The sequence below is a fragment of the Rhinolophus ferrumequinum genome, chromosome 24, assembly GCF_004115265.2.
Source record: "Rhinolophus ferrumequinum isolate MPI-CBG mRhiFer1 chromosome 24, mRhiFer1_v1.p, whole genome shotgun sequence".
NCBI lineage: Eukaryota > Metazoa > Chordata > Mammalia > Chiroptera > Rhinolophidae > Rhinolophus > Rhinolophus ferrumequinum.
This window is the reverse complement of record NC_046307.1, coordinates 23033314-23093040: the sequence shown is the minus strand read 5'-3', so window position 1 is coordinate 23093040 and position 59727 is coordinate 23033314. Positions and strand designations below refer to the sequence as shown.

General features: G+C 49.5%; 1 protein-coding gene across 4 annotated transcripts; it reads left to right on the top strand.

Annotated features, from left to right (window-relative positions):
* The first annotated feature begins 6177 nt into the window (after nt 1-6177).
* Nucleotides 6178-52775, top strand: ANXA6 (annexin A6). Of its 4 annotated transcripts, XM_033096168.1 has the most exons (27): nt 6195-6327; nt 12478-12564; nt 15944-15984; nt 21160-21250; nt 21943-22037; nt 22582-22695; nt 24022-24112; nt 25021-25100; nt 26856-26912; nt 27735-27828; nt 28258-28353; nt 29522-29580; nt 30603-30725; nt 32071-32129; nt 33497-33575; nt 35820-35901; nt 37081-37175; nt 37831-37944; nt 39609-39699; nt 40504-40583; nt 41820-41873; nt 47030-47047; nt 47833-47926; nt 49106-49201; nt 49728-49786; nt 51132-51254; nt 52381-52775. In XM_033096168.1, the coding sequence occupies exons 3-27, from the start codon at nt 15967-15969 to the stop codon at nt 52438-52440; spliced, it is 2022 nt and encodes a 673-aa protein (XP_032952059.1). In that variant the 5' UTR covers nt 6195-6327; nt 12478-12564; nt 15944-15966; the 3' UTR covers nt 52441-52775. The 4 variants fall into 4 exon arrangements, with proteins under 4 accessions (XP_032952058.1, XP_032952061.1, XP_032952059.1 ...); XM_033096167.1 differs by lacking the exon at nt 12478-12564 and having other exon boundaries at nt 6178-6327; XM_033096170.1 differs by lacking the exons at nt 12478-12564; nt 47030-47047 and having other exon boundaries at nt 6178-6327.
* The last annotated feature ends 6952 nt before the right edge of the window (nt 52776-59727 follow it).

The following is a 59727-nucleotide window of genomic DNA, read 5'->3' as shown; positions in this document are numbered from 1 at the left end:
TTAAATTTTTTAAATCTTTTATTATCTACAATGCATACCTATTACTTTACACTAATGAGACAAACAAAAATCATGAGAAAACTCATTTTGTGAGTTTTAAGCCTGTCTTCCATTTGTACGCTGCTTCTCCTTCTCCCCACCTTCTTAGTGATCTGCCTTCCCGGAAGTCAGTGACCTCACATCGCAGAAAATAATCTGCTTCATGCCACGTGGTTAGAAACTCCTCATATTCTCTCCCATAGAGAGAAGCAATCCTCAAGTCTTATGGGTGAAAGCCAGACACTGAGACAGGCCTTAAGGGGAGTTTTTGTGGAGGAAGTGGGTCTTCCTGGTGGTCATGTGAACGTACCACCTTGGGCTCCTTCCTCTAGTGAACTTAAAATAAGACCCATGTCTGGAATGCCCCACACGGGGCACCCTCTCCTCCAGATGGAGGCCGGCAGAACTGGGACCTGCCAGCAGGTGGCAGTATCTGACCATTCCCAGCTTCCCCAGAGGGCAGTCCCGAGATCTTGACTTCTCTTAAACCAGAGAAACTAAAACCCAGAGAAGGGAAGTGAGAAAGTCTGGAATTCCAGTACATTGTTCTGGCCCACAGCACCGCATTACATTGTCTCTCTTACAAACACTTTCGGAAGGGCCCCTCCATGGAGGAAGGGTCTTGGGACAGCACCAAAAACATGAAGTCATTTTAGTGTGTTTCCATCCCTCGTTTGCTTCCTTCCAGGCTTTGTTTCCACCAGCCTGTGAGTCCATGTGACATATGCTTACTTGCTATTGCATAGGCCTCTGGATGTTTAGGTTGCTTCCTTTTTGTGGTTAAAAATAGTGTTGGCCCTCAAAGATTTCTCTGTATTTCAAATGGGTTTCCTAGGACTGGTTCCCAAAAATGAGATGATCGACTCAAAGAGAATGAGCAGTATATGAATCTTTTTCTGCAGCTCAGGGAATAAGGCCCTGGGCTCAGCCGTCAAGGGGACCCGTCTTTCAATCCTGCCTCAGTCACATGGGCTGCTTATTTCTCTGAACAGCAGTTCACTTCCCTGCAAAGAAAGCTATTACAAGCCCCTACCCTTACACACTAGATCCCATTTTCTCTCCAGAGGCCGCTCCCCACTCTTCATCATCAATGTTTCACTCCTCATCTGACCATTCTCATCGGCACACAGCTGTGCTGTGATGGCCCCAATCTTAAAAAGCCAAATCATCCAAAACCTTGCTCCTGACCCCTATCTTCTTGCCAGACACTGCAGCAAAACTCCTGGAAGACGTAGTTACTTGCAACTTGTTATCGTAAACCCACTCCTATCGGGCCCTTACCCCCAACGCTCCACCAAGTGTGCTCTTCAGAGCATGAGAAACACTGACCTTTAGGTTGCTTAAATCCATGACGATTCTTGGGTCCCGTGTTACTGGACCTCAGAGCAGCATGTGGCACAACTCCCTTCTCCTTGAAGCACTTTTCTCACCTGCACCTGGTTTCCAAGACGCCACACTCTCCTGGGTTTCCTTCCACCTCACAGCAAGCTCTTCCCCAGTCACCTTTGCGGGATCTTTCCCTTCTCCTCGACTCATGTAGGAGTGTCCCTTGGTTCTCTTCTCCTTTGATAATCTCATCTCTTTCTTGGACCTTGAGTGGTATTTATATGCCTATGACTTCCAAATTCATATCTCTAGCCCTGATCTCTTTCTCGAACTCCAGATTTGTCTGTCCAACTTCCTCTCTGACATCGCCTCTTGGATGTCTCCTAGAAATATTAAACAAACTGGTCAAAAACCAAACTCTGATCTTTTACCTACTTCCACCCCTAAAATTGCTCCTCCTGCAATTTTGCTCATCTCAGTTCATGGTCGTAGCTCCATCCTTGAATTCATGGTTGACTCCTTTCTTTTTTTCTCACCTCATAATCAATCCTTCAGGAAATCATGTTAACTCTACCTTCACCTGTACCCAAGCTGTAACCACTTCTCGCCATCTCCATTTCTACCACCCTGGCTGAGCCAGCAGCATCTGTTGCCCAGATTACCGCAAAAGCCTCCTAACAGGCCTGCTTCTACTCCTGTGCCCCAGCAGTACTCAGCATTCTCAGCACAGAGGGCTGAGTGACCCTGTAAGAAATATGTCACCTTCAGAATATATAAAGAACTCTTAGAACTCAACAGCAAAATGACTTGATGGCCACAAAAAAACAATTTTAAAATGGGCAAAAGACATGAATAGACATTTCTTCGAAGAAGATGTAAGAATGGTCAAAACAAGCCCATGAAAAGATGTTCAACATCCTTAGTCATTGGAGAAATGCAAATCGAAATCACAATGACATACCATGTCACACCAACTAGGATGGCAACAAAAACAGAAAATAAGTTTTGGCAAGGATGTGGAGCACCCTTGTACATTGCTGGTGGGAATACAAAATGGTGCAGCTGGAGGTGGGTCCTAGATAGGTGGACATTGAGCTCACTCCCTCCCAAGAACACATCGAATGTCCGCCTGTATTTAGAGCAATTCCTTCTGAGAGACAACTGAGGGCCAATCGAACAGCTTCTGTACAGCAAACAAAATAGTTAGGCCACATGTAGAAGGTTGGGGAACCATGAGAGCTCTTTGGGAGCTGAGGGAATTCTCCAGGACTAGAGGAACTGAAAAAAAATTAATAAATTTTAAAAAATGAGGGAAAAATGGTGCAGCTGTTGTGGAAAACAGTCCAACAGCTCCTCAAAAAGTGAAATATAGAATTAGCATATGAACTACCAATTCCACTCATCAGTAAATACACAAAAGAACTGAAAAATGAGGACTCGAACAAATATTTGTACACATGTTTATAGCAGCACTGTCCACAGTGGCCGAAAAGAAGAAACAACCCAAATGTCCATCAGCTGAAGAACGGATAAGGAAAATGTGGTCCATCCATACAATGGCATATTATTCAGCCATGAAAGGAATGAAGTACTGACACGTGCTACAACATGGATAAACTTGAAAAATGTTATTGTGATGGTTAATTTTATGTGTCAACTTGACTTGGCAAAGGGATGCTCAGAGAGCTAGTAAAACATTACTTCTGGGTGTCTCTGTGAGGGTTAGCATTTCATTAGCTAAGAGATTAGCATTTGATTCAGCAAACTCAGTAAAGACACCTGCCCTCATCACCTAATTCACTGAGGGCCCAAATGAAGCAAAAGGAGAAGGAAGGGCAAATTCTTTCTCTTTCTCTTCTTGAACTGGGACATCTACCTTTTCCTGCACTTTCGACCTTGACCTCGGAGCTCCAGGTTCTCAGGCCTCAAACTCTGGGACTTACATCCCCCTCCCAACCACCCCCACATACTCCTTGTTCTCCAGCCTTCAGACTTGGACTGAATTACACCACAGGCTTTCCTGATTGTCCAGCTTGCAGACAGCAGATTGTAGGACTTCTCAGCCTCCATAACTGCGTGAACCAATTCTTATAACAAATCTCCTTTTATATATATCTGTTTCTATATGTCCTATTGGTTCTGTCTTTCTGGGGAACCCTGACTGATATAATATGCTAAATGAGCAAAGCCAGACACAAAAGACCATATATCCTATGATTCCTTTTATATGATATATTCAGAATAGGTGAATCCATAGAGGCCAGACGCAGACTGGTGGTTGCCCGGGGCTGAGGGGGAAGGAAGAATGGAAAGTGACTTCTTAGTGGGTACGGGATTTTCTTTTAGGGTGATTAAAATATTTTGTGGGCCGGTCTGGTGGCTCAGGCAGTTGGAGCTCCGTGTTCCTAACTCCGAAGGCTGCCGGTCCGATTCTCACATGGGCCAGTGGGCTCTCAACCACAAGGTTGCCGGTTCAATTCCCGCAAGGGATAGTGGGCTGCGCCCCCTGCAACTAAGACTGAAAGGACAACAACTTGAAGCTGAACAGCACCCTCCACAACTAAGACTGAAGGGACAACAACCTGACTTGGAAAAAAGTCCTGGAAGTACACACTGTTCCCCAATAAAGTCCTGTTCCCCTTCCCCAATGAAATCTTTAAAAATCTATACGTATTTTGGAACTAGAGAGAGGTGGTGGTTGCACAACAATATAAATGTACTAAATGCCTCTGAATTGTTCACTGTACGATTTTATGTTATGTGAATTTTACCCCAAAAAAGGAGACAAAAAATGTCATGTCCCTCCTCTGTTCAACACTGCAGCAGCTCCCCAAATACCTCAGAGTAAGAGACAAAGTCTTACCCAGGCCACTAGCCCCCACCCCGACCCCCATGATTTGGTCCCTCCTTATCTCTGCGCCCCTGTTACTTACTCTCCCCCTTACTCACTCCCCCCAGCCACAGCCTCCTCGCTGTCCCTCGAACATTCCAGACCTGCTCCTGCTCCGGAGTATTTCTTCCAGCTGTTTCCTCTTCCTGGAAAGTTCTTCCCATAAATAAATCCGTGTTCAGCGTTCTTCCTTTCTCACCTCCACATCTTTTTTCTAATCTCACCTTCTCATCGAAACCTCTGCAAAACACCCTAAATAACATTGCAACTTCCCTGTCAATCCTGGGCTTTCCATCTGCTTTTACTTCTTTTTCTTCACAACAGTTGTCACCTACTAACACGTTGTCGTGTTTCCTTATTGCCTTTCTGTCTCCCCTCTGCTGGAATGCAGACTCCACAAGGGCAGAGATCTTCACGTTGTTTGCAGATAAAGCTCCTTAAAGCAGTGCCTGGCACATAGTAGGTGCTGAATACGTATTTATTAATGAATTGTGAGGATTAAATGTGACACTGCTAGTAAAGTGCTTACAACGGTGCCTGGCACATAGAACATGCTTGATAAACAGCAGCTATTATTACGATGCCTGAGGAGAGCCCAGCTCCATCACCACGGGGGCCAGCCCTTCCTCGTCTATCTCAGGAGGTTTTCCTTCCACTGACAGCAGATCGCATCTTAAGGTAATTATTTTAATTTCTTCTTAGTCTCTTACTAGATTCTAGTCATCTTTCTGGTCACAACTTAACATCTCTCTCATTCAGAAGCCTGGGTTAGGCTAGGTCCACCTGCTGTGGGTCATGACAGCACTTTACAGTTCCCAAATTACACCTGGCTGAACTTTAGTGTAACAATGACCTAACTAACCATCTGTCATCCATGAGAGCGGAAGTTCCACGAGGGCAGGTCAGGGTCCCTCTTCCCATTTGCTCACTTCAGTCTCCCAGTTCAGTGCCTAGCATGCAACAAGTGCTCAATAAATGTTTGTTGGGAAATGAAGAGATGAAAGGACATACTTTCCAACCAGGTCTCCTCGTAGGAGGCTTAAAGGAGGCTTCAGTGACAGACTGACGACAACGCTTGCAAAAAGCTTTGGTTATCCTTATATGTCAGATGAGCAAATTGATAATCAGAGCAGTTCAGTGTCTTGCCCAGGGAGACTCAGCAGCTGAGTGACAGCCCAGGGTTGCCATCTTTCCATCTTTTTACCAGAGCAGAATTTCTAAGGGGGCAGTGGATAGGAGGTACTACTGACTTTCGTTGCAACATTGCCTCCTCCAGGAAGTCTTTATAAACCCCCTGGGGGACCATCACTCTCAGTTTCCTCTGGATTCACAACGTTTATCTTTTTTAAAAAATAATCTATTGTTTTCCCCACAGCCCTGGATTATAACTGCTGGTTTCTTTGTCTCCCTTTCCTCTGGACTATGCACTTGCCAGAGCCAAGCATGAATAAGCGCTTCTCTGGAGTCACCTGGCTCAGGTTCCCATCCCTACTCCACAATTTACTAGTTCCATGACGTTGCCCAAAGAACGGGACTTCTTTGGGCTCTTCTCTCCCAGAAAGTGGATAAGTCATATTACGGACGTAATGAGCTATTAAAGAATGGAATCTGATCAGGGGGATACAGTGCTTGGGGCTCAATTTTGTCCAGCCTCAATATTCTGTTTCCCAAGAAAGCTTTGGCAAGTATTAGGACTTTGGGGAAAAGTTTGCAGAACTAGGAGTCCGGAGCCCTGACTCCTAGCCCTGAATGGCTGCGTAATCTTGGCCAAATCCACCTCCCCTCTCTGTCTCAAGTCCCATGTCTGAGCTCGAACAGAGGTTCTCCTGGAATGGTGACATTCTAAGATTCAAGGAGCAAAGGAACTGCGGGGGGGGGGGGTTGGAGGTGGGATGAGCCCGATTGGCCCCTGCGCGCCACGTGTCCCGCCCGAGAGCCGACCGCTGTCTTCCCCGCCCGCCCCTGCGCTGCGGCTGCTCCTGCTCCGCTAACCTGCTTGCACCCAGCGAGCTCCCTGTCCGCCCGTCTCTCTGCCCATCCGCCGGTCCGCGACAGGAGGCCTCCGCTGCGCGGTGAGTGGTTTGAGGCGGCAAAGGGGATCGATCCAGGGGACCCCCATGCGGGGGGCTGCATCGCGGCGATCAATAAATGCCCAGTCATCGCCGTCCCAAGCCTCCCACCGGGATCCGGGGAGGGTGTGCCCTAGGAGCGGGAGGGTCCCAGGGAGCTGGATCCCAAGGGCACGGTCACCGGAGTGGATCTCGAACGAGGTGTGTCTGCGGGAGCGCAGTGGAGCAAATCTAGGGCCGCAGGCGGAGAGCGGAGGCGGACAGCCCTGGCTGGGGGAGGGGAGGAGAGGGAAGGCGAGGAGGAGGAAGGGGAGGGGAGAGAAAGGGAGGGCCCGCTCTGCAAAGGGTGTGGTCCTGGGGCTGGGGGCACCTGGGCTGAGGCCGCGGGGCCTGCTGGCCCTGCTTTGGGGGGGACAGGGGGTCTGGAGAGACCTTGAAGACCCGGGGTTGGGGGCAGCTGGACCAGGATCTAAGGACCCGACCCGTAGGGAAGGGTGTGGCTGAGGCTGAAGATCGTGGACATGAAGAGTCAGACTCTCCGGCCGCTTCTGAAATGGCTGGAGTGTGGTATTGGAGGGAGACTGTCTACGTGCGGACCGGTTGTGCTCGCCTCAGGGCTTTATAAACCCTGCTTGCCTAGAAAGGAGACTCCCAGCGGGCTCTGGGCCTTGTGGTGGGGCAAAGGCCCCACCCTTCTTTCTGCTCTCCCTAAGCCCAGTTTAGGCCTTTCCAACGCTTGAGAGCCTCAGATAACTCCCCGAGCGCCAGGACCGGAGTGAAATTCCTTGACTCCAAATCCCAGCTCCACCGTGAATTTGCAGAGTGACCTTGAATTAGTAGCTTTCCCTCTCAGCCTCAGTTTCCTTCTCCAAGTCCAGAGTGGATACACCCAGCCCCTCTCAGGAAACAGTGTCTGTGAAAATTGATTTATTTGTCAGCTGCAAGGAATAATTACAGGTTTCGGAAGTCTTGAGTCTGGGCTTGTGAAGCCTGGCCCACCGTGGTAGGCCCTGCAAGGGAAAGGGGCAGGGGTCCTTTGTGAGGACCAATCCAGCCTTTGCTTCCTCCCTCTCCCTTCTTTTCTCTAAACCCTGGTGGGTCTTCCCTGACTATTCCAAATTTGGACATATGGCTCCCGGTTTGTGAAAGGACTCTGGTTTCCCCCAGTCCGCCCTTTCCCTCGCTCCCTTTCCATCTCCTGCCCAAAGCATACCTTAAATTGCTGGCCACACTGACCCAGGTGACATATCTTGACCTCTGTAGTCATTCCCTTTCGAGGTGAATGAACTGCCCAGCTTCAGCTCCCACGGACCCTGCCCTTCTAGCCATCAGGCCCTGTGCCAGGCAGAGGGCACTGGCCTGGGGGTTAGTGAAAAGCTGGGTTACAGTTCCAGGTGCTGCGGGTCCTTGGGCAAGCCCCTTCCCTCTCTGGGCCTTAGTTACCCATCTGTAGCAAAGTCTGCTGAATTGACTGCCACTTCCAGGGCTGGTATTCTAGGCTTGAACTGTTCTAAGATTTAGGATTCTGAGTGTTGGGTGGGGCTGGGGAGGGAGTCTGTGGCCTCCATCCCCCCTCTGCAGCTGTGACAGTCACTCACCCATCTTCCTTTGCCTTCCACTCCTTGTTCCCAAGGCGGGCTGCTGGGATACAGAAAATATTTGCGGTTTCTGGGTAAGGGCCACAGCTGTTGCTGGGGCAGAATGTGTTTGCAAGTGTGCAGAGGGAGGGGGCTGACCCTGGGAAGTCAGGGATCTGGCCTCTTGGGGCTGATTCCTGGGATGGGGTGTAGGGGCTCTGCAGGGATGGGGAGCTGCCAGTGTCTGGAACGTCTGCACTGCAGCACCCAGAGGCAGCCCTGGGCTACCAGCCTCAGCCCCAGCCCTGCCACCAACCAGCTGGGTGCCCTGGGCACATGTGTTATCTCCTGGGCCTTGGTTCCTTCCTCTCTAGAAGGATAGGAGATGTACCCAGGGCACGTAGCTGGTAAAATGGGTTAGGGCTGCATGGCTCTTCTTGTTGTAGCATTCTAGGATTTTCTGGGGAGGCTCAGGGGTGTCACCAGTGTCACCCCACCCAGCCTCACCAAGATACCTTCTGGGTGGGAACAGGATGTGGTTGGTCTTGACCTTGATTTCTGAGTATGTATGTCTCCTCCTCCCCACCCCAATAGAGGAGAGGAAGTCTGTGTGTATGGTGGGGGTGCCTTTATGCTTAGAAACTTCGCAGCTTGGAATCAGTCACACTCCCTGTCCTTTCTTCCTGGGATTGAGAAGCCCCCACAGAGACTGGCTAAGAAGGAATGACTGTCCTTGGGTTCTTTGAGCCTCAGATCCCCCACCTATAAAGTGAGGATGAGTTTGATATCCACCCTTGTGAGATTATGAAATGGCAGATGTGAAAGTGCCTTGTAAACTGCAGAGTGCGGTGCACAGAGAAGCAAGTGCTACTGTTGTAATCTCAGAAAGCTGCGGTACTTGAGAAGGCAGGTGACCTGAGCCTCAGGTTCCTCATCTGTAAAATGGGTGTCCTGATACTCCTTAAATAATAATAAAATAGCAACCTCTATTATTTATTGAACGCTTCCAATTTACCAGGCCCTGGCTGAACCCGTTTTGCAGATGTGGAAACTTAGCCTTTGAAAGTTTAGGGAAGAAGTAATACACAATGTGTCCTGTGTGCCAGGGCTCTTCTAAGCAGTAGCCGTGTCAATTCTTTTCATCCTCACCACAAACCCTCTGCGATAGGCACTATTTTTAACCCCCTTTTACCTGTGTGTGTAAGGACTTGCCCAGGGCCTCACAGCTCCTACAGAGTGCATCAGGCTTCAGTCACAGGCCATCAGGCTCCAGCCTCTGTGCTGAGCCTCGACACTTGGCTGCTTTTTACGAAAGTGACCTGAGCTGGGATTCAAACCCCAGGCAGTCCAATTCCAAGCCCCAGGCAGCTCGATGATCTCCTGGGGCCTTGTCCAGCCCTGGGATCAGTGGTTCTGGGTCAGGAGAGGGAAAGACACTGCTCTCTAAGAAAACCAAGTGCATGAGCTGGGGGCTGTGCCCAGGCACATGGCCAGCAGTGGCGTTTACCCGGGAGGCTCCTGGAGGGCCCTGGAGCTGGGTCCTGGGTATCTTCCTGCAGGCTGGGGGATGAGCCACCAGGAAAAGGGAAAGAGAAGGATCTAGATTTTATAGGCCAGGGGCCTCTGAAGTGGGGTAGACATACCCTGGCAGGCGCCAAAGATGACTTTCTGGGGTACTGGCAGAAACTATTAGACCTTATTTTATGTGCATTTAATCTCATGCTGAAAAGTACATTTTTGTTTATCGTGATGAATGCACAATTTCTTTTGTTACTGGTGGTATATAGGATCTAAAAAATTGCAGATTAGTGCACTAGATTGCCAGCTTCATGGGGGTAGGAGACTCATCTGTCTCATTTAAAAAATTTTATCCCCAACTCCTACCCATAGGCATACAGGAAGTGCTCAATAAATATTTTTTGCAAAATGAACCCCTGTTTAATGACTAATTTTCTTTATGAGTTGGGCAAGTTACTTAACCTTTCAAGTTATTTCCTCTCCTGGCTATATAATGAGGAGTAAAGCACAGTGTGAAAACCACTAAGTGGGATGGTTCCTTTTATTCTGTAGAGGGGGGAGCAGAGTTTTGCCACCCCACCATATGCATTTTGGGGAGATATTGGTTATTTTAAGCTGTTTTAATTTTTTTTTTTTTCCAGAAACGAAAGACTCAAGAAGAGCCTTTTACCTCCCCCTTACCTGCCTAAAAGAATTCAGATAGAAATACCTGCTTCAGGAAGGGAGATCACCTTAGCATATTCACCGTAGCATAATATGAGCTAAGTGTGGCAGGCAGAGAGGGACATAGACTGTAGCTGTTAGACTCCCCTCTGGGTTAGACTCCCATGGTTTCTGGGTGGCGCCATGTTTGCTCCTTCTCATCTACCTGTAAATTGCCTACCTTCTCTTTGAAGTCCAAACCACTGCCTCCCTTTTTCCTTAGCTCAAGGTGGTATATAAACATCAACTACTGATTTGTTCTTGGTTCCCGTATTCTTATGGAACTCCCATATGTACATACATGATAAATTTGGATGTCTTTTCTTGTTCAACTGTTTCATGTCAATTTGATTATTAGACCAGTCAGAGAACTTAGATGGTGTAATAAAAGGAGAACTATTTTTCCTTCCCTGCACTGATTTTTTTCAAGGGGGTCATGAAAGAAAGCATGAAAGCTGCTCAGTGCATTTCATCCAACTCTCCTTGTGAGTCACACCCTTTGGTAGGGGGTGCAGCAAAGAAGAATATGCAGTAATTCTCAAGAAAGAATAAAATGATGACTCACACAGATATAAAAATGATCATGTGCTAAAGATTTTATTCTACTCATTAATCAATGACTGGACCAGGCAGATGTTACAACCAGCTCCAAGGAGAATCAGTAGACACCTTTATATTGAAAGGAAGGTACAAATGGAGGCAAACTGGTTTTTCCACCAGAGGGGGAGAAAAAACAATTGGACCTTCAACCAGATAGGATAGAATGAGCATGTCTTTTAGAATTATTTTGCATTACCATCACTTATCTACAAATTGCTGACCTGTAAATAGCTCACAGACTGAAATCAGATAACCTGGAGAGTGTGAAGTACAGATTTCCCTCCACAGTACCTTGGAGACAAACAGCTTCCATCTAGTAGGGGAATGATAAATCCACAGTGGTTGACCCAAACCAGCCAGCGTAGGTGGTTTCCGAATGCTGTGAGGGTTTAAAGGCCAGAGAAAATCCCCCCTGGCTTTCTAGAAGAGTTGGCAGTATCACCTAGAAAAGTTTTTAAAAATTACCAAAGCCCAGGCCTCACCCCAAAACAAATGAATCAGACTCTCTGGGTGTTGACCTCATGCTTTGGTGGTTTGAAAAACTCCTCCGCACTTATTAATGAAACCAGAATTGAAAAGCACTGGTGTAGATGCTAGAAAGCTGGATAGGAAATGCTAGTGGATGAGATTCCTGGTTTAGGGAGAGGCTATGGTAGTAGGTGACAAAGAGGGAGGGGAGGGCAGATAAATCAGGAAAGATGTCAAGGGCTTTGAATGCTGAGATAGGGGGGCCTGCATCGAAGGGACCCTTGGAAACAAGTGGGCAAAGCAGTGACACGGCTCAAGTTAGGGTTCCTGGGGTATAGGAGTCTGGGTGATTTTTTACATGACCTTCCAGGTTCTTTCTTGCTTTTTTTCAAATTGCCTTTCCCAGACACACCTGGTTTCACCCCCTTACACTCAATGTCTCTTCCCTCCCTAAAAGTGTGCTCTGTTCCTCTAAAGCCCATGAGCTACCTTTTGAGGACAGAAATGCTTTTTCTTATGCTACTATTTCTGTTCTGCCTGCCATCCCCTCTCTCTCTTCCTTCCTCTGCTTCGTTCCATTGAGTCCAAACTCTTGATTGTGTATTTCTATCAGCCTGAACCCCTAGTATGTATCTTTAACTTTATATATGTATAGCAAACATCAAAAATGGAACATAAAAGGACAAGATAAAAAAATTCGGAAACTTGTAATATTCTCATCCTGCACCCCAATGGCCTCTCATGTCCAGTACCCCACTTTGGCAACCACTGCTCTAATAATGATGGCTGTGGTAATAGAAGCCATCACTTATTAAACATTTAATCTGTACCTGACCATGCTAAATATTTTACCTGCCTTACTTCATTGATTTTCACAAAAACTTAATTAGATTGTCATTTCGAAGGTGAAGAAACCAAGTCAGAGAGAAATGACATAACTTACCCAGGGTCGTGAACTAGGAATTTGCAGTGTCAGAATTTGAACTCAGGCCGTGACTATAAACCCTGCATTCTTTCTTACGATGCCACCCTGCCTTTCTTGTAAATGTTTGGGTTTATCACATAAAAGCAGTCATTTATTGCATTCTTGCTGTGTGCCCAGCACTGTGCTAAGGACTCTTCATCCATTGTTTTGTTTCTCAATATGTAGAGGTAATTTTTGATATGCATTTTGCAGAGGTGGAAATGGAGATTCAGTTTAGGTAATGTATTTAAATCACAAGTTGATTGGGGGGGCAGAGCCGTGACTCACCTTCGGATCTGACCTCAAAGCCCATGCCTTTTGCAGGACTTGGGACAAAACCTTCTCCTGTAGCTCTTGGTTTCCTCAATTCTGCAGTTGGGCAGCAGCCAGCCACAGGTCCTGCCATCTCTGGTATGTTCTCTACCCCAAAACGTTCCTCCTAGAGTCAGTCCTGATCTACCAAAGGGAAAGGAAGGAAATATGATTGCTTGTAGGCTACAGGACTAAGGCAGGGGGTAGCCACAGCAGCACAAAGCCCCCAGACGATTCTCCCCTTGAATGGATTTCTGGAATCATCAGCTCCAATGAGCCCTCATGGATAACCAGGTCAGAATAGATTCAGGGAACCCTGCATGGCCACTCAGGTCTAGAGTGACCATACTTGCCAGTCTTGAGAAGCTGTTTCAACAAAGATGATAAACCTTGCATCCTGGGGCTGGGGTGGGGTGCTAGAGAGGGATCCTGTGGCCTGGGGGAGAACCCTCCTAGGACTGATATTCTGAGGTTTTTCTGTGAAAATCCCTGGTTGAAATCTATAAAAGCCTTTCACGAGACCCACTCTGGATTTTTTTCAGAGAGTGATAATATCCCTATTTTACATATGAAGAAACTGAGGTCCAGAGAGAGAACCTGGCTTGTCTGAGGTTACAGGCAGATTGGTTAACCGGAACCTGGGACTTATCCTGTGGCCTCTTCCTAACGTCCCATTGCAGCCAGGGCCCATGGTTCTGTGGGGCCTTATGATGACCTGGCAGTGGGAGGCAGAGATATTGGCCATTGTCTGGGTCTTGGCATGTCCTTTAATCGTCCCTGAGGTACCTTTACCCTGTCTAGAAAATGAGGGGCTTGGACTAGTGGCTCCTTAAGGGTCCTCTGGGTCTGAAACATTGAATTTAAAAACATTTATTCAGCCAATTTGGGAGGTATGATCTGGGTTGTTCTGAGAAGAATCAGAGCCTCTTATAAAGCCAGGGGAGACGGCGCCTCTGTGATTAGCTCCAGAGTGTCCCTGGGTCCTCAGGGGAGGAGCTCCTGGAGATTGGGCCCCCTGAACTGCAGTCTGAACATCTGGTTCTAGAAGAAGCTTGCTTTCCACGCACACACAAGACGTGCACGCTCGCATGAGTCACACATAAATGACTCTCAGAGCCGAGTGTCTTTTCCCAAAGACTTAGAGGCCTCTCCTGTGAGCTGGCTCTCCTTGGAAAGGGGCTCTTGTCCAGATGGGCCTGGGCTGCAGCCAGCAACTGAAGTTTCCATTAACAGGGCCAAAGGAAAATGCTTCGAGGCTGGAGGTGCAAGCGACAGGCCTCGGCCCTACCTCCCTGTCTCAGCCGACTTCCTGGACCTCGTTATTCCCTCTGCTGGGCTAGTTTCTCTGCTGGCCTCGGGGCTCCCTCATCCTCTGCCCACACCATCCCCCAGGTCTGGGGAAACCCAGAGCTGGCTCCTGGCCAGACTCTGGGGTAGCTGTGGGCCCCATCTCTGGAGAACGAGCGGGGTGTTGGGTTCCATTTCCTGGTGAGAGCTGCACATTTGCACATTTGTACCAAGAGGCCCCTGGTTGTCAGGGAAACAGCAGAGCAATTGCAAGATCTCTGCCCTCTGCTCTTTACTCTCAACCCCGTTTCATGTCTGTCTGATGACTGTAGGTTGGGGGACTTGTAATCAGGCAGTGGGGACCCATGGGCAAACACGACAAAGCCTGTCCTCAGAACTTCCCACTGGTACAGTGAACGCCACCATGTACTGAGAACAGAGATCTCTGCCTAGTCTCGTGCGCTCTGCCCTTCACCAAAGGTTTGTCTCATCTTCCCACAACCTTACGAGGCAGGAAAGGGAAAGCCCCAGTTTTGTATTTGGGATGACCTTGAACTCAAAGATGAGCAATATGCCCAAGGTCACATAGCTAATAAGTGACAAAAATGGACTTGAATCCAGGTATGTCAGTCTGACTCCAAAACCTGTGCTCCCCCTCTGGTTTCCAGTGACCCCATAGTGAGCACAGGGTTAGGGACCGAGATCAGGGATCAGGGGCTGCTTTCCTTCCCCTAAAAGTTTTTTTTTTTTTTTTTTCCGGTGGGATTGATGTGGAAAACTGGAAAGCACTGAGCTGAAATGTCTCTTTGGTGTCTACCCTCTCTTCTAGTTCAGCACCTCGTATGTCTTACTAAATATTAGTCTAATAGAGTTGGGGTTTTGTACTTTTAAAAAGTAACATAGACAGGGTTAAAAAAAAAAGTACCAATTTCATAGAATGGAAAGCACTGGTCCTCGTTTCTCCATCTGTCATCCTGAGAAGATTGCTTCACTTGCATCTTTGCCTTCCGGCAGAGGGTGCTCATGACCCCAGCCGCCTCCCCCTTCTCTTCCCTTTTCCAAACCAGTTACATCCCTTCTTTCATTGCTTTTTAGGTCAGATATCTTGGTTTCTTCCTCCTCCTTCATTGTCGACCCTGTCCCCTGCCATCCCCTTCAGTGAGATCGTGTGTCCTGTTTGTTCAATCACCACCTCCCTGTGACTTTCTGTCCCGTTAAAGAAAATTCCAAAACCTTCCCAGGGACCTCAGGTACTGGTTCCCAGTGTCCCTGCCCCCATTGCCTGTTGCCACGTCAGCCACACTGAGCCCCTTGACCGCACTGCCCCAGGTAGCCACGTGGTCCATGAGACCCTCCGACCCCTCGCTCTGCCTGGGACTGCACCCCTTGTCACTCCTTCCTAACCAAGCTTCATCTTTTCTCCCTAGTTTTTATCATAGACTTTTGTTATTCTTCTCCGTTACAGAGTAAGCTCCAGAAAAGCAGGGTTTTATGTACTCTTTTATCTACTGCTGTATCCTCAGTACCTAGCGCAGTGCCTTATCGGAGCAGAGGCTGAAGACGTGTTTATTGACGTGTACAGGAACCATAACCCTTCAGATATTTGCAACAGGGGACGAGGAACCCCTTGAGTTTTCTCATCTGCAGGGCGCTAAGCCCTGGGTTCTAGAACTGTTCTCGGTGACTTGGAAAGAGCACGCGTGGTGCAGATCGCATGGACCCTGGAATTGGGACTTCGCTGAATTCAGTTTTAAGTTGTGTGACTTTGGGCAGATTATTTAACCTCCCTAACCCCTGCCCCCCCCCTTCAGTTTTCTCCTCTGTCAAACAGGGGGATTTGATGCAGGGAAGGATTGCTGTGAGCGTTAAGTGAGACTGTATCTGAGAAAGTGCCCTCCACAGCCTGGGGGAATCGTGCGGTCACTGGTTGTGACCCTTCTCCCTCTGGGTTCCGAGTCCCTTTCCCATGCTGGTGTGAGTGTCTGGACACTGGCTAGTCTGTCCATTGTGCTCTGAAGAATGCATTTGGCCCTGACTCAGGTCTTTGGGTATCATTCAACCTGAAGGGCTGGGGGCAGCTGGGAAAGAACAGGGGGAACATACTCTCCCTTGGGAGGAAGGGAGGGTGAGGAAATTTGGAGGAAAGAATGGAGGAGAGGGGAGTCTCATGGGGTCTCTTTCTTCTCCGTAGTGTTTTCTGCACAACCTGAGACCATGGCCAAACCAGCACAGGTAAGGAGTCTCTCCCCTCCCAAAGGCTGTACTCTGCCTTCTCTGGGCCTGGGCTCGTCCTAGGCCTGCTGCACTGAGCCCTGGAACCTTCTTGAGAGGAACAGGGGAGATTTTCAGGCTTTGCGTGCTCCTCTTACAAGTCCCAGGTCTTTCAGATGTGAGTAACCCATGGCAACACACAACATCCAGAGCAGAAAGGATGGGTATTGGCTCACATGACTGAGAAGCTCAGAGCTTCAGGTCTGGCTGGATCCAGGGGCTCAAATGATAGGGTCTGGCTTCTGCCTCTGAACTGGGCTTCCTCTGAGTGGCTTTGTTCTTGGGCAGGCTCTTCCCTGATTTGGCGCACTGGTCACCAGCAGCTCCAGGCTTCTCTTCCGCTTCCTGGGGAGCCTGTAGGAAACAACAAAGTTTATTTCCCATGATTCCAGGGAAAGTCAGGTTTGGTTCTCATTAGCTGGGCCTGGGTAACTTGGATCCAGGTGGCGGAGTTGGTCCCATCTGAACTGTATGGCCCAAGAGTGGTTTCTCCAGGAAGGGAGACAGATACTGCAGAGGCAAAAGCATTAGCAGGTCCTCTCTGCTCTGGAGATGGAAATGTTCCCTGTCACATGCATTTGGGATTACGTTTCCCTGGATTGGGAGACCCCAGTCTTTGATGCTGTGTGACCACTTTACTGGGCAGTAGAATTGGACGTATATCAGAGCGTTTATTCCTGTGTGTGGCCAAGATTGGGTTCTGTCCTTGGTCAGAGCTAGGTGTCATTCTGTGCCAGCGTTTGCCTGAGAGTGATTGATCTGTCGGTTGGCCTTAGAGAAAGAGATGTGGTCACGGCAACGATGGGAGCAAATAGGGAGAATAAAACTAAGGGACACCTGCCTTGGCCCCTTTCACCCCCCACTTCAGTCACAGAGCTACTGGCCACAGATATAATGCAGGAGCTGTGTGATCTTGAGTAAGTTCTTTACCCCCTTGGGCCTCAGTTTCTATTATGAAGTGGTTGAGCTCAGTGAAAACTAAACTTGGTCCCTGTCTTCATGACCTGCCACCCAGTGAAGCGCGCCTTAAGGATACCTATTGACAGGTTTTTTATGTTTTGTTTTGTTTTAGATTTTTATTGGGGAAGGGGAACAGGACTTTATTGGGGAACAGTGTGTACTTCCAGGACTTTTTTCCAAGTCAATTGTTGTCCTTTCAATCTTAGTTGTGGAGGGCACAGCTCAGCTCCAGGTCCAGTTGCCGTTGCTAGTTGCAGGGGGCGCAGCCCACCATCCCTTGCAGGAGTCGAACCGGCAACCTTGTGGTTGAGAGGATGTGCTCCAACCAACTGAGCCATCCGGGAGCTCAGCGGCAGCTCTGCTCAAGGTGCCGTGTTCAATCTTAGTTTCAGGGGGCGGAGCCCACTGGCCCATGTGGGAATCAAACCAGCAGCCTTCGGAGTTAGGAGCATGGAGCTCCAACTGCCTGAGTCACCGGGCTGGCCCCCTATTGACAGTTTTTGAAGAGCACAGCGTGATACAGGAGGAGTGCACTCAAGTGTCTTAGCCATGGCCTCCCTCTCAGGCTCTGAGAAGCATACTTTGCACAAGTGGCCTCTGACCAGGACGAGAGAGTGTTGGTGGTTATGGGCAAAGAGCCAAGGCAGACTTTTGCTGTTCCCCATTTCCCATGTGTTGTCACCCCCGAGCTACTTCCTGAGCGGCATTCAAACTGCAGGGTTCTAGGTGCCTGAAGTGGACAGATCAGGCCCTGGGAGGTCAGAGGGGCCAGAACCCAGGGCACAGTTCTTTGGACTCCTGATGCAGTTCTCCCACACCACGCTGTCTGCCTGGCTCACCCGTGGTTTCTTGTTGCCATGGGCCAGGGGCCGGTGCACATCCTGCAAGCAGAAGTCCCAGGGTGGCAGTGCCTTAGGGGTCCTGGGTTCCATGGGGTGAGTTGGAATCCCCCATGCACGCTGCTGATGCTCTGGTGGGGGCAGAAAAGGAGCTCTGGGAGCACGCAGGTGGAGGGAACAGGAAAGCTGCCTGGAGGAGCTGCTCGGAAAGAGCAAGAGGCTGAGATGGTTTAGGTAGAGGCGATGCTGGAACAAAAGGCCAGCGCGGAGGGGTGCAGTGTGTTCAGGCCGTACCAGCACCTTGGCATGCTTGCAGTGCAAGGGCTTGTTGAGGGGAGTAGTGGCAGAAGACAATACTAGAGAAGTGTGAGAGGATTTCCTTCCACTGAGCTGAAATATGTGTCCACTATTTCCAATTATTAGCACCCCGGTTCCCTTCTCAACACACACCACACATGTACAGAATGAGCCACTCACCCTCTTCTCTCGTCCGGATCACCCCCAATTACTTCTACTGTGATAATTAATTGTGTTATTCTCCCTTTCCTTCCTTTCAGAAGAAAGGAACTTGAAGCCCAAATATGTGAAGAAATACTGTAGTGTCATAGAAAGGTCCTGGCAGCATGGCTCTATGGCCTCGGTGTCTCAGGGATGTCTGGGTTTGACTGAACATGGAGATGGGCATACGGACACTTTGAGGACAGAGCAAGAGGGGCAGGTGCCGGTGTTTGGGGCTCCAGGAGCTGCAGAGATGAGGCTGGCGTCAGGTATGCTGAAGGCAGCTCTCAGGTGGAGGAGCTCTGTCTGGCCAGCAGCCTTCTCTCTGAGTGATGTCGCTTCTGCTCGCGAGAGGCCTCGGGACTCCTACTCGAGCAGCAGCCTGGATGGGGCCCAAGACCACAGAGCCCCAGGGTCTAGGCTGCTCACCAGCTGGCATCGGGACCTGTTGAATATTTCAAGGTGGAAAGTCCCTTTGCCTCTGCTCTCTCCTCCCCTCGGTCATGGCTACCTGAAGCCCGGAACCTGTCTGCTAGAGGAGGAGACATAGGGACAGCTAGCTGCAATGGTGGCACTTGGCGATGCAGAATTCACCAAGTTGGTGTGAGAAGGACTGATGGTGGGACACCTGGGCCTGGGATTTGAAGGATTGTCTATGTGTGTCTAACATGTGACCAGTGCTAAGTCCCTGTGTCTTCCTCTTCTGGTGGCTGTGATCCTGAAGAGTCCTAGGTTAACTAGTCTGGCAGGCAGCCCCCCTAGAAGGTTTTATTGTTCCTGTGCAAAGACCCACGTGGGAGACCGGCCCTGCTGCTCTCTAAGATTATCAGCCTGTGTCTAAGGGAAAGTTCTGATCAAGCCGTGTGTCGGTCATTAGACCTCCCTTCCCCCAGGATGGCATTGCCTCATCTTTCAACCGCAGTCCCTTCCCCAAACACGTAGTGTGTGAGGAGGGAGCAGGGTGACAATGGAGGAACAGCAACAGAGAGGCTCGTCAGCTCGCTGTCACTGCTGAGATCTTTGCCCTTCAGCCTGGGGACACACTTCCACCTTCTCTTCTCCTCATTCCCTCCTGGCAATTTACACTCCCATGATCTTGGCAACTTTGGGCGTCTGCACTGAGTGCTGAAGTATCTGGGCTCGTGTCTGTGAATGTGGTTTGCTTGCTCCGCTCCAGGCCTGTGCCATGCTGTTTCCTCTGCGTGGAGCCCTTTGCCTCTCCCCTGCTCCCTCCCCCAGCCGTTACTCATCCTTTACGAGGAAACGTTCAACCTGCTCAGAATATATTCAGTCGTCATCCATTCTCGCACCCATTCATCTAGGAAACACACCTTTACTGAGTGCCTAGTTGTGCCAAGGCCTGTGCTAGGTGCTAGGAATATATCTATGAGCCGGACAGACACTCTTAAAGCTTTCTGGAGGGAGTATCTCTTTTCTGGTCCAGGAATTTGGTGTCTTTCCTTCTCTGCCCAGGGCTGTGATCGGGTTACGAGGAATTGACCAGTGGCGGGAAGGGGACCGTGTCCCTTTCTGGTCACCCGCCCCGTCAGAACTTAAAATAGCAACCCTGCGCCCACGCCTGCATACCTCTGCGGAGCCAGCAACTGCAGACATAAACCAAAGAGCATCCAAACGCCTGGCCAGGTCCCGCAGTGAAGGCACTGGAAGACGTAGGAGGTGGTGGGAGGCTCATTTTGGCCTATCCACTTCTGCCTGCTGTAAGGCACGTTTATGTGGGCCATCCCCACCCCTTCCACGAAGCCTTGCCTGGTTGCCTCCCCCAGCTGGACTCAGCCTCCTCTGTTTCCCCACATTACTTTGCCTCTGTCTTAGGGTATTTACTACAAGCTTAATGCTAATATGTATGCTTGTCTCTCTCCTCCACTGAGTCAGAAGGTCATGAAAGACATGGTCAGGGCTTCTTTCTCTCTGAATCTTTAGCCCAAAGCATCGGGCCTGGCACCGGCTGAGTGCCCTGTTGCCGAGCCTTGCGCTCAGAGCCCGGAGCCCTGGCATGCTCAGTTCCCCCAGCCCACGCTGCCCTCCTGGCCCATGCTTCCCGGGGCCGGGTAGCTGACCCACGTCTGACTTCTCTGTGAACCAGCCCATTGTGCATTCAGGTTCAATGTCTAAGATCCTTTGGCTCTGCCTTTCCACCCCATTCACCTCGAGGATCCAGCCAGCTTACCTTCAGATGCCAGTTCATGGCTCAGTTTACTGGGCCCAGAGGGGCGACGCTTTGCCTTGGCGTTGATTCTGAGTGTGGCTGTGGGCTCCCCGGGTTGAGACCCCACTGTAAGAAGCTGGCAGCTTCAGGGTTTCTGGAGAGCAGAAGCAAACAGGCCAGAGATCTGGATTCCAGTGACTCCAGCAAGAAGCTTCCCTTTTCTGGGCTTGGCCCCTTTGTTTCTGTGATAGAGATCATCTGAAGTGCTTCCCCAAGTTGCTAAAATCATCACAATGGAGGTGGAAGGGCTTTGTAAACCGGAAAGTGCCATACAAATATGAGGGGCTCTTGTTACTGTTATAGGGCTCATTTCCAGCCTCTGCAGTCAGCCGGGCTTTTTATCTCTGGGTCTTGGGACAGTGCAGGGCCGAGGGCTTTGCTGAGCCACCCTCCTGTGGGGCAGTGGCACCCTCCTTGGGTCAGGTTGTGGAAGAAGGTACCAGGAGAGTCACCCTTCTCCTTGCCTAGGCTTTCTGTGGTCAGTGCCCAATTTTAGGGGAGGGGGGCTAAGCCTGGACTCTGTCTGTGGCTAGGGCTGGGAGTGTGGCCTGCGGGTGGGGCTAGGAGCCCCGTTCAGGGCCAAGGTCTACAGCTCACCTTTTCTCTCCACAGGGTGCCAAGTACCGCGGTTCCATTCGTGACTTCCCAGACTTCGATCCCAACCAGGATGCTGAGGCTCTGTACACCGCCATGAAGGGCTTCGGTGGGTGCCAGCCACTGGGAGTGGGGCTGAAGGAAAAGGAGCAGGATTCACTGGGGCTTGGGGGTGTCCCCATATGTAGGGGGTAGGGATGAGATTCGCTTACTCATTCTTTGGTCTCCTTTTTAAAATTATATTTCACAATTGTATAATGAAATATTCCAGACCAACAAAAAAGGTTTAAAGAATAATAGAAGCTTCACCCACAGGCGTGCGACCCCACTTGAGAAATGGCACTTGCTTTCTTATATAGTTGGAACCTCCTTAGCAGGTCTTCCTGGTGATAATACCAACCCTGCCTTTTTTCACGGGGGTAACCGTTACCCTGAATTTGGTGCTCGTTATTCTCTTCCATTTTCCTTGTTGAAAGAACCCAGTCCTGGGTGTTAGGACACCTGGGTTTTTCTAAGCCAGGCTCCTTGTGAGACCTTGAGTGAGTCCTTGCCCTCCTCTGGGCCTCCGTTTCCTTGTTTGTGTGATGAGCTGAGTGACAGGCCCTCTGTGCTCAGATACTGTGGGTGCTGTCGTCCTTTTCAGTGGGGGCTTAACAGATCCTCATAGATGCTTGTCCCGCCTGTCCCCCATACCACTGCCTCAGGGGCAGAAGGCTGATGCCGAGGACTGCAGGGAGCAGCCCTGGTGGGCTTCCTGGAGGCAGGCTGGCATAGGATGACGGGTACCCTCCCCTCTTCTAGGCAGTGACAAGGAGGCCATACTGGAGCTGATCACTTCCCGGAGCAACAGGCAGAGGCAGGAGATCTGCCAGAGCTATAAGTCCCTCTATGGCAAGGTAACCATGGCAACCAAAGGGGGGGCGGTGAGGGGTCAGGAATGATTTCGTTCACCTGTGTGTTCATTCAGGGTCTTTCCTGGGTATTTTACTCCAGGTCAGCCTCGGTGCTGGCACTTCTGCCCTCCTTTTCTCTTCAGTCAGGGACCATTCAGCCACAAATGCCTAGAACCCTTGCTGTGGTCTGGGTGTGAGGGCTGTGCCGGTGAATAAGACCTGTGAGGTGTCAACCCTGTGGACTCACAGGTAGTGGGAGAGACACAAGTAAACAAGTAAACAGCCGTGGGGAAGAGGCAGGGTGCCGCGGACTTGAACCCTGCACCACCCTTTGCCAGCTCTGTGACTTTGGTCAAGTTACCCGATGTCTCAGCCTGTGTCTTAGGGCTGATGACAGCGCATCCCTCCAAGAGTGACGATTAAATGAGCTTACTTAGCCCAGTGCCCGTACAGAGTGTAATGCTCATTCCATGTAATTCTTATCATTATAACTGCTCTTCCCTTCTTCTCCTCCTCCTCCTTCTCTTCCCCCACCCCCATCCCGCAGGACCTCATTGCTGACTTGAAGTATGAGCTGACAGGGAAGTTTGAACGACTGATTGTGGGTCTGATGAGGCCACTTGCCTACTGTGATGCCAAAGAAATCAAAGACGCCATCTCGGTAAGAAGCGTGGGTCTGTCTATGTGTGTGTTGGGGGTGGTGGTGTGATTAAGGGAAAGATTCTGGCCTCTGCAGCGAGTATTCAGTGAGCCCTGCACCCACCCAAGGATGTAACCTGCTTTCGAGAGGCACACCCTGTCTGCCTAGACCCTATCCCAGAGGGGCACCACAGTCTCCTGTGGTGGGACAGACGTCGGTGGGACAGACGTCAGTGTGAGGCAGACCCTGTGAAAGGGAGCCTTGGCCCAGAGCCCCACACCAGTATCTAACTGTCCTGAGGAAGCAGGATACAGGGACGTGGGGACAAATGGTGTTCAACACCCAAAGGCCAAGGGCATAATAAAGGAGGTTGGGAGGCAGGCCCTGGGCCTAGGGTGGCATAGAACATGAGAGGGCCAAGTTGGGCCCAAAAGCCTGGAGAGGATTTGGTTGATCAGAACGGGAAGGTCATTCCAGGCTAGAGAAAAAATGGCCAGAGAGCTTGGGGAGGTTCGTTAGGATGTGAGGAGCAGCTCAGTTGGTGGAGATAGAAGGTCACTCCCTAGGAAGCAGAGAGAGATCAAGAACCCAAAAGTGTATCCAGGACTTTACAGTTTACAATGTGCTGTGATCTTTGCCTCAGGTGAGCTATTGAACATGAATTCATTTCATAAACTGATAAACTTAGCCATGTGAGAGATTATTACCCTTTCAATCTCCCTGTGAATTTGGCAAAGCAAGTAGTAGCCTCTCCATTTTACAGATGAGAAAACTGAGGCCCAGAAAGATAGTTTCTTAATAAGATGTCACAAAGCAAGCTGCAGGCAGAGGTGGGACTAGAACCCATGTCTTTTGATTTTCAGACAAGCAGCTCCCAGTCAGTGCCTACAAACTGTAGGAGTACCTAAATGCTGGGGTTTTATAGCCCTGGCCACTCCACAATCCTAACCCGTGACTGATGGCCTCCCATCCTGGCCTTTTTTTTTTTTTTTTAAAGATTTTATTGGGAAAGAGGAACAGGACTTTTTTATTGGGGAACAGTGTGTACTTCCAGGTCTTTTTTCCAAGTCAAGTTGTTGTCCTTTCATTCTTAGTTGTGGAGGGTGCTGTTCAGCTTCAAGTTGTTGTCCTTTCAGTCTTAGTTGTGGAGGGCACAGCTCAGCTGTAGGTCCAGTTGCCGTTGCTAGTTGCAGAGGCGCAGCCCACCATCCCTTGTGGGAATTGAACCGGCAACCTTGTGGTTGAGAGGACGCGCTCCAACCAATTGAGCCATCCGGGAGCTCAGCGGCAGTTCAGCTCAAGGTGCCATCCTGGCCTTTGACTCATGTGTCCGTTCTCTTCTCCCAGGGCATTGGCACCGATGAGAAGTGCCTCATTGAGATCTTGGCTTCCCGGACCAATGAGCAGATGCACCAGCTGGTAGCAGCATACAAAGATGGTGAGATAAGCAGGAGGGGCCATTCAGGATTTCAGATTGGAAATGAGGGTGATTGCAAGGGTGGAGATCCTAAGATCGGATTCAGCCACCTTTCCTCCTTCCCACTGATCTGTCCATCCAATAAGTACCTGCTCTGTGCTGGGCAGTGTGCTAGGTTCTCAGGATTGGCAAAACCCGTGTAAACCCTGCCTCAGAGCTTATAGACTAATGAGATAAGGGGGGTATAGACCATAAACAGGTAAACACGATGATGACATGTGGTTGTGTTATAAAGGAAACAAACAAGATAAAAAGAATCGTACTTTAGCAGGGGAGGGCCTGCTTCAGACAGGGGGTCAAGAAAAGCCTGTTTGGGGAGGAAATGAGAAGGAGCCATTTGTGTAAAGAGTGGGGAGAAGATCCCGGCAGGCCGAGGGAATGGCAAGTCCAAAGGGCCTGGGGCAGAAATGAGCCTGGGAGCCAGTGTGAGGCAGGGGTGGTGGAGGGCAGGGCAGGAACACACAGGGCCTTGTAGGCCAAGACAAAGGGGTGAGGCTTTATTTATTCTAAGTCCAATGGGAAGCAGGGGAGCCCATGATCAGATATGGGATTTAAGGTGATCACCCTTGTTGTTTTGGATTGGAGGAGTGAGAGCAGAAGCAGAGGGAATAGTCAGAAGGCTGTAGCCACTGCCCAGAGTAGGATGGCACCGGTGAGAATAGAGAGAAGTAGACAGATTCCATCACATCGTGTCATGGGTCAGTATAAATAACTGAAAATACGCCCTGGGGGTCGCCATGGCCATCATGGAGAGCTGGGTTTGGGGATTTGTAATCAGTATCTGATCATTTGGGGGCGGCAGGGACCTTTAGCCTGGATCTCTGGGGTCTCCTGAGGATGGGACTAGAGCTTGTGTTCCTTCCCTGCAGCCTATGAGCGAGACCTGGAGGCTGACATCATTGGCGACACCTCTGGCCACTTCCAGAAGATGCTGGTGGTCCTGCTCCAGGTTGGTCTACCCCGGGGCCCTCCCCTGAGCTCCCTAGCGGAGTGCAGGCAGACAGCTGTGGGCACCTCCCTGTACCCCGAGGCAGGGTGGCCTGTGAGGGACTCCTTGGAGTCTCCTTGAGTATAAAATTCTCCTCCTCCACTGTGGCCAACCCCTTTCCCTCTGTCCATTTTATCCTTGATCTTGAGATGGTTTCTGTCTGGTTCCCCTGGGTGTAGAGCTTGATTGTCCAGGGGTCTGTTTTGTTCGCCCTGGTTTGCACAGGCAGGTGACTTACATTTCCATGTGCGCACACCCTTCTGTCTTGGGGCCAGGAATATCCTTTCCTGTGACCTCCTTCCTCTGTCCTCTCGGGGCCTCCCTCCTTCCATTGCTTCTTCAGCCACTTCAGCACATACCTGAGGCCATCAGCAGGCGCTGTCTTCACTGCATCCCTCACAGTCCAACCCCCCCACCAAGGAACACGTATAAAAGAAACTGTGACGAGGCTGCAGCCTGCTGTCCCCAGCTGAATTCAACCTGCCAAGTTGGCATTTTTTCCTTTGTTTTCCCACACAGTGTGCTTAAACACGCACAGACACAACCACTTTGAGTTAGTTGCTAACAATTACACATAGGGAGATTTTGCTCAAAAACCCAGATTCATGGATTCTTTCGAATAATTGAAAGTTCTGGCCATATCAGGCCTGCATTTTGCAGGACTGCAAGGGGGCTGGAAAGCAGGTCTAACCTGCTATTTCACCTGTACCGGTCTGGCCTCACAGGCATTGAGATGTCGCAAGCCCAGCTCCAAGGACCAAACCTTGAGGAAGCTTTCTATGTAAATCAAGCCACCTGTTTGTTTCTTTCACTTCCTCCCCAACTTCACCCACATTTTACACCAGTTTTCTTCCTCCCATTACTATAACAATCCACGTCCTATATTAAGCAGCTGGGGAATTATCAGAAACATCCAGTGTTGGAAAGTGTGACCTTTGCCCCCATTTTCAAAGGGCATGTTCTGAAAAGAGAGTTCCAGCCTGTGTCTTAGCCAAAGATGTTGCCTCCTCACCCTTTGACACCAAGTGGGCAATGACGTGGCACGGTTTGTAAGCCTGCTAGCTCTGTCTTCTTAAGCTCAGTCCCAAAGAGAACCAGGGGGGTTAAGATCCTGAAATGCACAATCCAGGGGAAGAGGAAATAAGCACAGGTTTGACCTCTGCCCACATAATCAAGCAGCCTAGTAGGGCTGTCCCCTGCCCGCTGTGAGTGTCCTCCTCTGTCAGATGGGGCAGGCGGTCTGGGGGGAGGCAACAAAGTCCAATGGCATTTGGTGCCTTCTAGCCTGTGAGCTCAGATCTGAGTGCCCCCGTCTCAAATCCTCATTGGTGAATTCTTTGGGTTAAGGTCTGGGAAGCGCTACTAGGACGCACATTGTGCAGACTTTTGACCCCTATAATATTGTTGGGGCACATTGTGACAGGGGCCCTGTCCTCAGAGATGTTCTTGGTACAAAACTCTGCTTCCTCTGGGAAGGACCTTGATTATTCTCAGGACTCCCCTGTGTGGTCCCAGCTCCAAGGATGAAGGGAAAAGCCAATGGGAGGGACTATGATTCTGCACAAAATAGATGCTGCCATCTTGATCCAGTGGCAGCTGCTCCTGGACATTTCTGGGCCACCATGGTTTTCCCGGCCTCCTGTCGCCACCACTGGCATGTGGGCTTTCCCCCTGGCTCTGATATTTGAACTACATGTGCCTTGTCTCTCTGCCCAGGGAACCAGGGAGGAGGACGATGTCGTGAGCGAGGATTTGGTGCAACAGGATGTCCAGGTAAACAAGCACGTATGATAGAGGCCCCCTAGGCACAGAGGCGAGAGGTTGGGGATCTGGGGAAGGCTGGAGGCAAAGTAATTTGCATGAAATACCAGAAATAACTGACTCAGCCATCATTTATATAGCGCTCTGTTTATATTATCTTTCAAAGGTACACAGGATATTTAAAGTTGATGAGATGTATTTTGGAGCTTTTATCATTTGTTCATTTATTCATTCAGTTAATTAATATTTATTGAACACCTACTATGTGCTAGGCACTCTGCCACACATCGGAGAACTGTCTCAACAAAATCAGACAGTACTGGGAGAGACAGACATATGTTAATCACACAAACACCTTCTCCCTGGATATACTGTATATTCCAGGTGTTTTGAGCCCCACTACGTGCCAGTAACATTGCAGGGGCGGATATAGAGAACGTTAAGATATAGTCCCTGTCCTGAAGGAGCCCATGCCATAGTGGAGAGATAGGCATATAAAGAAATCATTTTAATACACAGTGAATCAAAGCTATAAAGAAACAGAAAGCTATAGGAGCCTAGAAGAGAGAGGAAGGGAGGGAAACAGAACTCTGCCTGGGGCCATCATGAAATGCTTTGAGAACAAATGGGGCACCGACTCTGGCACTTGAGGGTTGAGTAGAACTGAGTTTCCCCAGAAAGAAAGGGTGAAAGGTATACAGTATAGGAAAAGGTCCTGAGGCTACCAATTACTGGTAGGCTCAGGGATCCAACATCCATTCTGACTGGCTTGGCCAGTGGATCCTGTCTCTGGAGGTTTCCTCTTTCAGTTACATCCAACTGCTTCCCCTTCAGGAGCTGTACGAGGCAGGGGAACTGAAATGGGGAACAGATGAAGCCCAGTTCATTTACATTTTGGGAAATCGCAGCAAGCAGCATCTTCGATTGGGTAAGCAAGCGCCAGAGCGGCCTCACAGCTGCCCCTGCGGGGTTGTGCCAAGGATTCCATTCTCTTTTCCTTTCCTACTAAATAGAGCATGATAGCTGCTTCATCTGCAACCCAAACCCTTGGTTTCATTAGACAGTGGTTTGGATGGTCTCTCACCAGAGTCATTAACAGGATGCTTAGCCCTTCCATCCAAGTACCAGTCCTGTCTTCATGTTGGAGTAGGAGGTACACACAGACCCTCACAGCATACGCAGCGTGACTGCATGGTGGCGGGTGATATGCAGGACCTCCCTGCCACCTCCCAACAGACTAGCCCTGCCTTCATGTTGGCGCTTGGTCCTGGCCACTGCTCCCTCCCCTTCGCGAGTCCCTGCTGTTCTCAGTGCCCTGGGGGCACTCTTGACGACCCTGTCTCTCTGTCCGACTCAGTGTTTGATGAGTATCTGAAGACCACGGGGAAGCCCATCGAAGCCAGTATCCGAGGGGAGTTGTCCGGGGACTTTGAGAAGCTGATGCTGGCTGTGGGTATGTTCTGATGTTGCATTTCCAGGGCCTCTGAGGGAGTCTGGGATTCTGGCCCAGGAACAAGGCCGAGAATGGAAAAGGGCAATTCTGTCGGCTGGAGATGGGCAGGCGAGAACCAGATGGACAGTGAATTCTAAAGGTTTAGCCAGGGCAGCATGGCCGAGGCCGGGGAGGCAGGGAGTTGAGCCTCGGGCGCTGACTTCCTCCTGCTCAGTCCTCTAGTGTGTGTGGTAGGACAAGAAAGAGCAGTGGGCTGGGGGCCGGGGGTCAGAGATCGGGCAATACTGATCAGGAGAGTGGATTTTGTGGAGCCAATACTGTGTGCCAGGCACTGTGCTAAGTGTTTCATTTTTATAAAGGACCCGGATATGGGCACTGTCATTGTCTCTATTTCACAGAGAAGGAAACCACGTCTCACTGAGGCTGCATCACTTGCCAAGGGGTCATTTTGTAATAAACTGGGAGGTACTATGCATACATGGGATGCTAGCAGTTGATTAGTCAATGGTGAAGTCAAGATTCAAACCTAGGTCTTCTCCCAAGTCTGCTGTTGACTTGGAGCAAGTCACTTATCCTGCTGGGCCTTAATTTCCTCATCCGACAAATGCGGGCAGAGGGGATAGACTGCTTGACCCAGAAGCCCTTGCAAGCCAGCCATTCCAAGAGTCAGCCCGTCGGAGCCTGGGATAGATTGTGTGTGCATATTTCCTGGGGGAGGGCTTACAGTCCAGACCTCATCTTCCCACCCAGAGCTGTCCCCCACCAACCCTATTTCCAGTTGTCAGGTTCTGGCCCACTGTGGCAGCAGGACCCAGTGGTTCAGCCGCCAATACCAGTATTTTTCTAGTGTAGCAGAGTCTAAAGAACACCTTTCCCAGCTCCCCTCAGATGCTGCCGTCCACCGGGCCCAGTTCCCTGTGAAACCCCAAAGGACTAGAAAGATGAAGTGGGTCTTTGTAACACACTACTCACATTACAACAGGCCCATTTCCTGATTTCTTTATCCCCTGGGTTTGTGACAAAAGTGGGCTGCGGGTTATCAGGAGCCAGAATTCTTCCTGGGTTTGAGCTTGGAGGCCACCGAGGAATGGAAACAAAGGAGGGGTCGGGCCACAGTATGCCCCTTCCGAAGCAGCCAGAATAACTGTCTCTTCCTCCCTCTTCTCAGTGAAGTGTATCCGGAGCACCTCAGAGTATTTCGCTGAAAGGCTCTTCAAAGCCATGAAGGTAATGGCTGGGGTTGATGGGGAAGGGGACCTCTGCCCGCCCCCACAAGACTGTTGGGGCTCTTACATAAGTCCTTGGCATTCACTGGCCAATGAGAGCCTTCAAGGGATTGGGCACAAGACAGAGTGATGGCTCTATGTCCCAGGAAAGCTCCAGAGCCTGGAATGCTTCCTGGTCACACACCTTACCCAAATACCTGTCCCGACCTCATGATTGATAAGAGAGTAAAGTGACAGCCTATACCTGATCCATCCAGCCAGATGGGTTGGAAGCCCACACTTTTAAAAAATATTAATTAACCAGCATGTTTATATCTAGTGTACACAGGTAAGTGGGAAGCACTTTGGCAATTGCTAAGAGTCCTGATACTCTTAGCAGTGATCCCTGTGGCGCAGTGATTCCATTTCAGTATACTCTGGGCGTATACTGAGACCACTGCTTTCCAGTAACTTCCACACAGACACAAAGAAACTGATGATATTTCCACAGCACACAGGGTAAAGGAACGCAGTCGTTTGTTGCCAGAGGCCAGAGGCCATCCCACAGGGGCAAGTGGACAGTAGCCCATCCTCTGTCTTCGTGCCAGAATGAGGGCCGGCAGCTCAGCCCTGGAGTGATGTGCGAAAGTGCATGAGTTCATAACATTCTTAGCAGTGTTGTCCATATTAGGAAAAAACTAGAGACAACACAGTGTCCATCAGGAGTGGCATGAAAAATAACTTCACAGTGACATATTTACAAAGCTCCAAAACATGCAAACCTAAGCCATATATTGCTTCAAGTTACAAAGTGAGGTACAATCCGAAGGGAAGTCAAGGGCGGAAATGATAAAGAGGAGGGAGGAGGGAGATGAAAGCAGAAGGGACACGCAGGACACCTCACAGGGAATGGCAATGTTTGGCTTCTTTTGTTCTTCATGTTAACATTTTATTGCAAAAAATTGTATTTGCAACGAAGCTGGGGGCTCCCAGCACTGTAGCCTCCTCCCAACATCCTGTCCCCAAAACCCACTGGTTTTCCAGGGCCTGGGGACTCGGGACAACACGCTGATCCGCATCATGGTCTCCCGCAGTGAGCTGGACATGCTTGACATCCGGGAGATATTCAGGACCAAGTATGCAAAGTCCCTCTACAGCATGATCAAGGTGAGGAGCCGAGAGGGGACAGGGAGGGACAGAGGCACGCTGCTGAGACGAGGCTTGGGAACCACTCCCAGGAGAAAAGGAACTATCCTAGAAAGCTGCAGTCTCTGGGGAACTGCAGGAGCCCCTGCCTTGTAGCACATTCAGGAAACGCGAGGCAATTCAACCGATAAGCAAGTCTGGTGGTGATTGTGAGACGTGGAGTACGTGAGGCACCTTTTAAGAGGAAGACTGGGTCCTCAAGGGAACACAAGCTGAGTCCAGGATGACGACCATCCCAAGGGCAATCTCCTGGAAGGGGTGGCGGGTGGGGGGACATTAAAGACAACAAATGAGAGTTAATTTGGGACCTCTTGGCCCTGGGCCAATTGAGGACCCCTAGAGCAGGGGTGTCCAAACTTCTTTCAACGTTTTTTACCAAGGGCCATGTGCGGTAAAACACACAAACAGCCGGGCCACTCACTCGAGATGAAGTACGTGTTGCCTCACCTGGTTTATTTAAGTAAACTAAATATATTTTTGGAATTTGCTGCGGGCCAATTAACAATGGATTGCGGGCCGCAGTTGGCCCGCGGGGCCGCAGTTTGGACACCCCTGCCCTAGAGTGTCCAGTCCATGAGACTTGGTCAAGAAACAAATAGCAAGTTGAGGGGTTTTTTTTTCCTCTTTTTTTGGGCGGGCTGGGGATGAGTGGATAAAGCTTTCTGAGTTCAAGCTGTTTTCCCCAAAGTGTGTTTCTAAAGAGCAATTTTATAGGCATCCGGTGAAAAAAGGTTCCACAGGAAAATGTTTGGAAAAAACTAGAATAAACCAAGACAAGCCAGTTTCTTTACCTCAGAATGTCCCACAGCCTTTATGAAGCTCCAACATGTCACATCTAATGTACAAATCAATGTACATTTGTTTGGTTTTGGCACTTCGTAGTGTTTTTGTGTGTGAAGTCTGAGTTTCACGGACTGTTCTCACTTGGGAGGGCTGGGCTGGGGACTGATTATCTGGTGTGCAGGGTCTGGCTCAGCAGAGTAGCAAACATCTCTTCTTAATTCCACCTTCTGTGAAGTCATATTGGTAGCTTGAAATTATCCTTTGGAACTATGTATACCATGGAACTTGGCAAATGCTACAAATCAGGGCTTTTTCTCTTTCTTTCCCAGAGAGCCAGTTGTTAAATATTTACCCACACACCACTGTTTCATGGTCTCAGCCACCTCCAGACAGGAAGACAGGCAGGGCTGCTATGCATAAGCATAGAGCCTTCCCCCATTTGGGGCTCTCCAGAACCTTCTCTCGTCTGAGAGGACCCCAAAGTTTGGTAAGCGGTAACCTTTCTCTCTTTCCTTCACCCCAGAATGATACCTCTGGCGAGTACAAGAAGGCTCTGCTGAAGCTGTGTGGGGGAGATGATGAGTAAGTGGCTTCTTGGTCCCGGGGGAGTGGCCTTGGGGGTGGCAGGCCAGGACTCTCCTGGTCCTCGTCCTGATGGGCGGATGGATTAGATGAGCTTGGGGATTCCTTGGAGCCAGGAGCACCAGGCAGGAGAAAGTCTGAGTGTGTGTGTGAACATGAATGTTGTCTCCTGTACATGGAGATGTCTGCTCTTGTGAAGTTGGAAAGTCACTCTAGGAGTGTGGACCAGGAATCAGAATTTGAGGGGCCAGGTCCTGCTACTTCATAGCTGCTTCTCAGTTTCGTCATGGAAAAAATACAGATGCCTGCTCTCTCTACTCATTTATTCAGCATATTTGTACTAAGTACCTTCGTGGGGAAGCACCTGATGATGCTTGCAGCCTAGAAAGCCATACAGACCCGGGCGCACATACGGGGCAGTCCTGTGATGGGGGAGGATACACGTGCTTATGAAAGCACATGTAGGTGTACAACCCAGACTGGGGGAAGCTCCTGGGGATAACGACACTGAGACCCAGCGAGGAAAGGGAAAAGGAGGAAGGGGTGAAGACACGCTCTGGAGGAGAGTGTTTGGGGTGAGGAAAGGCCTAGAGATGAGAAGGTTCACAGCCTGGTTCATTTTTATAACTGAGGTCATACTCTGGTAGATGCTGGAAACATCTATGAGGCCGAGAGCAGAGCAGGGCCTGGGAGCCTCTTCCTGGCATGTGAACCTCTACTTGGGGTAGTGGGGAGCCAGAAGAGCTGGTAGTTGAAGAGATTAAATTGGGGCATGACTTGACCAGATTTGTGTGCTGGGAAGGGAACTGTAGATACTGAGATTTCCCTTCTGTGGGGCGTATCAGGATCCAGTGAAAGGCGTATAAGGGCTATGAGAATCTCCTGTTACCCTTTGGTCAGTGCCATAGGGGCTGATTCAGTTCTGCAGACATTTACTGAGCACCTGATACACCCAGGTGCTTTGCAGGAGGAGCTGTAGAGAGGATGTGGCCATAAGCTGGTCATTCACTTGTTTGAGGGAGAGACTTGAATAGAAATCACTCAAATTATAAGGAAGAAAGGGGAGGTTGAAGGATTGGAGAAAGGGACTGGGGGCCAGGAAGGCAGAGCCAGCATTGTAGGGGGTCTCAAGAGAGGGTAGAAGGTTCTCAGAAATGAAGTAAGGGCTCTGTTAAATGGATGAGGCATAAGTTGTGGAGAAGGTAGATGGATTTAAAGAAAGTGTGTGTGTGTGTGTGTGTGTGTGTGTGTGTGCGCGCGCGCGCGCGCGCGCGTTATGTGTGGTATATGTGGTATGTGTTGTACGTGTGGAGTGTCACCTATGATGACATTCCCTCCTGTCCTTCCCCAAACCCCCTCCATTCCAGTGCTGCTGGCCAGTTCTTCCCGGAGGCAGCGCAGGTGGCCTATCAGATGTGGGAGCTTAGTGCAGTGGCCCGAGTAGAGGTCAGACCCTCCCCACCTCCTGCTTGACCTCTTGACCACTGGCTTCCACTCCTGCTCTCACATTCCTGCTCTTCTGGTTGGCACCCAGCTGCCCCCTGGTGGCCAACCTGAGACATTGGTTCTCACATCTGAAGCTTCCTTTTCCTCTTGGAGTGATGAATGGGGGGGCGGGCACCTCTGGGCTGGGCATCTGCTTCCCGCCTTAACTTCTAACATGCTGGGAAGTGTTCCGGCCCACTAACTACTAACAGTGCTTGCTGAATGGAGACCTGGCTGGTTCCATGGAGGGGCCTATCCCATCCTGGGCCTCCCAGTTGGACCTAGGAGGCATGAAAGCTAAGAACAGAGGGGCCCCTCTGAATGCACTAGAAGATTCACGATTGTCCTGACCATCCTCAGACCCAGGCTCCGCAAAGGGCGATGATGGAAGTTTTCACAGAAGTGCTTGGGGCAAACCATTCCAGGGATCGGTAGCATGTGGTTCACACAAAAAATATTTGGAACGTTGGATTCTCTGGTACGCACTTGCGGTGCCACCTTAGGCAGGTCCCCACCAGTCTCTGAGCGTCTGTCTTCATCTTTAAAATGAGGCTGTTTGACATGGCAATCTCGGTGCCCTTGAAGGACTCTTGAGCGCTGATGTTCTAGGACAATGTTTCCCAAATTATAAGGCAAGAACTGTCATTGCAGATGATCTTAGGTTATCTGAGAAATTAATTTAGTTTGGGGGACGGGGTCCTCCAGGGCATTAAACAACCCTGAACCTGACATGGTAAGAAAGCTACTCCTTTTTTATATCTGTAATCTTTATGTCAAAGAGAGGGTCTCATTTTAGTGCCACATCTCTGCCACACTTGCTGATTTTCCTTTTTCACAGAGAGAGCTGAGAGAGCCAACTTCAAGTTCAGAGTTTTTGCTTTTGTCCAAAATGGCATCTCAGTTAAATGTGGTGACACATATTTGACATCATGTTTTTTTGTTTATATTACATTCATTCTTATGGGTTATTGTCCGTTTATGGGACCTGATACCAACTTTCTATTCATGATAATGATATAAAATTATTTGCATTCATTAACAAATATTTAACAAATATTTGTTTAACATTTAACAAATATTTTTTGAGTGCTTACTCCGTCAGGCACTATGGTAGGATACGTCAAAGAACAAAATGGACCAAAGCCTTGACCTTTGGAAGTATTTAAATATACTTCAAAATGGAAGCATTTACGTAAAACAGAAAAGAATTGCATTTAAGTAAAAATATTAAGAAGTAGCATAGGATGTATGCAAATATGGGAAATGTTATGAAGAAGTGACTGAAATTTGAGAAATCTTGTTCTGGTATTCTAGAACATTCCTGTTGCCTTTTCAGGGGCGATGGCTCTTTTTTTTTTTTTTTTAATATTTTATTGGGGAAGGGGACAGGACTTTATTGGGGAACAGCGTGTACTTCCAGGCCTTTTTTTTTTTTCCAGGTCAAGTTGTTGTCCTTTCAATCTTAGTTGTGGAGGGTGCCGTTCAGCTTCAAGTTGTTGTCCTTTCAGTCTTAGTTGTGGAGGGCGCAGCTCAGCTCCAGGTCCAGTTGCCGTTGTTAGTTGCAGGGGGCACAGCCCACCATCCCTTGCAGGAGTCGAACCGGCAACCTTGTGGTTGACAGAACGCACTCTAACCAACTGAGCCATCCAGGAGCTCAGTGGCAGCTCAGCTCAAGGTGCCGTGTTCAATCTTAGTTGCAGAGGGCGGAGCCCACCATCCCTTGCGGGACTCGAGGAATCGAACTGGCAACCTTGTGGTTGAGAGCCCACTTGCCCATGTGGGAATCAAACCGGCAGCCTTCGGAGTTAGGAGCGTGGAGCTCTAACCGCCTGAGCCACTGGGCCGGCCGCGATGGCTCTTTAAGAGGCAGAAGGGCCTCGGGAACAGGGCATGATTCTGGGGGACTGGGGAGGCCCCAGTGGAGCTAGGTCAGAGCCGACTCCTGGGGCAGGAGCCCGGCCACTTTTCCCTCGACCAGCACTTGCCCTGATCCCTGGCCTGGCTCTGTCTATCTGTCTCTTTCGTCCCTTCTCCAGCTCTAGGTCAAGGCTCTGTCTGCTATGCCTTCACCCCCGCCTCTGTCCCCCCAAGCTGCTTGGTTTGGGGCTCATGGGGAAAGCCTCCCCTCCCCCGCATGCTCCTCTCTTGGCCTGGCCCCCAGAGGGGCCTCCAGACACCTGCTGAGTCTCTTTCTGCTTGTTGCAGCTGAAGGGAACTGTGTGTCCAGCCAATGACTTCAACCCTGATGCAGACGCCAAAGCACTGAGGAAAGCCATGAAGGGTCTTGGTAAGGGGGACACAAAGGGGCGGGGGTCTCTGGGGCCGCAAGTGTGGCAGGTTGGGCAGTGGGCCGGGCAGGAGCAAGAGATGAGGCCTCCAGCTGGGGTCCCTGAGTCTCCACCCTCCTGAGGAGGCTCCTGTCTCCCTGAATAGGGAGGACGGGAGGGAGAGGGTTTGTGAGGAGCTTGGCCAAGGCCTTCCCAGAGACCAAGGTGTCCCCAGCCCCTTAGCAGTATTCTGCTGTAGAGGAAAGTACTGGTTCAAAAGGCCTGGGTTCTTGCCCTGGCTTTGCCACCGACTCACTGTGTAACTTTGGTCAAGTCCTTCAACCCTTCTGAGTCTCAATTTCCCCATGTGTAAAATAAGACATGTGGATCCTGTAATCCAGGAGTCCCAATTCTCTGATGGGCGCGCCCCCTGCTGGCCACCCCCTTCCAGGCCTCCACTTGGCACCAGTGGGAAGAACTACCTATGCGATGGATGGCCCTTTCTTCTCCCATCTGTCCAACAGCACCTCCCTGGGGCCTTGAGTTAAGTCCTCTATTGTCTGGGCCTCATTTTCATTTATCTAGGGAATGATTGTATCTACTGAGCATATCTAGGACTGTAAGATGACCGGTGTAAAAATGCTTTTGAAAGATAGGGTCCTATGCCAGGTCTGAGGTTAACGGCATTAATCTGAGAGGTAGGAAGTGATATCCTGATGCCTTCCAGAGTTAACCTGCTGTGGTTCGAGGGGCTTGGGGTCCAGCTTTCAGGGAGCTGAAGAGAAAGGACATAAGGTGCCAAACGGGACTTTTGATTGTCAGGTTGGAAGGATCCCTTAGGAACCACTCCAGCCTCTTCGTGTTACAGGTGTGGAAATTGAGTCCCGGAAAGGGAACAGGATTTGCTCAGCCATTGCCAAAGCCAGGACTAGAACTCAGTGGCCCTGAATCTCAACCCAGTGCTCTCTGCTCCTCCAGGGGTCTTTTTCCTTAACCAATAACACGACGGAAGTGCAGGAAGGGTTTCAGGGGAAGTCAGTGGCTTGGGCCCGAGGCAGGGCTCCTGCAAGCACTGGGGAGCACGTGGCTGCCTAGCGAGGCTTCTACCCTGACAAAGATTGATAGGGCCCATCAGTGGGGGGCACGGGGGAAGCCTGGCCACAGGCCTGCCTCTGAGCCGTGTGGCTTTGATGACTCAGGAACTGACGAGGATGCCATCATCGACATCATCACGCACCGCAGCAACGCCCAGCGGCAGCAGATCCGGCAAACTTTCAAGTCTCACTTCGGCCGGGTAAGGGCCTCAGCCTGGGCCCTGGGCCCCACATCCACCCTCCTCTGCTGAGGGAGCTCGGCCTGTCATAGCCAGCTCTGCTCGGTGGGGCCCCTGGGTCTTCATGGCGGTGGGACTCCATGTGGTCACATGTTCGGAGAACGTCTCCAGCACTGGGTTTGGGCTGCCTGCAGCTGCATTCTCTCCATTGCCCCCGTGCCTTGTGATCAGCCACATGTGTGTGAATGGCTCGGAGAAGCGGGAGGCTCAGCTTGCGGCACGAGCGGGGATACGAGTTGTTTTCATGTGGCTTGGGGCTTCCCACAGTTCCCTCTGCACAGCGAGGCTTCAGGGCCCCAAGGCCGAGGGTCGGTCATCATTGTGGCTCAGTGGCCTATAGGTTCGGCTGGCAGATTTCCCCCAGGATGGGGGTGATGCTGCCCCCCTTCCTTCCCTGTGTGCCGCCTCCAAGGAGAGCGCGGGTATCCTGGTGGGTTTCTTCCCACCCTCTCTGGCTTCCTCTGAGCAGCAGACCCAACGTCAGCAAAGCAGACACCGGCCCCGCAATCCCCTGCATTCACGTGCAGCCCATTTCCTCACCTCATATCTCCTCCCTGCCCTGAATCATGGGTGGGCAGGTGCTGATGTTGGTGTGACCTGGCTCTGCCCTTTGCAGGACTTGATGGCGGACCTGAAGTCCGAGCTCTCCGGAGACCTGCAGAGGCTGATTCTGGGGCTCATGATGCCACCGGCCCATTATGACGCCAAGCAGCTGAAGAAGGCCATGGAGGTACCATATGGGCACGAAACGGATGGGGTTCAGTCTATATGAGTGCTGGGGGGCACACAGGTATTTCTCAAAGCCCAGGGGGGTGGGCTGTAACTCCTTAGTAGAGCCCCTCCCACACCCAATTCGAACTGCCATGAACACAAAAGCGTAATGTTGGCTCCTACACCTGGGAAGTACAGGACTCGGTCTGGTTTCAGACATGGCTGAATCCAGGGACTCAAACAATGTTATATGGACTCTTGTCTCACCCCTATCTTGGCTCATTCTCCTGTGTTGGGCCACTTATACTTTCTAAGCCTCTGCGCCTTCAATCATCCCCACCCTTCAAACATGGGGGTGGGTCATGAGATCACAGCTGTGAAAGGCACAGTTAACTCTGCAGACCTGACTAGAAAGAAAGGGCGTTATGTCCTGACCCAGCTATTGCTGGAGCTGCTTTGCTACCCAAGGCACCAATTATACCAGGGGCTGCTCTTGTTTAGTGAGAGCATCTGGTAACCTATCCTGGGCTAAGTGTATGAACTCAGCGACTTGTCTCATCAACCCATGAGGCAAGGCCTTTGTTTTATCCCCATTTTACAGATGAGAAAACTGAGGCTCAGAGGTTAAGTTACTTGGTCAAGGTCACAATGCTATGAAGTAGCAGAGCTCTAGAGCCTGATTTGACAACTGCAAGGGCTTTTGACCCTTGAAGGTTTCAGAGGAGAACAGACATTCCCTGGGCAAAGCAAATTGAGATTACCTTTTAAAATTCCTAGACAAAAAAATGAATGACTTAAAAACACAGTATTAGGAGAAGGGGGGGCTGGACCCCGGGTCTCTGGAGCCTAGCCTTATCCTCTTCACTCTGAGGATAATGTCCTCGCCACTCACCAGCTGAGATTAAAGATCTCTGTCTCAATCAGGGCAAAGAACACGGGGACCAGCTGACCACTGGGCAGTAACCTCCCAGGATAAGGAATATGACTTCCCTGTTTTTATCGTCACAGCCCCAGCAACTTGTACAATAACTGGTACATTACAGGTGTTTAACAGGTATTTGAATCTACTAGTCAATAAATCAGTCAGTATTGTCCGCCTCTCTCCTCTCCCCTAAAATGGGGACCTTTGAGTAGCAGGCTCCCCAAATCAGTCTATGTATCACTCCTCACATCTAAATATACACAAAGGTAGTATGTTTTTTCCTTAAAGCACCAACCTTTTCCTCTTCTGACAAAATCTGAGAAAATGTGTTCAACCTGAGAAAATATACACAAAGCAAAAAAGAAGAAAATAGAAATCATCTGTGATCCCTCACTCACCAAGAGACCACAGTCCCTGATAGCATGATGCATGTCCTCTATGCTTTTTGTGTACCTACATGTAAATATTTATATTTCAACATGTGTATGTACGCATATATGCATTTTCACAGGCACATACCCGTCTGCCATATATTCTTTTTAATTTTTGGTCCAAAGCGATTCTCTTGGGAAGTTCTAGAAATCTTGACAGTTGGCATGTCAAGGGTGCCATGTCTGGGTGTGAGCAAAAAATCCAGGAAGACTTGGTGGCCTGAGCATTCGCTTCCCGGTTGGTTTCTTGGAGTAGCTGTCTCCTTGGTCTGGGCCCCTCGGGCCTCTGCATGGGAGATGGTTCAGATCCTCTTTGCCTTGACGTTCTAGGGAGCTGGCACAGATGAAAAGGCTCTCATCGAAATCCTAGCTACTCGGACCAACGCTGAAATCCAGGCCATCAACGAGGCCTACAAGGAAGGTGAGTGTGGGAAGGCCTGGGGCCCAGCACCACCGGGAGGTGGGGGTGAGAAGAGCCAGGTCCCCCAGCTTCCAACCTCGCCCACAGCTCTGTCCACAGCTTTACCTTGTTTCGGCCACAAGTCTTTGATAAGCCCCTTGGGTGTGCCCAGCCCTGTTTCCAGGGAAAGCGTGCCCCAGACAGAGAGTCCCAGCCAGACAAAGGCCTGGAGGTCGAAGAGAGTTTGGCTGCAGATGAGGGGAGAGGGCATCCAGGCCACGGGAGAGGGAGGACAGCTTCGTGGGTGGGCAGCCTGTGCAGCCGCATGGGGCCCCTTGTTCAGAAGGCCCGTGCTTGGGTGCATGTTATGCCATTGCCATCTTGAAATTGTTGATCATTTTTTCACAAGTGCCGTCATAGTATTTTGAAGAACCTTGAGTACCAGTCAAAAATCTTTAAACTTTTCCCCTTATAAACAGCATTAAAATGATAGAATTTTTGAGCAGGGGAGTGACCTGGTCAGAGCTGTGCTTATGGGCCCAGCAACTGTCATGCAGGTGGGAAGGTAGAAGAGGGAATGAAGACAGGGAGGCAATTAAATGGGAGGCAAGGTGTGATGAGACCTCAATCAGGACAGGAGCAGAGGGAGGTGATGGACCAACGGACGTGTCAATGTCAAGATGGCTGGATGCCCACAAGGACGAACTACAAAGTCCTTCATCCCCACCACCCCTGCCAACACTACTCTGGCTCAAGTCTGAGCCTCTAGGTCCCCCTCCAATCTCCTTGACCAGCAGCTGCCCACATCCCATTTCTCTGTCTCAGACTATCACAAGTCTCTGGAGGATGCTCTGAGCTCAGACACATCCGGCCACTTCAAGAGGATCCTCATCTCTCTGGCCACGGTGGGTGAACTCATGGCTCCAGGTTTGCTTGGCCCTCTGGGGCCCCAGGAGAAGGGAATGGTTGCTCTGTGGAAGAGCAGGAGTTAGGGGCCCACTCTTTTTTTTTTTTTTTTTTATTGGGGAAGAGGAACAGGATTTTATTGGGGAACAGTGTGTACTTCCAGGGCTTTTTTCCAAGTCAAGGTGTTGTCCTTTTCAGTCTTAGTTGTGAAGGGCACAGCTCAGCTCCAGGTCCAGTTGTCGTTGCTAGTTGCAGGGGGCGCTGCCCACCATCTGTTGCGGGACTCGAACCGGCAACCTTGTGGTTGAGAGGATGCACTCCAACCAACTAAGCCATCCAGGAGGCAGCTCAGCTCAAGGTGCCGTGTTCAATCTTAGTTGCAGGGGACAGAGCCCACCATCCCTTGCGGGACTCGAGGAGTTGAACCAGCAACCTGGTGGTTGAGAGCCCACTGTCCCATGGGGGAATCGAACCAGCAGCCTTTGGAGTTAGGAGCACAGAGCTCCAACCACCTGAGCCACCAGGCCGGCTCAGGGGCCCACTCTTTAATTTTTAATTGCTTATTTTTATTGGGGAACAGTGTGTTTTTCCAGGACCCATCGGCTCCAAGTCAAGTCGTTGTTTTCAATCTTGTGGAGGGCACAGCTCACTGGCCCATGTGGGAATCGAACCGGCAACCTTGGTGTTATGAGCACTGTGCTCTAACCAACTGAGCCAACCGGCCACCCTAGGGGCCCACTCTTGATGAAGAGAAGGGTGTCTTCCCCACTTGTCTACTTAGTCTCATCACTGAGGCAATTACTGCCTCATGCAATGCCTTCTGCGTTGTTCACTTTGCAAAGCTGGCTTGGTGCCACCTTCTCTGGGCAGCCCTCCCTGATGGCTCTCAGCCTGTCTTTTTGGGCTCTGAGCTGACAGGACAAGCCATGTGGATGACCTTTCCCTGTGCTATACCCTGGAGTTTCTGTCACCATCTCTTGAATTCTTGCAACCCAGGTGCCAGGTCCTGATGCAAGCTCACTGTGTCTGATTTTGGCCTTGGGCTAAGTGCCTTCCAAACATTCACATTTACTGCTCACGACAGCCTGCCCTATGAAGGCAGGAGTATTGTCCCCATGTTAGAGCTGAGGAAAAAGGCTCAGAGAGGCAGAGTGGCTGAGCTAGATCCTGTGGCTACTGAGGGACAGAAAGGGTGGACGTCTGGGGACTAACCTTTCTCACTGGTCCTGCTGCAGGGGAACCGTGAGGAAGGAGGAGAAGACCAGGACAAGGCCCGGGAAGATGCCAAGGTGAGACCCCCGGCAGCTCCAGCTAATGGCTGTCCATGCCAGGCCCTGGCTGTCTAGGGTGGGGAAGGCTCCTGGCAGGGGTGTGGCTAGTTTGATTGGCAGACACTTAGACTCTGGGCCACTCACTTGCACGTCTCCACTCTCAGAAGTGAGACTCAGAGTTTTCACAGCTTTCAGACTGATGGTGGGGAGTGTGGTGCTGGTCTTCCCGGCATTTCCTGGTTGAAGAGTAGGCCGAGCCCCAGACCTTCGGAGCTAAAAGGGACTTACAGGTTGCCGGGTCAAACTCCTCATGTTACAGTGTGAAAACGGAGCCCAGAGAAGGTGAATGACTTCTAAAAGACAAACCAAATCAGTGGCCCAGGTGGAACTGACCCACAGGGAGCAGGTCTGGGAGCTTGCTGGAAAGGGGACCCGAGTGCTTTGGGTCTCAGTTTATTATCTATGAAATAGGACCGAAGTTGAAGGGAGCATCCTAGCAGAACCTAGAAAGTGGATTCATGAAGGGCTGGGATCTTTATTTTGCTCACTGATGCGTCCAAAATAGCATGTGGTTAGAACTCAATACGTATTTGTTGTGGAATGAATAAGGGGAACGGTGTCCTCGAGGGTCTCTTGGCTGCGCTGCTTCTGCCTGTTCCTAAGGCTGGGGAACTTGAGGTCTGGAGGTGGCTTCTCATAGAGGCTGGATAACCCCAAATCCACTAAGGGTCCCTATGGCTGGGTAGACCCTGCCGAGGCCATCCATACTATCCCCGTTCGCCTGTGGCTTGCTCCCAGCACCTTCTGGCCCGGCCCAGATCCAGGTGTCTGTCTCTTCTGCCTGACCCTTCCCCAGCCCCCAGAGCTCTAGGTCCAGGGCCTGGGCATAGATACTAGAGCCTGCGGATCCAGCCCCTTTCTTTTATAGTTGGGTTGAAAAGATCTCTGATGGATTGGGAGTCAGGGCACCATCTCTGTTCCCAGTTCCACCAACAGGTGTGGAATGTTGCAGCAGCATCTGAGCTAGAAGGATCCTTAACTGTAACCTGACAATTATGAAACTATTAGAATGTGGACTACGTATTGAGCATGATGCTAAGACCATTTTATACTTTAAGATGCCCCCTTTTTCTTGCTGGAGAAAAATGAATCTCCTTACCTCTCCACGGGTACAATTTCTAAGTGGCCATGGTATTATTTGAACCCAGGCCTGCCTGACTCCAAAGCCTACACTTAATACCATTTAATATAGGACCCAGTATGGTCATTCCCCTGCAGCTTCCAAACCAGGTGGCTGCTGGTGTCCAGTTGTACAGCCCCTGGTTTGGAATACAGCTGTCAGAAGCTACAGGGTTCCACTCAATTAAGGTCGTCCTGCTGCATTATGCACATGTTTATGGAGGCTAGCCTGGGAACCAAGGCCCCTAGAGTGGCTTGCTGAGGCCACAGGTCATTCACTCATTCAGCCCATATTTAAATACTGCTATGAGCAGCCCCTCTGTGCTGTTGACGGTCTTTGAACCTGACTTCCTCCCTGAAGCTCACCCCAAATTCATGCTTCTGCCTGGTTCCTGCATCTACCTATGAGGCTGTGCTACCTGTGAGGCCAGCAGAGGGTAGTAGTGGACCTCACTGGCCCAGCTGTGCAGGAGAGAAGTGGGGAGAGAGAACCCGGGTTGGAAACAAGCAAGGGAGCCAGAGCCCCGGCCCAACTCAGCTGCCTCTCCAGGTTCAGAGATGCTAGACTCTGATCTTAGTTGTCGGCTTATTTTCTTATAACTGGAAATATTTTGTTTCAAAAGTAATACGTATTCTTTTGTAGAAACTAGAAAATAGAAACAAGCAAAAAAAAAAAAAATCCTACTAGAGCCTACTAGTAATAACCATTGTTAATATTTTTGGAAGGTATCATTCTAATTGTCTTTTTATGTATACATAAAAATGGATTCCTGATTTATATCAGTTAAAATTAATATTCTGTGAATGCTGTTATATCGTTTTTAAAAAATCAACATCATTTAATGACTATACTATGTCATTTAAGAATCTACGAAACTTTGTTTAACCAGCCCTCGTCCTAGGAACCACATGCGTGATTTTTCCATTGGAATCAATTTCTAGAGGCAAAATGGGAATGCTGGAGGAAAATATATACGAAAATTGAAAGCATTTGATAGAGCCAAGTTCCCTCCCTAAATGCACATTAGTGCTTGGCAGTGTCTGCTTGTTTTATACATCCTCTTCCCATACTCTCTCCATGGGCGTCTAGAACACCCTCAAGCTCTTGGAAGTCTGGGTCTGTTACGAACAGTGACATATGTCCGGTGTTCACCTGTTGCCCCACAGTAATTGCTAATAGCTTCCCTTGCACTCTCAGTGTTCCAGTTTGAGCAATAAATAATATAGGTAATCTAATTATGGGCCTAGAGTGAAATGAAAAATTGTGGCCAGTTTTAGATAATTCAATCCCCAGGTTATTATTTTTTAATACAACAGCTATATTGAAATATAATTCATATACCATATATTGACCCATTTAAAGTATACACTTCAGTGGTTTTTAGTGTCTTCACAGACTTGCGCAACCATCACCACAATCAACTTTAGAACATTTCATCACCCCAAAAAGAAAACTTGTACATATTGTACTTACTCCTCATTTCCTCCCAACCCCCCGACCCCCAAAAAAACCACTAGTCTATTTTTTGTCTCTGTAGATTTGTCTGTTCTGGACATTTCATATAAATGGAATCATGTAATATGTGGCATTCTATGACTATTTTCTTTAACTTAATATAACATTTATATTTTCAAAATTCATCCATATTATAGCATATATATTCCTTCATTGCTTTGCATTGGCAAATAATATTTCATTGTATGGATATATAACTTTTTAAAAATCAGTTCATCAGCTAATAGACATTTGGGTTGTTTCCACTTTGGAGCTGTTACGAATAATGGTGCTTGCTATAAATATTTGTATACAAGTTTTTGTTGGCATGGATATTTTCATTTCTCTTGGGTATCTATCTTGGAGTGGAATTGCAGGGTCATGTGATAACTGTCTTTAACTTATGGGGGAACTGCCCAGATTAATTTTTTCATGAAGTAACTAGGCTAATAAGGAAAAGTTTTTGTTTTGGATATCTAGACAATTATTTTAGTAACCCCTGCATTTTTCATATTACAAATATTATTGTCTTAAAGATACTCTGACAAAATATATATATCTGGAGATCTCTGACCCAAATAAGTGGAGAATGTTTGGCACTTTATGTTCTTTTTTGTTTAATTTTTTAAAACATCTCCCTCTTAAAAAAAAAAAAAATTATATATATATATATATATATATATATATATATATATATACACACACACACATATATATATGGCATTATTTAGCATAACTTTTTTTAAATTGTGGTAAAGTGCACATAACATATCATAAAAATATAACATATAATAAACTTTACCATCTTGACCATTATTAAGTATACAGTTCAGTGACATTAAGTACATTCACACTGTTGTGTAACCATCACCACCATGCATCCGCTGAACTCTTTTCATCTCGTAAAACTGAAGTTCTGTCCCCATTAAATAATAACTGCCCATGTCCCTCTCCCCAGGCCCTGACAACCACCATTCTACTTCCTGTCTCTGTGAATTTGACCTCATGTAATCGCAATCATACAGTATTTGTCCATTTGTAACTGACTTAGTTCACTTAACATAATGTCCTCGAGGTTCAACTGGGTTGTTTTTAATATAGAAAAGTATCAATACAAAGCAGAAGCATCCCATAATCCTAGTAGCCCTCATCACTCCTATTTGACATTACAGTACAAAATAAAAATAACATATTTGCATGTTGAGAAAATGTGAACACAAAATTTCAGGAAAAATAAGACGGAAAGCTTTCCCCCACAGTCCTTCTTGAAGGTCACCGCTGTCAACAGTATCTTGACTATCCCTCTACGTGACTTCCCAGTCAGTACGTAGGAGAGTGTGCTCCTTTTTATCTTTTCTTTCTAGATAAAAAGAACACTCTTATGCACGAAATGTTATATTTTACTGTTTTGCTTAATTTAAATAGAAAGTCTCCTTATCAGCACTGCAGACCAGTCTCATTCTTTTTCATAACTACGTGGATTTCCATTATCGAATGAACTATAGACAGACTGTTTAACAAGTTGACTTAACCGTTTCCAGGTTTTCTCTGTTGCAAAGAATGCTGCAGTGAACACTCTTGCATTATATCTCAGAGTACTTTTCTGCCAGAATATCTGTAAGGCAAATTCCTAACTACATGATTGCTTGATCAAACGGCATGTGCATTTTAAATTTTGATAAGACATTTCCAGTTTGTAAAATAAAAGACTTCTAAAGCATAAAACTGTTGGAGAGTTTATGAAGAGGATGGTTTTGGTCCTTCCAATAGATTAAAGTGGTTGGCAGAGTATTGGGGACACAGGCAAAGGCAAAACTCAGTCTGGGGCATATAAGGCTGGCTATATGTTGTCCCTATACACTCCAAGCCACAGTACTTGCCTAACAAAATCATGTCCGACCAATAGAATTTTGTGCTGGGCATAAGGCAGTGATTTAAATTGACCCTTGTAAAATGACTGAACAGCTGGCATGTTCCTCCCTAATTATTTGTGTGCCTCCTAAAAGTGCCCTCCTGCCCAGGCCTCAGTTCTCCTGTCTGGTCTGTCATTTGAGGGAGTAAAATGACAGGTCTCCCAGTGACCCTCCAACTGAATGTGGTGAAGGTTAGGGAACTGCAGGTCTCGCATTCTGACTTCTCAGTGGCTTTCGCAATGAGCTCACTAGGTCTGGAGTCCCCCTAGGTTGCCAGGTGTGACAGTGGCTAGAGTACCCTGTTCTTTTTGTCCTCCCTTACCCCTCAGCTGGACATTTTTATAGGTAATTAATTCCCAGACCTATCCCCATTTTAAGCTCCAGCCTAAAGGTCAAGGAAAGGTGTTTTTTTCCTCCTCCCTGCTCCCGCTGTGGTCCCAAGTCTCCTCAGGGCTTCTTGGGACCCCTGCCACCCTGAGCCAGGCACCCCCCTCCTGGACTCCAGGGCCCCCAGAGCCACCCTCTCTGGGCCTCCTCTGACTCTTTCCTTCCCCTCTCTCCCTCCTCTCTCTCCTCCCTGCTCTCAGGTGGCTGCTGAGATCTTGGTGAGTGTCATGGTCTTTGTGTGGATTTTAAGACCTCTCAGTAAAGTCTGATTCTGGCTGTGCCTCTGGGTGGGGCTGAGTGGGGCAGATTCTGGCAGTGATTTGGGGGTTTGCCCCGCAGCTGCTCTCTCTCTCTCTTCTTTAGGGCCTCGTAAGAACCCTTGTGGGCAAAAAAAAAAAAAAAAAAAAAAAAAATGGGGCAGGCAAGTGTTTCCCAAACTTTAACCACTCACTTCCCACATGATCGTGCTACGCACCACAAGCTATGAATGTTTTTCTTTACATAGACTCTTTTTTTTTTTGAACCTGAAATGAGTTATTATTTCAAGGAAATTATAAGGGAATATATAAGGGAAATTTAATATCAATGTAAATAGAACTAGTAGCCGGCTAGAAGGTCATTGTGGAAACGTATACATGTGGTGTGTTCAAATATGTTTGCCATTTGTGACACTTGGGGAAACACTGTCTCGACCATTTTTCCTTGCCCCTGTGCACAGACATGCTTCCCCAAAGGGGCTTTCAGAGGAATTTAAGGATGGAAAGAGAATTCTGAGTCTCCATGCCCAGTGCTCAGCCCCTCTGTCAGTCTACAGCATCCCTGGGAACTGGAGAGGGATGGAAAGGCCGAGGAAGGAAGAACGGCCAACGTCAGCCTCCTTGGGTGGCTGGGTTAGCCCAGCTTCTAACTGCTCTCAGCCTAGTCAAAGACATGAACGTGAACAATAACCAAGGCTTTCTTGTGTCTTCCCTCCCAAATCCTTGCCCGGACCTGGGTTTTGCAGGAAATAGCAGACACATCCAGTGGAGACAAAACTTCCCTGGAGACGCGTTTCATGACGATCCTGTGTACACGTAGCTATCCGCACCTCCGGAGAGGTGAGACCGGATACCTTCCCTTCCCAATTCAGCAGGAAGATCCCCAAATCTGACGAGAACCTCTCAGGTCTCGGTGACAAGAGGAGCCAATTGCCCACCCACCCACTCCTTATCCTAGCAAAGGAATAGGTAGTGATGGAGGCTCAAGGAGCCCTGGCACTAATGTGTCATTCAGCCTCGGGCCAACTCCCTTCATCTCCTTAGGGAAGCAGGCAGGGTGCTTGGGGTAAGGCATGGCAGGTAGCTTTCACCTCCAAGGCCAACCCAATGGATTGGGAATGGCTGCCTGCAATGCTGTGTTGAGAAGGATTCAAAGGTTCTGTGTCATGATCCATTGGTGATGTCTGCAAGGAGCAAGGCAATGAAGGGTGGTGATGGCACAAGAACCACATGGACGTCTTTGAGCCACAGACTGCCACATGCACAGGGCACACCTGTATGCTGTGGCCCTGACATTAGGTGGTCACGAAGTGCCCTTTCACTAAGACCTTTACATTTTAACGTGCATTTGCCTGGTACTTTTCAATAAAATATGTAAGGTGCTTTAGCATAGTGGCTAAAAGAATGAACTTGAGAATTGGACTGCCTTGATTCAAATTTCCCACTTACCAGCCCTCTGGTCTTGGGCAAGTTACTAAATATCTGTGTCTTAATTCCCTTAGCTATAAACTGGGATTTTAATTCTATCTCACATGATTATTGTGAGGATACAAAAAGGATAATACACAAAAAGCATTTAGCACAGTACCTGGCACATAGCAACTTCCTCACTGTTACCATTATGATTACTTATATTAACCTCTATCCCAAGTTGACACAGGAGGAAGGGGAGGCCTAGGAAAAGGGAAAGGTTCTCCCAAAGTCACTCCATGAGCTCGGGACAGAGCCGTGACTAGGACCCATGCTCTTCTACAAGCCCAGCCCGGGTTTCTAGAACTTGTTTGAGGCCCTGGGGCAGTGTCTGGCTTGACACAGATTTGGCTCTGAGCTCCAGACAGCCTGAGGTCAGAACTTCCCTCCCACAACGAGCGTGCCCAGTGCACTTAGGCCTGGGCGCAGCCATACCTGCTGTCCCTTTCCACTTGCCCAGGCACAGCTAGTGGGTGACGGAGGGGTGTTCCCCCCTCTCCCTCTGAGCCGAAGCTCACTCTACAATTCCGGGGCTTCTCTGGGGGCCAGTATTCCAGGAGTTCATCAAGATGACCAACTATGACGTGGAACACACCATTAAGAAGGAGATGTCTGGGGATGTCAAGGACGCATTTGTGGCCATTGGTAACTGGTGGGACCAAGGGAAGGGGCTGGAGGTCAAAAGCAAGGGCTGGGGCCACTGATTCCCTAGACAAGTAGCCGTGGCAGCCTCCTAAGCTACTAGTACTGGAAAATCAGTAGGGCCACTTATCAGCTCCAGGGGTCCTCCTGCCAATGTGTGATTTGTGGGGTAACATGAGGACTTGTTCTCCAGTAATTCTGATGCTCTGTACCTTGAGGTTCTGTACCTTGGGTTCAGGAGAGGTTTCTTTCCTTTGAGTCACCTACTAAACTCCACTTAGCTATAAGCACCTTAGCAGGAAGTGAGCTGCCACCCAGTGAGAGCCAGGTCTAGGGATGAGCAAGAGGAGGCGATACGGACATCTGGACGGGGGAGTGAAGGTGTCAGGCCCTGAGTTTGACCCTGGGGTTGGCAATGACCTGCAGGCCCAGGCTGAGGGGAGAGGAGGTGGGAGAAGAAAGCCGAGCCCAGAGTCTGGGCGTACCACCTCTGACCATGTTCCCTGCTTCCCTCTCCTCTTCCTACTAGTTCAAAGTGTCAAGAACAAGCCTCTCTTCTTTGCCGACAAACTTTACAAGTCCATGAAGGTAAGAAAATGTGTTCATTTGTTCCTTTCCCTTTCCGGTACTTCCCCCTGCCCATGAACACAGAGGTGGGCATCCCCCATAACAGGATTTGTGACAGCTGTGTCCCTATGTGATGTTGATCAGCCTCTGCCCTGTGTCTGGCTCTAGGATTGTAGTTCTCAGCAAGGGGTGACTTTGCCCCCCGGGAACATTTGGCAATGTTCAGGTGCATTTTGGTTGTCACAGCGTGGGGAGTGTTGCTGCTGGCATCCAGTGGGTAGAAATCAGGGATGCTGCCAACAGGCTACAATGCCCAGGACAGATCCCCACGACAAAGAATAATCCGGCTCCAAAGGCCAAGATTGAGAATCTTGCTTTGGAGACACAGGACTGGGTACAACACAGTCTCTGACCTCTTGGAGCTCACAGTCTAGCAGGTGACACAATGCCTCCTATTACAAAAGGTAGCAAGTGCTCAGCTCTGATGCTGGCCCCGGCTTCCTGAAAACCCAGGCCGCGCTGGCCTCCCTCTCAGCCCACCGAGTGGAGTCCCAGCTGCTTGGTGGGAGTGAGCCTGAGACCCCTCTCAGCCTGCATTCCCCAAACATGACAGCAATTTACTGGGTGCTCAGCATGTGCCAGCTCTGACTCCTAAGCGGATGTTCCGAGCTTCCTGGGGACAGAGGTGGGCCCTAGCTGTCCACATACTGTGTCCCTTGCCTGCCCCTTGTGCCCTATATTAGTTAACCAGGTTTGCTGTAACAAATTACCACAAATTGAGTGACCGCAGAAATTTATTCTCTCAGAGTTCTAGAGGCCAGAAGTCCTAAGTGAAGGTGTTGGCAGGAGTGGTTACTTCTGGAGGCTCTGAGGGAGAAGCTCGCCCATGCCTCTCCTAGCTTCTGGTGGTTTCCAGGAATCCTGATGTTTCCTGGCTTGTAAATTCATCATCCCTCCAGTCTCTGCCTTTATCATCACGTGGTCTTCTTGTGTGTCTGTCCTTGTATCCTCTTCGTATCGGACACCAGTTGTTGGATGTAGGGCCCATCCTAATCTAGTATGACCTCAACTAAGACCCCATTTCCAAATTGGGTCACATTGTACGGTTCCAGGTGGACATGAAATGGGGGGGGGAGGGGAGCATCCTTGTCAACTCATATAGGTTTTTGCCTGTCTGACCAGTCCTAGGCAGGGGGGGGCGGGGGGGGTGTTTGAGTCAGGACTGTTAATGGAAGGCAGAGACAGAATATCCCACCCTGGTTTTGGAGGGAAAAGGGAGAAGGCAGATGGACATCCAGGAGTCCTTGCCTGACTTGGCCCTGTTTCTTCTCCTGCCCTGTGTCTCCCTCTGTCCCGGCTCCGTCAGGGTGCTGGCACGGATGAGAAGACCCTCACGAGAATCATGGTCTCCCGGAGTGAGATCGATCTGTTCAACATCCGGCGGGAGTTCATTGAGAAATACGACAAGTCTCTCCACCAAGCCATTGAGGTGAGAGGAGGGGTTAGGGGTCAGTGGGGAAGGAGGTGAAGGTCAGAGCCCTGAACGTAAGATTCAAAGTAAGAGTCCCACTGTCGTTTTCTCAGTGAGCTACTACCTCTTAGAACAGCCAGGGTGTTGCTGAATGAAAGGAGACCTGCCTCATTGTTTATACCCAAATTGATTCCAGACGGATCAAAGGTTTATAATGAAAGATTTCCAAATAAAACAAGAGCCCATTTTCTTTTTGGCTTTTAAAAAACTTTCACTGAGGTATAATTTAACACACCATCAAATTCCCCTGTTTAAGGGTATAATTTAGAAATGTTTTAGTAGTGAGTTGTGCATCTATCGCCACAATCTAGTTGAAAACATTTCTATCACCTCACGAAGGTCCTTTTATCTGTTTATTTATTTCCACCCTGAGCCCTAGGCAACCATCAAGTGACTTTCTGTCTGTATAGCTTTGCCTTCCTGGGTATTTCATATATATATGTAATACGTGATCTTTGATAGCTGACTTTTTTACTTATAGAGCCATTTTATTTATTTTTTATTTTTTTATTTTTTTATCTTTGAGACTGGTCAAGCTCTTAAGGTTCGATACCGTGCTTAGTTGACCAGACTGTGGGAAATCTCACAGGCAGTCTCGCACAGACCGAATAGGGAGACAGCATATCTTTAAAGGGTAGTTTGGGGAATTCAAACTTTTAAATGCGTACACTTTAGACTTGGTATTTCTTTGTGTGGGAATTTATCCTATAGACGACGTACCACACATGTTCCCAAAGGCATGTAAGAGAATATTTCTGCCAGCATTGTTTATAGTAGCAAAAGAGTGAAAGCCCTCCATGTAGAACGGGTTAAATACATGATGGTACACCCACATGGTGGAACACAATACAGCCATGAAAAGGCATCGGGAGGCTCTATGGTTTCAGATCTTCTCTAAGTCGAAAAAGTATGGTCCAGAATAGTGTGAATGGTCTGTGTCCATTTGTGTGGAAAAGGGTATAATACACATACACATCGTTGTAGATGCACAGACTATTCCTGGAAAATGGGCAGCGGGGAGCAGGAGACACTGAGGCCGTCAGGATTGTATTCACTCACTCTGCTTTCCCTCTGCCCCTGCCAGGGTGACACCTCTGGAGACTTCATGAAGGCCTTGCTGGCTATCTGTGGTGGCGAGGATTAGGACCACCTCGGCCGAGAAATGGTCCTCAGCACCAGCCGCCGTGACCAAGCCTGATTGCTCCAGCTCCAAAGACTAAGGAAGGGGCAGGAGTAGGGGTAGGGGGGTAAGGGTGGGCTCTTGTCATCAAATGGGGTTTAGGAAAGTTTCCCTCTCCCACAGGCCACTGAGCGCCCGGCGTGGTCACTCACATCTGAGTGGCTGGAGAACCACAGCCATAGATTCCGTCCACCTTCACTCCTCATCTCCCTCTTCAGCCCTTCTGTCCTTTGTCACAGCCCCTGCCCTGGTTTGGGCTTTATCAAATCCCAAAACATACTGAGCCTCTGTTTGTGAAATGAGTGATGTGTGTGTTTTGAATGGTGGGGTGTGGTGGCGGGAGCCAGTTGAGTGTTTTGCGGGAGGGGAGGGAGGAATAAATGTCTTCGGGCCAACTGACAATCCTCCCACCATTGCGCCACTCACCTCCATCCAGGTGGTGCTAGAGCACTGAACCAGGAGTCCGGATACCTGGGTTCAAATTTGCAATGGCCACACACTTGCTTTCTGACCTTGGGCCAGTCTCTTTCCCTTCCAAAGTCTCTATGTTCTTATCTACAAAATGAGATAATTGGGCAAAAAGATTTTGGCTTTCTCTTCTAACATTGACATTCTAGGATGTGCCTCCAAATCATTCCCTTTACACTTCTCTCTTTAAGTAAAAAGAGACACACAAACACATTTCCAGTGAGGATCTGTGTTTCTGACCAAGAACCTGCAGCTTAGATTGTTCTCATTAGAGCGTGCAGTTGATAATCCTGCCCAGGAGTGAGTTCTGTCTTCCTACTGTTACCTGGGAATCCCATAGTAGAGTCTGAGCTCTGGTTCTGGGGCCCCCTTTGCTCCCTCTGCTCCCTGGATGCTTCTCTGCGTGCCCTTCATCCATTACAACCGAACCCCAAACTTCCTCTTTTGAATTCTTCAAGGGCAGCAGATGCAATCGTGATCTGGGGAGGCCTGTGGAAAGTTTCCGCTGTGTGAAGATCACTGATAAGCAGTAGAATTGACTGCAGTTTCTCTGCCTTCCTTCCCCCGGCTCTGCTTCTACTCCGAGACTTGGATCTAAAGTTGTCCAGCAGTCATGGTGTGATGGTGCCTGCTGGCTAGAGGGATCCTGCTCCCTCTCCTGGCCGGCCTGACCTATCCTGGCAGTTCACTGTGTGTTTATTGTAGCTGTGCAGGGACCATGGGTGGTTGGGAGCTTGCTGGGTCTGGTGTTGTCCCTCCCTCAGTGTGTGACCTCAGATGAGCCGTCACTCTCATTAGGCCGCACTTTCTTCGTTTTTACAGTGTGGGGTTGGACCCCACAGTTTTGAAGAGCGCTCTCTTCATCTCTGACAAAATGAGTCTGAAAGTAAGATAATTTACCTTCTTAGGTCTTCTCCACTTCCTTCCACCAGGCTGTGAGTCCAAACCCCATGAGAGCCAGCTGAGCTGTTGGGGGTATTTTCCCAATTTAATTTAACTATTGCCAAAATATAAATTAACAAAATAGTTAAGAGCCGGGGAGACAGACCTTTGCCATTAACTGGCTTGTGAGCATGTCATCTCTGAGCCTTAGTTCCCTTATCGATAAAACAGGGCCCCCCCGTTCTACTTATCTCGTAGCCCTTGTGGGGTAAGTGAGATGACACACGGAAATGCAGAGCAGGGCCTACTTGTCTTGGTGTCATCTGTTAGCACCACCTGCCCTGAGCCGGGCCCCATTGTAGGAGCTGAGACGTGGATCCCAAGATGTTTTCTGAGCTTTGGTTTCAAGAAGTCAGCGATAGATCACAGAGGTATCCAAAGACAAATATGAAATGTCCTTTAAAATACATACCGAGGGAACATATAGGCTGAGAGTGGAAAGGAAAGAGCGATGGAATCTGAGGGAACAGAAGTTGGGAGGGCCCATGAGGCCAAGGGGGACGCACGAGTGGAGAAACCAGGAATTTCTAGAATTCCTAGACAACGGGAATGAGGGTAGCTCAAACGGAGCACTTGTGATGTGTAAGACACTGTTCTAATCTCTTGACATGGAGTTTTCGTTTAATTTTCAGTGAAGGTGGGTTGCCTTCTGGGACTGGTCAGTAGTAGCAGGAGGACCCTCAGGGTTTGTGAGGTGAGGAAGATGAGATTAGAAATGGGAGTTTGCAAGCCATTATAGAGGACTCTGTATGTCAGGATTTTATCTTATAACCCAGGGGGAGCCTTTCTTGGGTGGGGAAGGTGTGCATCTAGCCATGCATTTAAGAAAAACGTAGGAAGGGAGGGTGACCAGTTGGGAAGCTCTTGCAACAATATGCTAAGACCTCGGTGCCTGCAGAACAAACCACATTTTTTTTCTTGGAGCTCTGGCACAGGAGGGAGTAGCCATGGAATTCAAGGCACCTCGTTCACTCATTCATTCATTCTTGCAACTTATCCTTACTGAATGTCTCTGATGTGCCGTGCCATGCTAGCTACTGATGATATAAAAAGTTAGAACGTCTTGCCTAATCTTTTAAAGCTTCCAGTTGAGTGTCCCTCCCACCCAGCACTTCTGTGGCCAAAGTTCAAGGGAGAGATGTGGGGGCTAAATTAAAACTAAAAGGAAAGAGAAAGCAGAAGCCCAAACCGCGGCTGTCTCAAAGTGGGAGAAAAGGAGGATGGTTACAAATGTTCTAAGTGTGGCGGAGGTCCTCAGAAATTCTCACCTCCTTCTCTTACTTACAGAAACACAACTGTCACTTCTACAGAAAGGAAGCAACTGGCCAGGTGTCACAGTAATTTAGCAGCCAACAGAGCTGGAACGCTACAGGTTCAGTGCTTTTGTAAATGCCCTGAATGTTCTCCTTTCGTCATTCTTGCCCTCTGAGGGGAGGCTTCAACCCAGAGTTATCTGGTGGCTCCTCACTGCTCCCCCCCTCACCCTTCCCCCCGCCGGCCTTGAGAAATGCATTTTCCACTCAGGGCAAACTCTTTTCAGAAGCTCTGGACTGGGATCTGCCAACCCAATGGTCTTTGGGGCCACAAGGAAATGTCTAAAGGAAGTGGCTGGCTGGGAGGGGGTAGCCCTTTTGACCGAACAGAGAGCATCTGTTTGGGAATTACCACTGTCACATTTCCTGCCATTGGAGAAGCAGTGTGGGAACTGCTGGCTATTTGAAACCCCTTGATATTTACTGTGCCCCAGCTTTGTTGAGAGCAATGAGTCACCACCAGAGTATCCCACAGGAGAAGTTTCTCCACAGCCATTCCTTCCTTCACAATAGTGCAGGGGAGATCACCTCATTCCAGTGAGGACACTGAGGGTCCAAGTGGTGAATTGAAAAACAATTGAAAAATTGTCTGAAGCTAATAGATGGACTGAGCTCTGACACAAGAGGGAGTAGAGATCATCCAAACCAAACCTCTTGTTTCATAAGTTTGGAGATTGAGGCCCAGAGAGCAGGAATGTGACCACATTAGTAAGGGTTAGATCTGGGGCTAGCACCCGAGTTTCCTGACTTCTGCTCTGCTCTGCTCTCTCTGCTGACAGGTCCTCTTTCTCTTGTTGGCGAAAGCCAAACTGAGCTGAGAATGAGAGGGAGAAGTGTCAAGTTGCCCAACCCGAATTTCAGAACCCAGAAGCGGTAAACTGGCGTTCTGACACACCTCTCCACTCCCCTCAGACCTCAGGTTTCCCTAAGCAGACTTCTTCACTTGATGGTTGGAGTTAGGCAAGTGGGAAATTCTAGCTGTATAATTGAGCTCTCGCTCAGTGGTTAGATCTACGGAGATAGGCAGGACTGCCACTTAGAAGTGGATAAGTCACTTGGGCTCTATGCCTAGATTTTCTCATCTGTCAAATGGGAATGAGGGGCCGGCCCGGTGGCTCAGGTGGTTAGAGCGCCATGCTCCTAACTCCGAAGGCTGCCGATTCGATTCCCAATGGGCCAGTGGGCTCTCAACCACAAGGTTGCCAGTTTGATTCCTTGAATCCTGCAAAGGATGGTGGGCTCTACCCCCTGCAACTAAGATTGAACACGGCACCTTGAGCTGAGCTGCCTCCCGGATGGCTCAGTTGGTTGGAGCACGGGCTCTCAACCATAAGGTTGCCGGTTCAACTCCTCGAGTCCCACAAGGCATGCTGGGCAGTGCCTCCTGCAACTAAGATTGAACACGGCACCTTGAGCTGAGCTGCCGCTGAGCTCCCAGATGGCTCAGTTGGTTGGAGCGCGTCCTCTCAACCACAGGGTTGCTGGTTGGACTCCCGCAAGGGATGGTGGGCTGCGCCCCCTGCAACTAAGACTGAAAGGACAACAACTTGACTTGGAAAAAAGGCTTGGAAGTACACACTCTTCCCCAATAAAGTCCTGTTCCCCTTCCCCAATAAAATCTTAAAAAAAAAAAAAAATGGGAATGACAAAGAGGTCTACCTCACAGGGTTGTTGTGAAGACAATAAGGCAATGCATGTATGTCACTGTTCAGGATATAGGAAGGACTCAGTAAATACCAGCTCTTTGTTATTAATAAATAGGCTTGATTCCATTTCATAGAGGAGAAAGACTGAGGGGTGGCGGAGTCTCTCAAAACAGCCTCTGATGACTCCTGAGTTCCTACACTGGGCCTCTAACGCTTAGAGAGCTAAGATCATTAGAAAAATTCAACCAAGCACATGGTCGTCAGTGGTAAGAAGTGCAGAGGCCACAGGTTAACCACAGAGAAGCCTTAGAGCGGCTCCCTGGATAGGAGCATGTGTAAGGCACCTTGAAAGATGGGTAGATATGCTTTCAACAGTAAAAGATATTGAAAGCAGGAGGGAGTGCCAGACAGAGGCAACAGCTTGAACAAGGGCTCAAAGGTGGAAGTAGAGGCAATGGAAAGTGCTCCTTGGGCCTTTGGCCCCACACTCAGCGTGAGGACACCATCTGGGAAGGTCACGGAGAGTCCAGGCTGGTGTGTAGACTTTGCCTCCAGGCCCTGGCCAGCCTCAGAATATGCTAGGATTGAGAGTAGCATGATTAGCGATGTCCTTTAGAAAGACACTTCTGGGGTCCATCATGGAGGAGGAGACCAGCACCGTGGCTGGGAGACTATTGGACAGGCTTACCGTTAATCCCTGGATGTGGAGGGAGTAGGACCTGAGCTAGAGCGAAGGAAGCAGAGATGGAGAAAAGAGAAGAAAGACATGGGGGTGGAGCAAGAAACCAAGGGAACTACCCCAACCTGCTATCCCCAAGAGAGAGGGAGGCAGAGGTAAAGCCAGGAGTCATTACCTGGGAACCCAGATGCAGGAAGTGCTTTTGAAGACAGGATGTGAAGCCAAAGGCCCCAGGTGCAGGCCGTCCCACTGCCCTCTCAAACAGGTACAGACTGAGGAAGCCCTAAACCAGAGCCATCTAGGAATGAGCCCTGCCCTGGGGCCCAGCTGTTGCAGCAGTTTCCAGAACATACATTTCCTTCTGTGGCATGGCCCTACCCCTTCCTCTCAACTTCCACCATCTGCCTACTGTACTGCCAGCTGCAGCCAGAGCCCCCATGGTGGCTAACCCACTGAGATGGCCTTGGACCTCCACTTGGAGATAGCCATGGGCAGGGACGGGAGGGCCTGACTGAGCAGGGACAGTGGGGGATAGACATAGAGATCCTAAGCCTGTGGTGGGCCAGCTATCTCCATTCCCACTCTCCCACATATCTGTTATCCACTCAGAGCCATAATACTGCTTATCAGACACAGGATTCCAAATCACTGCCAGCCATACCCACAGGGACGTACATTCTGTACACCCAGAATCAGAAACACACAGTGTTGGCCACATAGAGAAAAATAAAATGATTAGGCCCACAAATAAACTGCTGATAACAAACAGAAATACAGACACTGGTGTCAGTGCGCTACTGACCAGACAGGAAACGCCTCTCACAAGTACCCAAATTTGCTTTTCAGACTCTCTGGGGCACAAATACACTCACACTTTTCTTGGCACACAGCCTTCTGTGCAGCACACAACTCCAGAATCAGCGGCCTGCCTGCTCTTGTGTACTTTCTTTGATAGGAGGAGAAACAGCCAGGTTCTGCGAGGACAGACTGTGGGCCTAACTGTCCTGACCTGAGCTCCGGTCCATCTTGCTGACCTGCTCTGGGGAGGACAGACCAGCTCCCTGGAGAACCAGGCAGTAAGTCGGATCAGCCTTGGAAGGGAGCGGGATCTCTGGGGAAAGCTTTTGGGTGGTAGTGAGGCTCAAGGTAAGTGAAATGTGAAGAGGCAAGAGAGAGAGATTTTCTTTCAAAAGTATTGTTCCCATTCCGTTCACTTCTCCAGGAATGTTCTAGAAGCTCGTGGTGAAAGGGTTAACAGCCCCAGCTGCCATACCCTCTACCATTCTGCGCACTGGGATTTGCCCAAAGGGCGTCAAGGTCACTACCTCCCCATGCGGTGCCTTTTAGCTGTTCCCAAGATAAAACTCCCTGGTGAGTGAGATGGAAACCTAAAATGAAACTTCTCAGCCTCAAGCCTAATTACTGTCATACTTGTCAGCAGCAGCACCAAACCCATCATCATCGCCTCCTCCTGGGGCCTGGTCTCCCCTTGGGGTCGGAAGATGTGGCATTCTCTTGGGCACATGTACCCTCCCTTCACTGGCTTCAGACTCCCAACTTTCCTACTTAGGAGGATGTTTCAGAGACAAAATGAGCTTCCATACAAGGCGCCTGGCACAAATGTCTGGTACCCTGAGAGGTTCAGACCCTATTCCTTGCCTTCCTCACTTTCTTCTCCCTCCCAGTGTCCTCTCTCCCCTCGCCCTTCTCCTATCCTGGGGTCCAGATTAATTGCAATACAATATTTGCATAGACATGAGACCTCACTCGGGGAAATTCCCCCGGTGACCAGGCTTCCTTTCTGAGGTCAAGCCACATCATCAGACACTGCTCCTTCCTCTCTAGCATGACCCAGCCTCCTGTTGGCTTTGGCCTCTGTCATCTGGCAGGTGTAGATCCAGGCTCACAGATTGAGTCCTGTCCTTTGACCTTGGGCGCTGTCCAAGAGAGTCTGAGTGTAGAGGAGGGGTTGGAGACCCCGAGCAAAAACAGAAGTGGTAGATATTTGAGGAAGAGAGAAAAGGGCAGCAGGCAGCAGGGGGTCAGGAAGCCTGGATTGTGATGCTAGATTGTCAACAACACTGCCTGACCCTGGGGATACACGCCTCTGCCTCCCAAGGCCCTAGTTTCCTCTTCTGTCCAGCAGGGGTGGGTGGGTGGGTGGGGTGGTGGCGTTCAGATAATCTCTAAGCTTTGTTCCAGA

What these genes read in the sequence shown, in the direction of transcription:
- ANXA6 (XM_033096167.1), top strand. An exon ending in GAAGCTGATGCTGGCTGTGG is followed by an intron (nt 28,354 to 29,521) that starts GTATGTTCTGAT and finishes CCCTCTTCTCAG; the next exon opens with TGAAGTGTATCCGGAGCACC. An exon ending in CTCTCCACCAAGCCATTGAG is followed by an intron (nt 51,255 to 52,380) that starts GTGAGAGGAGGG and finishes TGCCCCTGCCAG; the next exon opens with GGTGACACCTCTGGAGACTT.